The 67,149-nt window shown below is 46.1% G+C and overlaps 7 protein-coding genes across 9 annotated transcripts in view; 1 reads left to right on the top strand and 6 right to left on the bottom strand.

Moving 5' to 3' along the window:
• Positions 1 to 1,137: 1,137 nt before the first annotated feature.
• Positions 1,138 to 3,324, top strand: LOC138239438 (uncharacterized). Its single transcript, XM_069191423.1, has 2 exons — positions 1,138 to 1,469; positions 2,120 to 3,324. The coding sequence occupies exons 1-2, from the start codon at positions 1,384 to 1,386 to the stop codon at positions 2,721 to 2,723; spliced, it is 690 nt and encodes a 229-aa protein (XP_069047524.1). The 5' UTR covers positions 1,138 to 1,383; the 3' UTR covers positions 2,724 to 3,324.
• Positions 3,325 to 4,608: 1,284 nt separating this feature from the next.
• Positions 4,609 to 13,451, bottom strand: zfp91 (ZFP91 zinc finger protein, atypical E3 ubiquitin ligase). Of its 3 annotated transcripts, none has more exons than XM_069191432.1 (11): positions 12,781 to 13,451; positions 11,508 to 11,539; positions 10,672 to 10,824; positions 10,069 to 10,105; positions 9,884 to 9,973; positions 9,397 to 9,525; positions 8,474 to 8,524; positions 7,387 to 7,465; positions 6,913 to 7,027; positions 6,569 to 6,668; positions 4,609 to 6,381 (listed from the first exon to the last, which is right to left on the bottom strand). In XM_069191432.1, exons 1-11 carry the CDS (start codon positions 13,167 to 13,169, stop codon positions 5,901 to 5,903), a joined length of 1,656 nt encoding a protein of 551 aa, XP_069047533.1. In that variant the 5' UTR covers positions 13,170 to 13,451; the 3' UTR covers positions 4,609 to 5,900. The 3 variants fall into 3 exon arrangements, with proteins under 3 accessions (XP_069047533.1, XP_069047534.1, XP_069047532.1); XM_069191433.1 differs by having other exon boundaries at positions 10,678 to 10,827; XM_069191431.1 differs by having other exon boundaries at positions 10,672 to 10,827.
• Positions 13,452 to 17,185: 3,734 nt separating this feature from the next.
• On the bottom strand, positions 17,186 to 22,537 carry LOC138239440 (uncharacterized). Its single transcript, XM_069191437.1, has 4 exons — positions 21,631 to 22,537; positions 21,102 to 21,205; positions 20,848 to 20,928; positions 17,186 to 18,849 (listed from the first exon to the last, which is right to left on the bottom strand). The coding sequence occupies exons 1-4, from the start codon at positions 22,478 to 22,480 to the stop codon at positions 18,844 to 18,846; spliced, it is 1,041 nt and encodes a 346-aa protein (XP_069047538.1). The 5' UTR covers positions 22,481 to 22,537; the 3' UTR covers positions 17,186 to 18,843.
• Positions 22,538 to 22,664: 127 nt separating this feature from the next.
• On the bottom strand, positions 22,665 to 27,784 carry LOC102694720 (uncharacterized). Its single transcript, XM_069191670.1, has 11 exons — positions 26,309 to 27,784; positions 25,870 to 25,946; positions 25,555 to 25,662; positions 25,240 to 25,347; positions 25,048 to 25,158; positions 24,226 to 24,336; positions 23,590 to 23,829; positions 23,443 to 23,508; positions 23,251 to 23,361; positions 22,993 to 23,169; positions 22,665 to 22,911 (listed from the first exon to the last, which is right to left on the bottom strand). Exons 1-11 carry the CDS (start codon positions 27,782 to 27,784, stop codon positions 22,665 to 22,667), a joined length of 2,832 nt encoding a protein of 943 aa, XP_069047771.1.
• Positions 27,785 to 31,055: 3,271 nt separating this feature from the next.
• Positions 31,056 to 39,643, bottom strand: LOC138239464 (mucin-2-like). The gene is made up of 11 exons (XM_069191671.1): positions 38,603 to 39,643; positions 38,377 to 38,447; positions 37,817 to 38,118; positions 36,874 to 37,005; positions 35,974 to 36,456; positions 35,050 to 35,643; positions 34,018 to 34,650; positions 33,373 to 33,798; positions 31,697 to 32,694; positions 31,468 to 31,559; positions 31,056 to 31,305 (listed from the first exon to the last, which is right to left on the bottom strand). Exons 1-11 carry the CDS (start codon positions 39,641 to 39,643, stop codon positions 31,056 to 31,058), a joined length of 5,022 nt encoding a protein of 1,673 aa, XP_069047772.1.
• A 4,142-nt stretch (positions 39,644 to 43,785) lies between these two features.
• On the bottom strand, positions 43,786 to 53,444 carry LOC138239465 (mucin-2-like; the record flags this gene model as incomplete). Its single annotated transcript, XM_069191672.1, has 6 exons — positions 43,786 to 44,343; positions 45,108 to 45,758; positions 46,284 to 47,774; positions 48,096 to 49,491; positions 50,422 to 50,483; positions 52,434 to 53,444. Coding segments are annotated over 6 exons (5,169 nt in total), but the record flags the coding sequence as incomplete, so codon positions are not given.
• A 13,546-nt stretch (positions 53,445 to 66,990) lies between these two features.
• LOC138239441 (butyrophilin subfamily 3 member A1-like) overlaps positions 66,991 to 67,149 on the bottom strand; it is a 2,980-nt gene continuing 2,821 nt past the window's right edge. The window contains exon 3 of the mRNA XM_069191438.1: positions 66,991 to 67,149. This exon is cut by the window's right edge and continues 956 nt beyond it. The gene's annotated coding sequence lies outside the window, so the exon portion shown is untranslated.

Raw genomic sequence — 67,149 nt, forward strand, 5'->3', positions numbered from 1 at the left:
GTCGGGGAGGACAGCCAGATGAGTCTTAATGCGCATCTCACGGCATCGCCCTCAGGCTGTGACGCTTGGAGGCAGAGGGGCTGGGCCGTCCGGGGAGAGAGAAGAGAAACTAAACCGAGAGACTCGGATCTTCGGGAAAGTGTGGACAAACTCTCTACAGAGCCGCTCCCGGCTGCGAGACGGGTTGACGGTCACGCACAGAGCAAACCTGGCCATTTCTTTACATGCCGCAAAACCATCCAAGTCCATATTTTACTCTATATAATAATAATAATAATAATAATAATAATAATAATAATAATAATAATAATAATAATAATAATTGCTTACACTTATATAGTGCTTTTCTGGACACTCCACTCAAAGCGCTTTACAGGTAATGGGGATCCCATCCACCACCACCAACAAACCCCCCCACTCAAACCGTGACCACCACAGTTCCAAAACCATCCTCTCCTCGCTGGTCTCTCCATGCTTCTCTAAGGGCAAACCTTCAGTGAAAGCTTCACTCCTCTGTCCCCTTCTCTGCCCCAGATCCAACCACACTTTCTGCTTGACAAGACCAGAACTATGAGGACACAAGACAGGTCACAGACGAGATAGTAGATGGTGGTTTCTTGGTCTCAGCTCATCCAGCTGTGTCCTTTAAGAAACCAGGGTATTGGCTTCAAAATCAAGGCTTGGTAGTTTGTTCCACGACCCTACCACCGTTTGTGTAAAGGAGTGTCTCCTGTTCCACTTTTAAATGCACTTCATGTACTTTCCACGCATGTCCTCTGGTTTGTGTTTCATTGTTGAAAAATAAAGAAAGACTTTCCTGTTCAGGATTTCAAGATTAAAGAGATTTATTTCCTTAATATATTGATTGGATTTTAGTAGATTTCTTCTGAGATGCACGCTTTACTTCGGTACCCGCTTCTGTAACACCTATTCTTAGAAAAGTTCAAAAAGTGATCAATGGTAAATAAATGCAAAGTTAGCAGGATAGAGTTAGAACTTCGTTTATAATTATTAAGTAACCTCACAGCATAGGTTTAAGCTATCGGGGCTAACTGTTCTGTACGCTAATACGTGTGCATCTATCGACCCTCTTCCGACCGCCAATGCCTGTCGGGAAATGTAGTCTCACTGCCCAGCCACCAGGAAGACCAAACGGACCACTTCATTTACAGAAGCCCAGAGGGGGTATTTTATTTTAGACCCTCGTGGAAACGGAGTGGTTTTCATTCAAGCAGGCCGACGGAGAGAGTAAACACTGTGCTTACGTACTGAGTACCTTTTACAACAGGGGCGTATTCCCGGCAGAGAGCAGCGTGGATTGAAATATCTGCACACCCCGTTCTCCCTTCCCCCCGCCCGACTTAAGTGGACTCTCCGGCCGTCATGGCGCTGGTAGGCTATGGCGTGTCGTCCGACTCCGAGTCCGGGTCAGAAAGCGACGACAAGGAGGGTTGCGGAGCGGCTGAAAGGTGAGCGGGGCAGGTGGCCGGAGGCAGGTGTAAGGGTTCAGGCAGGAGGGCCTGTCAGTCCTCAGCGCGCACCCTGCCGAGCGGGGTCAGGGGTGGGAAGAGCACTGCCAGTAGGTCTCTGAATTTGGGTCTGATGTCGGTGGCTCTGCCTGGGCGTGTGCAGCTGTAAGAAACAGGGTGAGAACAGGCGGTATTCCCGCCTCTGGTAACGGTGAGAAAGTCGCGAGTCGGCGCAGGTTTGCAGCGCTATTGGCGTCATTCGGACCCGAGTCCAGACGTCACTCAGACCCGTTCCCCACCGGGAGCACGTGACGTGTGCCCGTGGCGTGTTTCCGTTTTTGTTCTGGGACCCTTGTGTGCAGAGTCTGCACTTTCTCCACATTGTTTTTCCCCTCTGGCTTCAGTTCTGGACTGGGGTCCATCAGCGCAGAGCCTGTTCCTCAGCAGGGCGTCATGAATACTGGCCAGCGGGCAGGGGAGCGCTGGGAGAGAAGCAGCCCTCTGGAGTGTGACCACCAGAGCAGCTGGCGCACACCGGACTTCTCGGCGTGGGAGGGTGGGGGGCTTCCCTGCGCCCCGCGTGACGAGGGAAGTGGGGTTCAGCCAGGGCCCGCGGGTGTCAGCCTCTCACTGGCTGTCTTGTGTTCCAGAGAATCCAGAGCCCCCAGCGCAGGAGGAGGAGGAGAGGGAAGGGAGACAGGCCGGAATCTCCTGCTGGACTCGGGAGACGAGGACGAGAGCGAGTCGGACCCGGAGCCGGAGCCGGGACCCGGGCCGGACCCGAGTGAGCCAGCAGAGGGCCGGACCGCCACCCCGCGCAGGCTGCCGGCCCCCAGCCTGGGCCCGGGCGAGCTGGGCGGCGCCAGCAGCGTGTTCGCCAACCCGTTCCGGGCCCGCGCGGAGCAGAGCCTGAGCGTGCTGCAGCGCCACGTGCCCCTCACGCTGCAGCCGCGCCCCGCCTGCATCGGGGGGCGCCCCGTCTGCCTGGCCTACCGCAAGGACGGGCGCTGTCGCTTCGGGGGCCGCTGCAGGTTCGCCCACGACAGCGACCTGCAGGTCCCGCCCCCCGCGGCCCCCCAGCACTCCCCGCCGCCCCAGGCCTCCGGGCTCGAACCCGGGCCGGATCCCCCTGTGGAGTCGCCCGGCCGGACTGGCAGACGGAAGCCCGGGGTCAGCGACACCCTGATCCCCCCTAAACGGGCGCTGAGGGACTACGAGGCCAGCGTGGCCAAGGACAGGCCCTGGCTGCTGTAGCCGAGCTCCGGCACGGCCCGGTTCTGCTCGGGGGAGAGCTGCAGGAGCACAGCCTCGGGCCCCGAGGACAGTGTGCGTCTCCGCGGCGGGACGTCTGTCTGGTGGCTCCTGTCAGTCCTGTCCGCCAGGGCTTGCGCACACAGGATGGACAGCAGGATGGACTTGTACACTTGATGTGCAGCAGTGCTTTTTTTGAAGCCTTCGTGAGGATTTCCTGAACTTACAACTGCAGAGCTTTTGCAAACAAGAGGCCATCGAGCCCCTGGTTGTCGGTAACAGGTTGATGCGAGGATCTCCCCCTGTTGCGTCGTGAAAGAGGCCGGGGTATTGGACTCCCTTGTGTCCCTTCTAGTGTTCTTGTCCAGCCCTCGCCCACACGGTCCGGTTTCCAGTCGCCATTCCTGTGACCCAGCTTGCGGACATGTTTTTACTCCTCGCCCCTTGATCCCGGTGAACCTGTCTGTACTGTAGGGACACCCGTGTTTTTCAGGGGGGATCGGTGAGAAAGGGGAGTTCCTGTCTGGGGCTTCTGGGAAGCACTCACTGGTTTCAAGCAACTCTAGCAATGTTAACATTAAAAGTTATTTTGATTTGCCTTCTACCGCATTTGTTTTTATTTTTGTGCTTGCGCAGGCCAATTCAGATTTTTGTGTTGCTAGTAATGTGGCCGGTCTGAACTACAGTACGTCACACATTTAAGGCACAGGACTCCTTTCTAACCTGCGGTCCAACCCCATGTAAGCTGCTTTTGGAAAACGGTTCTTGTAGCAATTGGATGTCCGGAAATGTCAAGGTGAACAGGCCTCTTGTGCTCTGAAACTGCACAGAGACCCCTGCTGCTCCTGGGGCTCTCTCCAGCAGTTTAAACCAACCCACCAGGAAGCAGGAAGTACAGACCTGAGGCTATCCTGGACCAGGGTTGTCCATCTCTTCTTAACATAGTGGGTCCTGGTCTTGAACCCTGGCCTGTTTAAACCCAGAGAAACGGACAACCCCCCCTTGGCCCTCACGCTGGAGGAGGCAAGAAGTGATCAGGTGGACTCCACCCAGACAGACGTCTTCAGCTGGAGTCATACCCTGGGCCCCCTGCGCCTGTGAGGCTAATAAATCTGGTTTTACAAAAATCCTGGCTTTTAAAATGGCCACATCCCTTCTCAGTAGCAGTAAAGAAAACAGCTTTAATGCTCAACCTCCTGCCCCGTACCTCATCTACCCCTAAACCTGACCCCTAACTAGTGCCTCATCAAACCTTACTTTTGACCCCTCACCCCTGACCCACACCTCGGTCAAACCCTAGCCCCTGACTCCTAACCCCTGCTTCATCCAACTCTAATCATGACCTCTGACCCCAACGCGAACCGCTGTCTTGGCTCCAGCACAGAGGCTGCAGATTCTGTGCATTTTTTTCTCCGGTCACTTGAAAGCTGCAGCTGTACCAGAGCTAAATGACTCTGGTAGGAAGCTCAGCGACTTTACCATGAAGACCTGGTGAAGCTCGGTTCAGATCAAGGGGTTGGTTTGGCACCCGGAAAATGTAGCTCACCAAGCGTTTTCTATGTACTGTTGACAACCCTTCCCAGAAATGAACTCTGCACCCCTGGGGTACACACAGTGGAGTGACCAAGGAGCACTGTCCACACCCCTGGGGTACACCGTGACCAGGAAGCCCAGACCACGCCCCTAGGATCCACACAGGGGTGACCAGGGAGCAATGTCCATACCCCTGGGGTACACACAGTGGAGTGACCAGGCAGCTTGGCCCAGCCCCCTGGGGTACACAGTGAACAGGAAGCCCAGACCCCGCCCCTGGGGTACACAGTGAACAGGAAGCCCAGACCCCTCTCTCTCTCTCTCTCTCTCACACACAAAATAAAATACAGAGACCTTCTGAAGCAGCAGTTTCTATTAAAAGGAAAAGGATTTGCCTCTGTTACACAGTAGTTTAATCAACTATCTGGATAATAAACATGAGTGGAGTAATGTTCTGGGGTCTCGGGGAGGAACTGAGCCAATTTAAATCAAATAAAAGCAATTATGTACAGACCAGCACACAGCCTGACCCCTCTGTGTACTGGGCTACCGGGCTACAGGACACCAGCTCTCCAGACCAGGCAATCGATTCGGGTCCTCTTCACAGCAGGAGCAAACAGAAAAAGAAAGTTTAAAAAACCTTAAACCACATTCTTCCAGGGTCATTTGAGGAGAGAAGAACTAAAATACAATACAGGCCAAAAGTCCTTATGCTGTAAATGTAGAAAAACAACAGGTTAATAGGAAAAGCAGATTTCTTAACTGGATCTACTGCAGGGGGCTGGGATAGATAGTGTCCTCCCAGCCACTGTGGGGGGGGGATCAGGGTGGACAGAGTGTCCTTCCAGACACCACAGGGGGGATACTGGGATGGACAGAGTGTCCTCCCAGCCACTGTAGGGGGGATCATGGTGGACAGTGTCCTTCCAGAACCTGCAGGCTGTATTCCCTGAGCCTGAACAGGCTAAAAAAAGTCTGAAATCAGCTCCTGCACCAGGAGGCCCAGCTGCCCTTCTTACTCAAACAGCCCAGAAGACACAGAGGCAGAGGATGAGCTTCAGATGAAAGAAAAGGCCAGACATTCAATTTCAAAATAAAAGTGAGTTCTCTAGAACTCTAATTGAACCAACAGTTTTAAGTACCGTCTTAAAAACCTTCAAACTGCGATTAGATCGCAATGGGGGGCACACTTTTGGCCTGCAGTGTACAAATACAGCACTCCAGCCTCCCTGGTCAGTGTGTGTGTTGGGGGGGACCCTCATTGGACAGGGTATCCCCTCCCCCCAGCACAAAGCCCCCTCTCCAACATGCCCTGTCCACCCCAGATCACGGAGCAGGAACGCCTTCATGGGACTCCGGTGTTGGTTGGTTCATGGAAGTTGTCTGCAGAGTCGCTCAGCCTAGTGAGGGGCAGGAAGGAGAGTCCGGCGAAGCTGCTCTGAACACAGCTGTACACACACACACACAAGCCCTGCGCCCGGGGAGTCCACACAAACAGCTGCTGTGCAGGTCCTGAAGTCACGGCAAGGACAAATATATACACGGCATCCCATCATCCTCTTCAGGGCAAAGGGAGAAGGGGCGGGGCCATGAGTTGGCCAATTGTCTCTCTCGCCAAAGACCTGTCCCACCCCTGCCCCGCCCCCTCTACTGCAGTAGGGTGTGTGGCTCTGAGCTGTCGATCAGGACCTCGGCTACCGTCTCGGTGCTGATGACCAGCCCCAGAGAGTCACGGTGCGGCTCCGGGCACGCGCCCCGGTCCAGGGCATCGGGGGCGCCGGTGGGAGGAGGCTGGGGGGCCAGCAGCACCCCTCCCAGGCCCACCAGGCCGGCCTCCCCGCTCACACCCTGCTCGGTGGGCTGGGGGGGCGCGGCCGCGATGGCAGTGGGGGAGGCCGTGTCCAGGATGTCGGAGCTGGTGATGAGTGCGCCGGCGTTGGCGGCCAGGGCCTCCGCGATCAGCACCTCGGGGTGGCTCTTGGCCTTGTGGGCGACCACACTGTCCTTCTTCTCAAACTTCTTGCCACAGATGTTGCAGGAGAACTGATAGAAGGTGTCAGCATCGTGCTTCTTCATGTGCCAGTTTAGAGAGGCCTTCTGCCGACAGGTGAAGCCACAGATCTCACACCTGAGAAAGAGAGACAGGTACTAAAGTACATTAACACTGCACTGAGAGAGAGGAGTTAAAACAGTCCAGACACACTGACTGGACACTACAGGACATTAACACTGCACTGGGAGAGAGGGGTTATAGACGCACTGGACACTACAGTACAGCTCTACTGCACTAGAAGACACTGCTCTCAGAGACTCACTGCAGGGGTTTCTCTCCAGTGTGGATCATGCGATGAACTGCCAAGTTGTGGGAGCTCTTGAAGGCTCGGGCACAGTACTCACAGATATAGTCCCTCTGGTCTGAGAGAGAGAGAAAAATTCACTCTAACTGCACGGCTAGTGTTCACAAAGATCAACATTATCGGCATTATGACTATCAAAACAATCAGCATTACTAGATATCGAACAACATTTCTAGTCTCAGTATAATTAGTGCGATCAGTGTCACTCGAATCTGTCACACTCAGTACATCCACAAGTCTGCTGACCTGCGTGGGTCTGCAGTCTGAGGGTAACCCATGCCCTTGTAGCCTGAGGGGGGTACCTGTGTGGTGCTTGGCGTGGCGGAGAAGCTGTTTCTGCAGTCTGAAGAGCCGGCCACAGGAGGGGTGAGGACAGACGTACTTCTTCTTCAACAGGTGCTGGTACTTGATGTGGTGCTGAAAGAAAGAATCCACACTGCAGACCCACTCCCAGCTGGACTGAGGGCAGGGAGACGGTACTGAACGCATCACTAACCCTACTGCAGACACATTCTCAGCTGGACAGAGGGCAGGAAGAAAGCAGTCTGACTATACCACTAACCCTACTGCAGATACACTCTCAGCTGGACAGAGGGCAGGGAGACAGCACCCTGACCAGACTACTAACCCTAACCCTACTGCAGACATGCTCTCAGCTGGACAGAGAGCAGGGAGACGGCACTGACTGTACCACTAACCCTAAACCCACTGCAGATACACTCTCAGCTGTACAGAGGGTATGGAGACAACACATTGACTCGGACTGTACCACTAACCTGCAGGTAGCGGGGGTGTGCCAGGACTGTTCCACAGCCTTCCATCTCACAGCGCACATACTGGATAGGGGGCTTCTTCCTGCAGTGGTTAGAACACATGGCCACCGTTACTGCTGTCATAATTACATTGAACTGGGATGCAGAGGGAAAGGAACAGAGAGTTTACAGTTCCTCGTAGGAGACATTAGCCTGTGCAAGTTACATACAGGTTATCATATATGTGCATAATCCTAAGTAAATATGCATTTAAGAAGAGTCACAGACGAGAGAAGTCATTCGGACCATCTGGCTTTGTTGATATTTAGACATTAATTGATTCCAGGATCTTGTCCAGCTATCTCTTGAATAAATCCAGGGAACCAGCTTCAACAGCATTTCTGGACAGCTTGTTGCACACTCCCACAACTCTAGCGCCTTCTGTTCTCGGCTTTAACTACACTTCTACGTAGTTTTCAATTATTTCTGAACAAGTCTGCTGGGCTGACTGCTGATGAGGATTTTGAATATCCGTATCAGGTTTAACTGTTGCATACTAAAAGATCCTTCAGCCTGTCAGTATAGGAAAGGCCCTTAAGACTAAAGAGACTCATTTCCTTCAGTCTGTAAGTGTGGAACATTACCTTAAGACTAAAGCTGCTGGAAGAAGTGTTAGTGGAAACAGTACAGGGCGCTCATCTACCAGTCTGTGAGGGTCCTGATGCCCCAGTATAGTGATGGGGACACTATAATGTAAAAAAGGCTCTATCCTTTGGATGAGAAGTTAAACCGAAGTCCCCATTACCTCTAAAACACTATGAGTGGAGTGTCCAGAAAAGCACTATATAAGTGTAAGGAATTGTTGTTATTATTAAAGTTCCTGCACTAAGAGAGATTGATACAGACACACCCCATCTCGATCAAATATCTTCCTACAGTGTTAAAGCAGCAGTGTGTCGGGGCTGAGACCGTATGAGTGTATCGAGCCACTATCTCACGACTCCATCAGCTTGCTGAGAACAAGCCAGTGAAGCCCTAACCCTAACGCTCACTCAAACCCTAACCCTCAACCCTGACCCTTGAACCTGGAGCAGAGAGGCAAGATCTTTACCGTCTCTTGGGGAGTCGTGGGCTCTTATCATCCTTCCGACGTCTGCCCCTCCTAAAGACAGACAGGCAGAGAGTGTCAGTCAGGCCCAGAGAGCTCAGAGAAACATTTACCACTTCACACTGGAACACACCCCTCAGAATGACAACCAGTTCATCTGGGTATTTCAGCCTGGCGGTACAGGCACCGAAGGAGAAGGCACACAAGGCTTTCTATTCCATTCAAAGGAGGCTCTAAAACAGCGACCTGGCTGTGACCAGGTCAAACATTAAACTGGCTGCAAGCGTTTGAATGGGTAATCCAACCCATTGCCCTAAATGGCAGTGAAGTGTGGGGTCCCCTCACTCTCCAGATTTACACTAAATGGGACAAACACCCCATAGAAACTCGACACATGGAATTCTGAAAAAACATCTTCCACGTGCAGAGAAAAAAAAACAAGTGCAGGGTCGAATTAGGCCATTACCCATTACTAATCATCACACAGAAGAGAGCAATAAAATATTTGGTTACACCTGAACTCCTACCACCACAAGGCCCTGCTGAGCCAAGAGAAGAGCCCTCTCAGCCAGCTCACTAAAACCAACCAACTTCAGCACAGCTAAACAATACCAATCAAATATTTTTTGTTTGCGTTTTGCAATACGGTGATTTATTCTTTATGCATTAATGATCCGTCATTCAGTTAGGAGATAGAGAGAGAATCAGCCCTAGAGGTTATTTTATTTTTTCCTTAATAAAATGTGCTTACGGCTATGTGAATTTCACAGCTAACAGAGAGAGAGAAAGAGTCAGTCGGGCCCATGGAGAGCGACAGACATGCAAGCTAACTGGCTGATTCGGTTATATACAGAACGACCAAGTCATGCCGACACACAGGAACACACACTCAGTCAGACAACTCTCTCCCCTTCCCTCTCCCTCACTTCCTGGGCGGCTCGCTCTCCTCTCCAAATTCGTTCTCCTGTTTGACGTCGACCTCCTCTGTCTTGATCTCTGCCGATTTCTTCTCCTCCTTTGGTTTGGGGGGACGCCGGCGAGGCTTCGGAGGGTCCCTAGAAGCAATCAGATGAGATTAATACTGGCTGTCTGGACACTCCAGTACATTAACACTGCACTGAGAGAGAGGGGTTAATACAGTCCAGACACACTGACTGGACACTCCAAGACATTAACACTGCAATGAGAGAGAGGGGTTAATACAGTACAGACACACTGACTGGACACTCCAGTACATTAACACTGCACTGAGAGAGAGGGGTTAATACAGTCCAGACACACTGACTGGACACTCCAGTACATTAACACTGCACTGAGAGAGAGGGGTTAATACAGTCCAGACACACTGACTGGACACTCCAGTACATTAACACTGCACTCAGAGAGAGATTTTTAGTTCTGCTTCTTCAGTACCTCTCTGTTTCAGGTTTGTAGTTCTGGTCTTTGGGGTCATCTCTGAAAGGGGGGTCTTCCTCACTGATCATAATGTCTTCATCTTCCTCACTGCAGCAGAGAGCAGAGACAGCAGATTTACAGCACATCAGAAGCAGGCTGTCCCTATTACACACTTGACCATGCAGAGACAGGTCAGCACTCACCTCACCCCAGCCTGGGACAGCAGTTCCTCTGCAGCACCTGCACAGACAAAGAGAGGAAAGAGTTAAACGCAACCCGCCCCAGCACACTGGAGAACATGCAGATGGGCTTCTCTACACTAAGGGTGCTAGGAGCGTGGAACAAGCTGCCCAGCCATGTTCTTGAAGCCCAGACACCCGAGCCACTAGTGACAGGGCTCTTCCTGTCTTTGTCTGATCTGATGTTCACCGACAGGAAACCGGTAGACGTCAGAGCCAGCCTTAGGTGATAACAGTAACCTAGACACATGTGCGGAACGGAGTCCACCTTAAGGCCTGGAGCCCTTGAACAAGACCCACAACCCCGGGAACCGCACTGAGCTCAGGACACAGGCAGACAACACAGCGAGCACGTCTTCATCACGAAGACTACGGTGAGACCAAGGACAAACCATGGGATCAAGAGCTCGTCGGATCGGGACAGCTGCCTGGAAACCCTCTCACCCAAACCCAAACCCACGGATCCTCCCGTGAACTTGTCCAGCAGCAGTGCCGATCCATCAAGACCCTCTGTCTGACAGAAGCCAATCGTTCTCTCGCTCCTCTCTCCCCTGTGGCCCCCCTCACCCTCACCACCGTATCCAGACGTCTCAGGGTCAGGCTCCGCTTTGCACACCAGGGCTGCAGGGGGGCGCTGTGCTCGAGCAGGAGGGTCTCTGTGCCTGGCGGGAGCGCGAGGGCGCCGGGTTCGAGTGGGCCTGGAGACAGGGGCTGGCTCGCCTGCTGCCAGACAGGACAGAGAGAGAGAGACAGGGGTTCGAACAGACAGGCTGTCTGACTGCTCAGGTGAGCAGAGAGAGAGACAGGGGTTCGAACAGACAGGCAGGCTCACTGCACAGGCGAGCTGGGAGAGAGACAGGGGTTCGAACAGACAGGCAGGCTCACTGCACAGGTGAGCAGAGAGAGAGACAGGGGTTCGAACAGACAGGCAGTCTCACTGCACAGGCGAGCTGGGAGAGAGACAGGGGTTCGAACAGACAGGCAGTCTCACTGCACAGGTGAGCTGGGAGAGAGACAGGGGTTCGAACAGACAGGCAGGCAGGCTCACGGCACAGGTGAGCAGAGAGAGAGACAGGGGTTCAAACAGACAGGCAGTCTCACTGCACAGGCGAGCTGGGAGAGAGACAGGGGTTCGAACTGATAGGCAGTCTCACTGCACAGGTGAGCTGGGAGAGAGACAGGGGTTCGAACAGACAGGCAGTCTCACTGCACAGGTGAGCTGGGAGAGAGACAGGGGTTCGAACAGACAGGCTGTCCGTCTGTTCAGGTGAGCAGAGAGAGAGACAGGCGTTCGAACAGACAGGCAGTCTGACTGCACACGTGAGCAGAGAGAGAGACGGGTTCAAACAGACAGGCAGTCACACAGAAAGAAACTGTAACTCAGCTGTCTGTGCTCACTTTACCTCTATCTGAAGAGTCCCTCTTGTTATCAGCCCTGTGAAGACAGGAGAGAGAGAAAGGCTCATGAGCACAGACAGAATGATCACTATCACACTGCACTAGGAAATAGAGATAGAGGGATAGTTTATGAAGGAAAGAACTTACATTAAAACATTAAATACATATTGAATATAGAGTTTATTATTACTGTGACTCCTACTCATACTACTGCTGTTGATATTGCTACAGCCAGGAGTATAGTTACTGCCACTATTACTCATTCTACCACTGTTGATATTACTGCAGCCAGGACTATAGTATTGTCACTGTTACCTATACTACTGCTGTTGATATTGCTACAGCCAGGAGTATAGTTACTGCCACTGTTACTCATACTACTGCTCCTGATATTACTGCACCCAGGACTATAGTACTGCCACTGTTACTCATACTACTGCTGTTGGTATTGCTACAGCCAGGAGTATAGTTACTGCCACTGTTACTCATACCACTGCTGTTGATATCGCTACAGCCGGGAGTATAGTTACTGCCACTGTTACTCATATTACTGCTCCTGATATTACTGCAGCCAGGACTATAGTACTGTCACTGTTACTCATACTACTGCTGTTGATATGACTACAGCCAGGACTATAGTATTGTCACTGTTACCTATACTACTGCTGTTGGTATTGCTGCACCCAGGACTATAGTACTGCCACTGTTACTCATACTACTGCTGTTGGTATTGCTACAGCCAGGAGTATAGTTACTGCCACTGTTACTCATACCACTGCTGTTGATATTGCTACAGCCAGGAGTAAAGTAACAGTAGCAGTAACTAACACCATTGTTGACATTACAATAGCTAAAACTATATCCAAAGCTATTGATATTATTATCACTAAAGCTACAGCAGAGAATGTCGTTAGTCCAACTTTATTTAACGCTATCAAGGAAAGTTTGGGAAATACTCTGAAGCCTTTAAAGTCGCCACGGACGTGTGACGGCGCCACGATGACATTAATAACAACATTAACAGGACCTGGGGCGGGGGGAGGAGGTAGGGCTGTTTGTGTCTTTAACGCCACAGCAGGGAAACCCCGGCTCGCCTCCAGAGGACAACCCAGCGCGGAGACGGCAGAGTTAGAGGAGGCGGCCCGGATCAGTCCGCCAGCAGTCCCTCTGCCATCGCGAAGGGGGAAAAGCGCCCTGACGCCGGACACCATGGCGATCGCCGTGACCTCCGCCGAGTCTGTCAGCGGGCCGGCGCTGCGCATGTGTCCTGACACTCACCCCACGGCCAGGCCGCCGTCATCCGGCCGCTCTTCTGCGCTCTCCGCCCGGGCCCCGGCGTTCCTGCGACGGCGAGGGTACTCCGCTTTCCTCCGCCGGGCAGGTCCGTCCCCGGCCGCCGCCTGGGCCTGACCCGAGGCGCTCCGCCTCTCCCCGGCGGCCGCGACGCCCCGGCTGGTTCTCTCCCGCAGCACTCGCCCTGACCCCGGCTCGTCCCCCGCCGCCAAGGCCGCGGCGGCGTGGGAGCGGCTGGCGCCCCGCACTCGGAGCACTCTCCCCTGGGCCGGCGCCGGGCTGGGCTCCCCGGCGGCGGGGAGCGGGGCCTGCGGCTCGGCAGGCTGGGCCTCCCCGGCCCCGCTGTCCGCAGCCCGGCTGGGCTCCGGGTCCATGCCCGTGCCTGCCCGGAGCGGGCCGCTGCGCTGGCGGACGGCACCGAGGTGACGGGGGGCTGCGGTCCGGTCGGGCTCCCGGAGGGGCTCGGAGAGCGGGTGTGGGATCGCAGCCCGCTCCAGCGACGCGAGTTTTAATTTTCCTCGTATTTTTTTGCTAATTTACTGATCGGCTATTTATTTAAAGACCCAGATACCAATTTCTGGAGCCTTAAAGCGGTAGAGACCTGAAAACCCCGCTCGCCGTTGAGCCGAGCCGCTTTGTGTCGCTTCTCCTTTAAGAGAAGAATAGAGCGGACACGGCCCCCCTGCTGCAAGCTGGGCTCCCCCCACCCCTCCCCTCGGCGCGCTATCCGCCGCTCGGCCCACAGGGGGTTGTAGTTTCCAATGCGTCGGCCGTGCCGTGCTTCCTTTGGCGAGAGCTCGTGTCAGAAAACTACAACTTCCAGGAAACCTGCCAGGCGTCATAAACGTCGAGGCGAAAGGCCGGATGGGAAATAAAGTTCTGATTATAAAAAACGCCGAATGTTGCAGTTGAGCCTTGAATCGCATTTGAACGTTCAACTTTATTTGAACACAAAGCATTAGAGGAGATGAAATGTCAGAAACAGTTCCTACTGTTGGTGCTATGAAAATATTCACAAAAACACTGTCCAATATTATTGACACCTAGTTGAAAAACTAGAGTAAGCACGTTATGTATAAAATCCTTACTGGCGCTATAATCGGGTCTAAATGGGACATTTTATTTTTAAAAGAACTGGTTTACGTAGCTGTACCAGTTTAAAAAAAAACAGAACATAAAGGTACTTCCAACAGCGTCTCACAATGAAGGAGAGTGAGCAATTGTAAGATGATTATGGGTTATTATAAATACAACTAAATAAGTCTCAAAACACCCTAAAGAGCCTTTAAATTCAGATAGTTTCCACCTGCATTCTCTGGTTTCACGCTTCACCGTTCATTCTGAAGAAGTCTCCAGAGCTGACTTTGTCAGTCTCCTTTGAATGTGGAATATTCCTGTCAGGTCTCACAGTAGTCTCCTCTGTTCAAGACTAAAGATGTTCATTTCTTTCAGCCTGTCAGTGTAGGACACTCCCTTCAGACTAAAGAGACTCAGTTCCTTCAGCCTGTTAGTGTGGGACACTCCCTTCAGACTAAAGAGACTCAGTTCCTCCAGTCTGTCATTGTGGGACACTCCCTTAAGTGAATTGTATTTTCCATGCGAGATATGTTCTGTCTCAATATGGTTCAATCATTGCTATTTTAAGTTCAGGATAGTTCTTGCTTTTGGCCACCGGGAGGCGCAGATGCTCCAATTATATTATTCATAAGAAGAAGTTCCATCTCCCCGGAGACGCAATTGCGAATTATCCCGAGACAAATGTTCCTTAAGATTTAATCATACAATAAGGTAATGGAAGCCAGAAGCATTAATTCAAAAGATTATTGTTATTTTGTAACATTGTAAAATATTTAAACGAAAAATTGCATAATCACGTGCAATACAAAAACAGCCTGTAAACAGCTTTTTTTAATGTGTTGCTCTGTTGAAGACTTTTACTTTGTCTTACTTCACAGTTAGGTATGCACTCTGTGATAACACACAACTTAGCTTGTAGAAATAAGGAGGTTTTTCTGTAGTACAAAACTTTACCTGAATTTCTAACCCACGAATAGCTCGCCTTTACTCGCTCATCGTACACCTGACCGCTGATTGACAGACGTCTGCCTTCTAGGCGATCGTGTGCTCCCAAGGACACCACTGTGAGAGAACAGGCAGGGTGTTCTGTGACAGAATTAAATATTTCTCAATAGCGGGCTGTTCCACGTTGTTCTCTCCTGCATTTTCCTTCGTATAAAGGGTTTCGCTAGTCGTCGACCCTGGTTCGCGCTCCCGATCTTGAAAAGAGAGGAAAGCGCACTTAAAAACAAGAACGGGCAGCTCTTCTTCACACAAAGGGTGGCGAGGGTGTGGAACAAGCTGCCCACTCATCTTATTAAAGCCTTCAACCTAGATTATTTCAAGACACAGCTGAGATCGTCGGTACGGCCTGGAGCAGGCGTCGGACTCAGGAAAAGGGGTTAACCGACACATTTAACCAATACAGGGGAACTGAACTGTTCACACACAGTGACAGGCACCTACAGACACGGAAGAGACGTCTCCCAGCCTCCGCTATATACAGTCCGGTAGCCCCGCACCCAGGGGTGTTCCCAGCCCGCCTTGCGTGACGCTACATTATGTTACTACGTAACGGAACGGCTGGGTCGACCGGCCGTCTATCGGCTGCAATCTGTTTTCTGTTCTGTGTGCTCTTGGTCAAACATTCTCTCCACTCCCATATATTTTTTTAAAAAACTGATTAAACGTATAAAGAATTTACAAATACAACCAGAGGATCAGAAACAGGTACAAGCGAAAAAAACACAAACAGAAAAAACAATTAACTGCCAGAGGTAGTGAAGTCAATTATTGTGAATAGTGTTTCAACTCCAACTTAAAAGTACTAAAAAGGGGAATATTATTAGACCATTTTGATTTATGAATGTGACATTTACCCAAAATGACTAATACATTTACTATAAAAAATGCTATTTTTCCAAAGTTTCTTTTAAACAGTACAATAAAATATCAAAATCCTTAAATCTAAAAAGCACCTTTTACTGCCTGCAAAACTCTGCAAGTCCGTCCAAAACACCTTCACAGACCCTAACAGGCACCTAACAAAAAAATGCACCAAAGACTCCCCTTCAGGCCGACAAAAAACACACAGATTATCCCGCTCATGCTTAAATTTAGAGAGCACTCATTTAACTGGCTAAAACGTATGAACAAATTTAAACGATATCTCTTTAACTTTATTTGTAATATAATATCTATCAGGAGTTGTCCAAACTAATTTCCAATTTATAGTTTCAAACATTGCATTCCAAAAGGATAAACAAGGAGGGATAAGATGGGGTTTACAAAGATTCCTTATATGAGTATTGTTACATTTCTTATCCTTTATTTCCACACCATCCAAGAATAAATCAGTTGTAAGACCAGAAAGGAAGTCAGTCCTAAGAGCGCTTTGATTTGCTTTTAACAAGTTCACTACACACCTCTCAGATTTTAACTGGCTTTGTGCCAAGGCACGCCATCATCAGAGGAAACAGGAAATCGGGATTTTTGCAAACCTGGGGCTCACAGTGTCAGCGCATGCACAATCGATCCACTCATGAGCAGCGCTGGAGCAGCTTAATCCGGCATTTGAAATTCAAATAACTCTATTTTTTCCTCGTGGGTGTTTTTTTTTAATCAAGCCTCTGTTCACAGTGTGATTGAACCCGCAGATAACAACGCAAGCTGAGGCGCACGCGGTCGGTCGTTCTTTTGTACTGTCCTCAGTGTGAAACACGTCTCGACGTCCGTGCTGGCGCCTCGCGGATCTGCGTCCCACGCAACCGCGCGCGCTGGTGACAGAACGTCCTCCTCCCTGCAGCCTGCGACACCCACACCTGCTGGTGCTCTGGGAAGCTCTGATCAGCGTCTTATACCTGGATGATGCGACGGCAGCCATAGTGCGCCAGAACGCTGCCCACACGCCAGCTCTCAGTGGGGAGGAGAACAGAGGGATGAAGCCAGTTCATAGAGGCCATCATTGGTAAAGGCCAGGGGGAAATATGGCAAGGACGCCGGGGTTACACCCCTACTCTTTTCGAGAAACGCCCTGGGACTTTTAATGACCACAGAGAGTCAGGACTTCGGTTTTACGTCTCATCTGAAGGACGGCGCTTTTTTACAGTTTAGTCACTATTAGTTTACTAACCTTTCTGGAATCTGGATCACTGATATAATTAAGAAGAGCAGTACCCCTGTGGTACTCACTAATTACATCAATGATTTAATTAAGAAGAGCAGTGGTCCCAGTACAGACCCCTGTTAGACTCCACTAGTTACATCATTGATATTATAAAGCTCCCAGTGTTCGCCAATGGAAAGAAATAGGCCGGAGGCTCTGCAATGGGTTGGTAGGACATTTATTAAAGACACCAAGGGGGGGCAGGGGAGATACAGCTACACAGACACAAGAGAGCAGAGGGCGTCTCCAGCCCTCCTCCCACTATATACGGGCAGTTAGTCCCGCCCCTCAGCAGCCGTTCCCAGCCTGCCTTGCGTGCGCATGGCTACAGCGCCCCATGTGGGCGCAACAATATAATCCAAAATTGCAGTGCTCCTTGTACAGATCCTTGTTAGACTCCACTAATTACATCATTGAGAAAATTAAGAAGAGCAGTGGCCCCAGTACAGACCCCTGTGGTACCACAAGGCAATTTATGTGTTCATTCCCGATCTGTACTGTTTTCTGTCCTTTAATTAGTTCTGTACTCAAGCATACTTATGACCTGTAGTGTACTGGAACCTGTAATGTCTGTGTCCTACAATCTGAGAGTTTATTTTTTTCTGTGGAACTTTTTTTCTAATATGATCTGCATGCAGAGTTAACAAGTAGTATCTGTCGGCCAAACTGTCTTGAAGTTGAGAGCAAGATTTCTGTTGGATTAAAAGAGATGTATTCACAGCCATGCTTGTTTACGATGTGCTGAGGCTGTTTCACCTCACCAGATGTTTAGTTTAGTCTGAATCGCAGAGCATGGCGCTGTGCACACCTAGAAAGTTCCTCCATTTTGTGGTGTAAATGGGAGCTTTTACAAGCTACTGTGAACATTTGACTTTTAGTGTGGTTTGAAATGCACTCATCAATGCGGATTCTTTCTAACCCCAAAATATGAAACTGGCTTTGCAGTCCCCTCGAGGAATAGGTGGGGAGCAAGGAGCGAATGGGCATGAAGCAGAGTGAAGCAGACAAGGAGTGTTCAAACTCGGGGAGAACAGCAGGAGAGGTCACGTGTTGTAGAGCTTCGGTGGGCTGGGACTTTGGGGAGAAGTGAAGCCGATCGATAAACCCCACCAGGTCACATTTTCCTGAATTGCCCTTGCATTTGTAAAGCCTCCTTGTATAAAAAATGCCTAAACTGGGGACAGTCTTAGACTGTCCTGACACCCCGAAGAAAAACTAAGAAAAACGTTAAAACCAGGGGCATCGGGCAACCTCAGTCCCCTCACACTGCATGGATCTGTGTGCAGCTCTGTGTCCTGTTCTGTCTACGTGATGATCCCTAGACAGGGACAGTCTCCAGAGTTTCTCCAGGGTCTCCAGTCTCTCCAGTCTCTCTAGGATCTCCACAGTTTCTCCAGGATCTCCAGTCTCTTTAGGATCTCCGGAGTCTCTCCAGGATTTCAATCTCTCTAGTGTTTCTAATATCTCTAGGATCTCCAGTCTCTCTAGTGTCTTTAGCATCTACAATCTCTATACTGTTGCTAGGATCTTCAGTCTCTCCAGGATCTACAGTCTATCTACTGCCTTTGGGATCTTCAGTCTCTCCAGGATCTCTAGTGTCTCTAGAATCACCAGGATCTCCTGTCCGGTGAGTCACTGAGGTTTGCAAAGGCTCAAACATAAGGAAAAAGAGCTTTTCTGAAAACACGAATCCCAGCATTGCCACGCTGTCCTATTGTCCCTGTGGCGGACATCCATGGGGGTGATGAAGACATCATGGCTGTTGCACCACGACAGACTCATCCTACCAGGACTCCAAATCCTGAAGAGAAGTATTGTGTCTCCCGTCAGGGCTGGAGGGAGACAGGAGAGAAGAAGAGTTAGGATGATGAGCACATTGCAGTAGTGTGTGAGAGAGTGAGGAGGCAAAGCAGGAGTGAAGAGTGTGAGAGAGTGAGCAGACAGCAGGAGTGAAGGTGTGAGAGAGTGAGCAGACAGCAGGAGTGAAGGTGTGAAAAAGTGAGCAGACAGCAGGAGTGAAGGTGTGAGAGAGTGAGGAGACAGAGCAGGAGTGAAGAGTTTGAGAGAGTGAGCAGACAGAGCAGGAGTGAAGAGTGTGAGAGAGTGAGGAGACAGAGCAGGAGTGAAGAGTGTGAGAGAGTGAGGAGACAGAGCAGGAGTGAAGAGTGTGAGAGAGTGAGGAGACAGAGCAGGAGTGAAGAGTGTGAGAGAGTGAGGAGACAGAGCAGGAGTGAAGAGTGTGAGAGAGTGAGGAGACAGAGCAGGAGTGAAGAGTGTGAGAGAGTGAGCAGACAGAGCAGGGGTGAAGAGTGTGAGAGAGTGAGGAGACAGAGCAGGAGTGAAGAGTGTGAGAGAGTGAGGAGACAGAGCAGGAGTGAAGAGTGTGAGAAAGTGAGCAGGTAGCAGGAGTGAAGGTGTGAGAGAGTGAGGAGACAGAGCAGGAGTGAAGGTGTGAGAGAGTGAGCAGACAGCAGGAGTGAAGGTGTGAAAAAGTGAGCAGACAGCAGGAGTGAAGGTGTGAGAGAGTGAGGAGACAGAGCAGGAGTGAAGAGTGTGAGACTGTGAGCAGACAGAGCAGGAGTGAAGAGTGTGAGAGAGTGAGCAGACAGAGCAGGGGTGAAGAGTGTGAGAGAGTGAGCAGACAGAGCAGGAGTGAAGAGTGTGAGACTGTGAGCAGACAGAGCAGGGGTGAAGAGTGTGAGAGAGTGAGCAGAGAGAGCAGGAGTGAAGAGTGTGAGAGAGTGAGCAGACAGAGCAGGGGTGAAGAGTGTGAGAGAGTGAGGAGACAGAGCAGGAGTGAAGAGTGTGAGAAAGTGAGCAGATAGCAGGAGTGAAGGTGTGAGAGAGTGAGCAGACAGAGCAGGAGTGAAGGTGTGAGAGAGTGAGCAGACAGCAGGAGTGAAGGTGTGAAAAAGTGAGCAGACAGCAGGAGTGAAGGTGTGAGAGAGTGAGGAGACAGAGCAGGAGTGAAGGTGTGAAAAAGTGAGCAGACAGCAGGAGTGAAGGTGTGAGAGAGTGAGGAGACAGAGCAGGAGTGAAGAGCGTGAGACTGTGAGCAGACAGAGCAGGGGTGAAGAGTGTGAGAGAGTGAGCAGACAGAGCAGGAGTGAAGGTGTGAAAAAGTGAGCAGACAGCAGGAGTGAGAGAGTGAGGAGACAGAGCAGGAGTGAAGAGTGTGAGAGAGTGAGGAGACAGAGCAGGAGTGAAGAGTGTGAGAGAGTGAGGAGACAGAGCAGGAGTGAAGAGTGTGAGAGAGTGAGGAGACAGAGCAGGAGTGAAGAGTGTGAGAGAGTGAGCAGACAGAGCAGGGGTGAAGAGTGTGAGAGAGTGAGCAGACAGAGCAGGAGTGAAGAGTGTGAGAGAGTGAGGAGGCAAAGCAGGAGTGAAGAGTGTGAGAAAGTGAGCAGATAGCAGGAGTGAAGGTGTGAGAGAGTGAGGAGACAGAGCAGGAGTGAAGGTGAGAAAAAGTGAGCAGACAGCAGGAGTGAAGAGTGTGAGAGAGTGAGGAGACAGAGCAGGAGTGAAGGTGTGAGAGAGTGAGGAGACAGAGCAGGAGTGAAGAGTGTGAGAGAGTGAGCAGACAGAGCAGGAGTGAAGAGTGTGAGAGAGTGAGCAGACAGCAGGAGTGAAGAGTGTGAGAGAGTGAGCAGACAGCAGGAGTGAAAGTGTGAAAGAGTGAGCAGACAGAGCAGGAGTGAAGGTGTGAGAGAGTGAGCAGACAGAGCAGGAGTGAAGAGTGTGAGAGAGTGAGGAGACAGAGCAGTAGTGAAGGGTATGTGTGCATTTCTTCTAAGACGTACAGACAGAATCAGTCTGAAAGTCTGACGTACCTGGACGTCGTCGTACCTGCCCTCAGCAGGTGCTCTTGAGAAAACTTGAGACAGCTGGTGAATTAGCCCAGTCTTCCAGCACTGTAGGGGGCAGCAGAGAGAGTTATACATGGACATAGTGCACGGCACAGCAGGAGTGAAGGTAAAGGTGTGTACAGTACAGGGAAACAGTGTACTGTATCTTGTTACTATGTTACAGTGAGAGTCCTCAACTGTACATGATGTACACTGAGTGTCACAGCTTGCTTACTGACCAGTGTAGCGATGACTGGGAGGAGCAGTAGGGACAGGATTCCCAGCGCGATCACTGAAACAGCCCAGTCAGGAAATGTCCCAGACTCTGTTTTACTGGAATGACCTGCAGGGAAGGAAGATGATTGGTAACTGGAGGGAAGCTGACTGTGACTGATGAATATTGCAGTTCATTGTTTCAAATTTGTGTGTGTTTAGTAAGACATGATTTCTGCTGGGCAGTGTCATCACAGATTCTAAATCTCTGGAGGGATGACTGAAAATTTAAGAACAGGTGGCAGTTTCTTACACAAAGGGTGGTGGGAGTGTGGAACAACCTGCCCAGCCTTGTTCTTGAAGCCAATACCCTGGCTTCTTTCAAGACACAGCTGGATGAGATCCTGGAATCAATAAACTATGAACTACCAGACAGGCCAGATGGCCCCTGAATGGTTCTTGTATCTGTTGTCATTTTCGTGTTCTGTGCTTGGCGTCTTTACTACTTTAGTCTGACTTTCTCTGCCAAGGTATCGGAATTGCAAATAACTGTACCTGCAGGAAGGATGGCTTGACCGCTCGGTGTAGTGGGGGAGCTGGAAGTGCCCGTGCTCTTGTCTGAGGAGGAGTGTGAAGACCCTCTGGACGGACTGGGAGTGCTGAGAGTTTCAATCAAACTGGCAGCAGGCTTTGTGGTTACAGTGGTAGCTGCAGTGGATGCACTGGGATCTCTAGGAGAAACTCTGTCTGTGACACTAGGGGGCGCCGTACCTGTAATAAGACTGGATGATATAGGGGGAACTGCTGTGGTTGTAGCTGTTGGTGCAGAGGGACCAGCTGGATTACTAGGTCTAGTAGCAGCTGTGGCTGTAGTAGGAGCTGATGTGATTGCACCGCGAGTGGAAACGGCTGGGGAGGAAATGGCAGATGTGGCTGAATTGGGACCTGCAGTTGCACTAGTTGACAGGGGAGAAAATGGGATTGTGCCTGAAATTGGGCGCACACTTGTGGTGAGAGTGGGAACTGCAGCTGTGGTATTCCACAAATCTGACGTTGTAACTGGCCTTGGTGGAGGGGGAGCTGTTGATGAGGCTGAGGTTGATGTAGGCAGGAAGTTTCTGTCGGCAGGAGCGGTAATTGGGATCAGACTGGAAGAGATCCCTTTAGGTCTGAGGGCACTATCTGGAGCTGAAGGGGCTGAGGGTGTAATCGGAGTCGAATCTGTGGTTTCGCGGGAAATTGTAAATGTTGTTGTGGTGGGAGTTGTTGAAGTGTTAATGGCAGGTGCTGAGGCTGTAGTGGAAACTGTACTTGTGGATGGAATGTGAGTTGTTGAAGTAGTCATGGGAGGTGTTGTGGTTCTGGTGAAACCTGTAGACATTGACGTGTTGTCAGTTGTTGACATTGGAATGGAAACTGCAGTTGAAATGGGAGCTGTTGAGGTTGTAAAAGCAGGTGCAGTAATTGTTCTTGAATGTGCAGTGCTTGAAACTGGAAAGGTAAAAATGGTTGTAGTTGCACCTGCAGTTCTATTGTGATTTGTTGAGGTTGTAATGGGAGGTGTTGTGGTTGTAGTTGAACCCGTAGGTTCAAGTACAGATGTAGATGTTGAAATTTGAGTTGTTAAGGTTGTAATGGGGGGTGTTGTGGTTGTAGTTGAACCTGTAGATGGAGTAGTGGAAGTTGCTGAGGTTGTAATAGGAGGTGAAGAGGTTGTAGTTGAACCTGTAGATGTTGTTGTAGTAGGAGGTGTTGGGATTGTAATGGGAGGTGATGTGGTTGTAGTTGAAGCTGTAGATGTTGTTGTAGTGGGAGTTGTTGAGGTTGTAGTTGAACCTGTAGGTTCAATTACAGATGTAGATGTTGAAATCTGAGTTGTTGAGGTTTTAATGGGAGGGGATGTGGTTGTAGTTAAACCCGTAGATCTTGTTGTAGTGGGAGTTGTTGACGTTGTAATAGGAGGTGATGTGGTTGTAGTTGAACCTGTATATGTTGTTGTAGTGGGGGTTGTTGAGGTTGTAATGGGAGGTGATGTGGTTGTAGTTGAACCTGTAGATGTTGATGTAGTGGGGGTTGTTGAGGTTGTAGTTGAACCTGTAGGTTCAAGTGCAGATGTAGATGTTGACATTTGATTTGTTGAGATTTTAAAAGGAGGTGAAGTGGTTGTAGTTGAACCTGTAGATGTTGTTGTAGTGGGGGTTGTTGAGGTTGTAATGGGAGGTGATGTGGTTGTAGTTGAACCTGTAGATGTTGATGTAGTGGGGGTTGTTGAGATTGTAGATGAATCTGTAGGTTCAAGTACAGATGTACAGGTTGACATTTGATTTGTTGAGGTTTTAATTAGAGGTGAAGTGGTTGTAGTTGAACCTGTAGATCTTGTTGTAGTGGGGGTTGTTGAGGTTGTAATGGGGGGTGTTGTGGTTGTAGTTGAACCTGTAGGTTCAAGTACAGATGTAGATGTTGAAATCTGAGTTGTTGAGGATTTAATGGGAGGTGATGTGGTTGTAGTTAAACCCGTAGATCTTGTTGTAGTGGGAGATGCTGAGGTTGTAATGGGGGGTGTTGTGGTTGTAGTTGAACCTGTAGATGGTGTAGTGGAAGTTGTTGAGGTTGTAATGGAAGGTGTTGTGGTTGTAGTTGAACCTGTAGATGTTGTTATAGTAGGAGTTGTTGGGATTGTAATGGGAGGGGGTGTGGTTGTAGTTGAAGCTGCAGATGTTGTTGTAGTGGGAGTTGTTGAGGTTGTAGTTGAACCTGTAGGTTCAAGTACAGATGTAGATGTTGACATTTGATTTGTTGAGATTTTAAAAGGAGGTGAAGTGGTTGTAGTTGAACCTGTAAATGTTGTGGTAGTGGGGGTTGTTGAGGTTGTAGTTGAACCTGTAGGTTCAAGTACAGATGTAGATGTTGACAATTGATTTGTTGAGGTTTTAATAAGAGGTGAAGTGGTTGTAGTTGAACCTGTAGATCTTGTTGTAGTGGGGGTTGTTGAGGTTGTAGTTGAACCTGTAGGTTCAAGTACAGATGTAGATGTTGAAATCTGAGTTGTTGAGGTTTTAAAGGGAGTTGATGTGGTTGTAGTTAAACCTGTAGATGTTGTAGTGGGAGTTGTTGAGGTTGTAATAGGAGGTGATGTGGTTTTAGTTGAACCTGTATATGTTGTTGTAGTGGGGGTTGTTGAGGTTGTAATGGGAGGTGATGTGGTAGTAGTTGAAACTGTAGATGTTGATGTAGTGGGGGTTGTTGAGGTTGTAGTTGAACCTGTAGGTTCAAGTACAGATGTAGATATTGACATTTGATTTGTTGAGGTTTTAATAGGAGGTGAAGTGGTTGTAGTTGAACCTGTAGATGTTGTTGTAGTGGGGGGTGTTGAGGTTGTAGTTGAACCTGTAGGTTCAAGTACAGATGTAGATGTTGAAATCTGAGTTGTTGAGGTTTTAATGGGAGGTAATGTGGTTGTAGTTAAACCTGTAGATGTTGTAGTGGGAGTTGTTGAGGTTGTAATAGGAGGTGATGCGGTTGTAGTTGAACCTGTATATGTTGTTCTAGTAGGGGTTGTTGAGGTTGTAGTTGAAAACCTAGGTTCAAGTACAGATGTAGATGTTGAAATTTGAGTTGCTGAGGATTCAATAGGAGGTAATGTGGTTGTAGTAGAACCTCTAGATGTTGTTGTAGTGGGAGTTGTTGAGGTTGTAATGAGAGGTGTGGTTGTATTTGAACCTGTAGATTTTGTAGTAGTGGGGGTTGTTGAGGTTGTAGTTGAACCTGTAGGTTCAAGTGCAGATGTAGATATTGACATTTGATTTGTTGAGATTTTAAAAGGAGGTGAAGTGGTTGTAGTTGAACCTCTAGATGTCATAGTAGTGGGGGTTGTTGAGGTTGTAGTTGAACCTGTAGGTTCAAGTACAGATGTAGATGTTGACATTTGATTTGTTGAGGTTTTAATAGGAGGTGAAGTGGTTGTAGTTGAACCTGTAGACGTTGTTGTATTGGGAGTTGTTGGGATTGCAATGGGAGATGGTGTGGTTGTAGTTGAATCTGTAGATGTTGTTGTAGTGGGGGTTGTTGAGGTTGTAGTTGAACCTGTAGGTTCAAGTACAGATGTAGATGTTGTAGTGGGAGTTGTTGAGGTTTTAATGGGAGGTGATGTGGTTGTAGTTAAACCTGTAGATGTTGTAGAGGGAGTTGTTGAGGTTGTAATAGGAGGTGATGTGGTTGTAGTTGAACCTGTAGATGTTGATGTAGTGGGGGTTGTTGAGGTTGTAGTTGAACCTGTAGGTTCAAGTACAGATGTAGATATTGACATTTGATTTGTTGAGGTTTTAATAGGAGGTGAAGTGGTTGTAGTTGAACCTGTAGATGTCATAGTAGTGGGGGTTGTTGAGGTTGTAGTTGAACCTGTAGGTTCAAGTACAGATGTAGATGTTGTAGTGGGAGTTGTTGAGGTTTTAATGGGAGGTGATGTGGTTGTAGTTAAACCTGTAGATGTTGTAGTGGGGGTTGTTGAGGTTGTAATGGGAGGTGATGTGGTTGTAGTTGAACCTGTAGATGTTGATGTAGTGGGGGTTGTTGAGGTTGTAGTTGAACCTGTAGGTTCAAGTACAGATGTAGATATTGACATTTGATTTGTTGAGGTTTTAATAGGAGGTGAAGTGGTTGTAGTTGAACCTGTAGATGTTGTTGTAGTGGGGGTTGTTGAGGTTGTAGTTGAACCTGTAGGTTCAAGTACAGATGTAGATGTTGAAATCTGAGTTGTTGAAGTTTTAATTGGAGTTGATGTGGTTGTAGTTAAACCTGTAGATGTTGTAGTGGGAGTTGTTGAGGTTGTAATAGGAGGTGATGTGGTTGTAGTTGAACCTGTATATGTTGTTCTAGTAGGGGTTGTTGAGGTTGTAGTTGAAAACCTAGGTTCAAGTACAGATGTAGATGTTGAAATTTCAGTTGCTGAGGATTCAATAGGAGGTAATGTGGTTGTAGTAGAACCTCTAGATGTTGTTGTAGTGGGAGTTGTTGAGGTTGTAATGAGAGGTGTGGTTGTATTTGAACCTGTAGATGTTGTAGTAGTGGGGGTTGTTGAGGTTGTAGTTGAACCTGTAGGTTCAAGTGCAGATGTAGATATTGACATTTGATTTGTTGAGATTTTAAAAGGAGGTGAAGTGGTTGTAGTTGAACCTCTAGATGTCATAGTAGTGGGGGTTGTTGAGGTTGTAGTTGAACCTGTAGGTTCAAGTACAGATGTAGATGTTGTAGTGGGAGTTGTTGAGGTTTTAATGGGAGGTGATGTGGTTGTAGTTAAACCTGTAGATGTTGTAGTGGGAGTTGTTGAGGTTGTAATAGGAGGTGATGTGGTTGTAGTTGAACCTGTATATGTTGTTGTAGTGGGGGTTGTTGAGGTTTTAATGGGAGGTGATGTGGTTGTAGTTGAACCTGTAGATGTTGTTGTAGTGGGGGTTGTTGAGGTTGTACTTGAACCTGTAGGTTCAAGTACAGAGGTAGATGTTGAAATTTGATTTGTTGAGGTTTTAATAGGAGGTGAAGTGGTTGTAGTTGAACCTGTAGATGTCATAGTAGTGGGGGTTGTTGAGGTTGTAGTTGAACCTGTAGGTTCAAGTACAGATGTAGATGTTGAAATCTGAGTTGTTGAGGTTTTAATGGGAGGTGATGTGGTTGTAGTTAAACCTGTAGATGTTGTAGTGGGAGTTGTTGAGGTTGTAATAGGAGGTGATGTGGTTGTAGTTGAACCTGTAGATGTTGTTGTACTAGGAGTTGTTGGGATTGCAATGGGAGATGGTGTGGTTGTAGTCGAATCTGTAGATGTTGTTGTAGTGGGGGTTGTTGAGGTTGTACTTGAACCTGTAGGTTCAAGTGCAGATGTAGATATTGACATTTGATTTGTTGAGATTTTAAAAGGAGGTGAAGTGGTTGTAGTTGAACCTGTAGATGTCATAGTAGTGGGGGTTGTTGAGGTTGTAGTTGAACCTGTAGGTTCAAGTACAGATGTAGATGTTGTAGTGGGAGTTGTTGAGGTTTTAATGGGAGGTGATGTGGTTGTAGTTAAACCTGTAGATGTTGTAGTGGGAGTTGTTGAGGTTGTAATAGGAGGTGATGTGGTTGTAGTTGAACCTGTATATGTTGTTGTAGTGGGGGTTGTTGAGGTTTTAATGGGAGGTGATGTGATTGTAGTTGAACCTGTAGATGTTGTTGTAGTGGGGGTTGTTGAGGTTGTACTTGAACCTGTAGGTTCAAGTACAGAGGTAGATGTTGAAATTTGATTTGTTGAGGTTTTAATAGGAGGTGAAGTGGTTGTAGTTGAACCTGTAGATGTCATAGTAGTGGGGGTTGTTGAGGTTGTAGTTGAACCTGTAGGTTCAAGTACAGATGTAGATGTTGAAATCTGAGTTGTTGAGGTTTTAATGGGAGGTGATGTGGTTGTAGTTAAACCTGTAGATGTTGTAGTGGGAGTTGTTGAGGTTGTAATAGGAGGTGATGTGGTTGTAGTTGAACCTGTAGATGTTGTTGTACTGGGAGTTGTTGGGATTGCAATGGGAGATGGTGTGGTTGTAGTCGAATCTGTAGATGTTGTTGTAGTGGGGGTTGTTGAGGTTGTACTTGAACCTGTAGGTTCAAGTACAGAGGTAGATGTTGAAATTTGATTTGTTGAGGTTTTAATAGGAGGTGAAGTGGTTGTAGTTGAACCTGTAGATGTCATAGTAGTGGGGGTTGTTGAGGTTGTAGTTGAACCTGTAGGTTCAAGTACAGATGTAGATGTAGACATTTGATTTGTTGAAGTTTTAATGGGAGGTGATGTGGTTGTAGTTGAACCTGTAGATGTTGATGTAGTGGGGGTTGTTGAGGTTGTAGTTGAACCTGTAGGTTCAAGTACAGATGTAGATGTTGAAATCTGAGTTGTTGAGGTTTTAATGGGAGGTGATATGGTTGTAGTTAAACCTGTAGATGTTGTAGTGGGAGTTGTTGAGGTTGTAATGGGAGGTGATGTGGTTAAATTTGAACCTGTAGATGTTGTAGTAGTGGGGGTTGGTGAGGTTGTAGTTGAACCTGTAGGCTCAAGTACAGATGTAGATGTTGAAATCTGAGTTGTTGAGGTTTTAATGGGAGTTGATGTGGTTGTAGTTAAACCTGTAGATATTGAAATTTGAGTTGCTGAGGATTTAATAGGAGGTAATGTGGTTGTAGTTGAACCTGTATATGTTGTAGTGGGAGTTGATGTGGTTGTAATGGGAGGTGATGTGGTTGTAGTTGAAACTGTAGATGTTGTAGTGGGAGTTGATGTGGTTGTAGTTGAAACTGTAGATGTTAATGTAGTGGAGGTTGTTGAGGTTGTTGTTGAACCTGTAGGTTCAAGTACAGATGTAGATGTTGAAATCTGAGTTGTTGAGGTTTTAATGGAAGGTGATGTGGTTGTAGTTAAACCTGTAGATGTTGTAGTGGGAGTTGAAGTGGTTGTAGTTGAAACTGTAGATGTTGATGTAGTGGGGGTTGTTGAGGTTGTTGTTGAACCTGTAGGTTCAAGTGCAGATGTAGATGTTGACATTTGATTTGTTGAGGTTTTAATAGGAGGTGAAGTGGTTGTAGTTGAACCTGTTGATGTTGTTGTAGTGGGGGTTGTTGAGGTTGTACTTGAGCCTGTAGGTTCAAGTAGTAAGGTAGATGTTGAAATTTGAGTTGCTGTGGATTTAATAGGAGGTAATGTGGTTGTAGTTGAACCTGTAGAAGTTGTTGTAGCGAGAGTTGTTGAGGTTTTAATGGGGGGTTTTGGGGTTGTAGTTAAACCTTTAGATGTTATTGCAGTGGGAGATGTTGAGGTTGTCGTTGAACACGTAGGAGGTGAAGTGGATGTAGTTGAACCTGTAGATGTTGTAGTGGGAGTTGTTGAGGTTGTAATAGGAGGTGATGTGGTTGTAGTTGAACCTGTAGATGTTGTTGTACTGGGAGTTGTTGGGATTGCAATGGGAGATGGTGTGGTTGTAGTCGAATCTGTAGATGTTGTTGTAGTGGGGGTTGTTGAGGTTGTACTTGAACCTGTAGGTTCAAGTGCAGATGTAGATATTGACATTTGATTTGTTGAGATTTTAAAAGGAGGTGAAGTGGTTGTAGTTGAACCTGTAGATGTCATAGTAGTGGGGGTTGTTGAGGTTGTAGTTGAACCTGTAGGTTCAAGTACAGATGTAGATGTTGTAGTGGGAGTTGTTGAGGTTTTAATGGGAGGTGATGTGGTTGTAGTTAAACCTGTAGATGTTGTAGTGGGAGTTGTTGAGGTTGTAATAGGAGGTGATGTGGTTGTAGTTGAACCTGTATATGTTGTTGTAGTGGGGGTTGTTGAGGTTTTAATGGGAGGTGATGTGATTGTAGTTGAACCTGTAGATGTTGTTGTAGTGGGGGTTGTTGAGGTTGTACTTGAACCTGTAGGTTCAAGTACAGAGGTAGATGTTGAAATTTGATTTGTTGAGGTTTTAATAGGAGGTGAAGTGGTTGTAGTTGAACCTGTAGATGTCATAGTAGTGGGGGTTGTTGAGGTTGTAGTTGAACCTGTAGGTTCAAGTACAGATGTAGATGTTGAAATCTGAGTTGTTGAGGTTTTAATGGGAGGTGATGTGGTTGTAGTTAAACCTGTAGATGTTGTAGTGGGAGTTGTTGAGGTTGTAATAGGAGGTGATGTGGTTGTAGTTGAACCTGTAGATGTTGTTGTACTGGGAGTTGTTGGGATTGCAATGGGAGATGGTGTGGTTGTAGTCGAATCTGTAGATGTTGTTGTAGTGGGGGTTGTTGAGGTTGTACTTGAACCTGTAGGTTCAAGTACAGAGGTAGATGTTGAAATTTGATTTGTTGAGGTTTTAATAGGAGGTGAAGTGGTTGTAGTTGAACCTGTAGATGTCATAGTAGTGGGGGTTGTTGAGGTTGTAGTTGAACCTGTAGGTTCAAGTACAGATGTAGATGTAGACATTTGATTTGTTGAGGTTTTAATGGGAGGTGATGTGGTTGTAGTTGAACCTGTAGATGTTGATGTAGTGGGGGTTGTTGAGGTTGTAGTTGAACCTGTAGGTTCAAGTACAGATGTAGATGTTGAAATCTGAGTTGTTGAGGTTTTAATGGGAGGTGATATGGTTGTAGTTAAACCTGTAGATGTTGTAGTGGGAGTTGTTGAGGTTGTAATGGGAGGTGATGTGGTTAAATTTGAACCTGTAGATGTTGTAGTAGTGGGGGTTGGTGAGGTTGTAGTTGAACCTGTAGGCTCAAGTACAGATGTAGATGTTGAAATCTGAGTTGTTGAGGTTTTAATGGGAGTTGATGTGGTTGTAGTTAAACCTGTAGATATTGAAATTTGAGTTGCTGAGGATTTAATAGGAGGTAATGTGGTTGTAGTTGAACCTGTATATGTTGTAGTGGGAGTTGATGTGGTTGTAATGGGAGGTGATGTGGTTGTAGTTGAAACTGTAGATGTTGTAGTGGGAGTTGATGTGGTTGTAGTTGAAACTGTAGATGTTGATGTAGTGGAGGTTGTTGAGGTTGTTGTTGAACCTGTAGGTTCAAGTACAGATGTAGATGTTGAAATCTGAGTTGTTGAGGTTTTAATGGAAGGTGATGTGGTTGTAGTTAAACCTGTAGATGTTGTAGTGGGAGTTGAAGTGGTTGTAGTTGAAACTGTAGATGTTGATGTAGTGGGGGTTGTTGAGGTTGTTGTTGAACCTGTAGGTTCAAGTGCAGATGTAGATGTTGACATTTGATTTGTTGAGGTTTTAATAGGAGGTGAAGTGGTTGTAGTTGAACCTGTTGATGTTGTTGTAGTGGGGGTTGTTGAGGTTGTACTTGAGCCTGTAGGTTCAAGTAGTAAGGTAGATGTTGAAATTTGAGTTGCTGTGGATTTAATAGGAGGTAATGTGGTTGTAGTTGAACCTGTAGAAGTTGTTGTAGCGAGAGTTGTTGAGGTTTTAATGGGGGGTTTTGGGGTTGTAGTTAAACCTTTAGATGTTATTGCAGTGGGAGATGTTGAGGTTGTCGTTGAACACGTAGGAGGTGAAGTGGATGTAGTTGAACCTGTAGAAGTAGTTGTAGTGAGAGTTGTTGAGGTTGTAATGGGGGGTGTTGTGGTTGTAGTTGAATCTGTAGATGTTGTTGTAGTGGGAGTTGTTGAAGTTGTAATGGGAGGTGATGTGGTTGTAGTTGATCCTGTGGATGTTGTTGTCGTGGGGTTTGTTGAGGTTGTAGTTGAACCTGTAGGTTCATGTACAGATGCAGATATTGATATTTGAGTTGTTAAGATTTTAATGGGAGGTGTTGTGGTTGCAATGGAAGGTTTTGTGTTTGTAATCGAACCTGTAATTGTATTATGAGTAGATGAGGTTGTAATGGGAGGTGGTGTTATTGTAGTTGAACCTGTAGATGTTATTGTATTGGGAGTTGTTGAGGTTGTAATGGTATCTGATGTGGTATAAATTGAACCTGTAGATGCTGTTGTAGTGGGAGTTCTTGAGGTTGTAATGGGAGGTGTTGAGTTTGTAGTTAATTCTTTAGATGTTTTTGCAGTGGGAGTTGTTGAAGTTGTAATGGGAGGTGTTGTGGTTGTAGTTGAACCTGTAGAACCTTGAGATATTGTTGTAGTTGCAGTTGTTGAGGTTGTAATGGGAGGTATTGTGGTTGTATTTGAACCTTTAGATGCTGTTGTAGTGGGAGTTGTTGAAGTTGTAATAGGAAGTGACAAGGTTGTAATGGGAAGTGTTGTGTTTGTAGTTAATTCTTTAGATGTTGTTGCAGTGGGAGTTGTTGAGGTTGTAATGGAAGGTGTTGTGGTTGTAGTTGAACCTATAAATGTTGTTGCAGTTGGAGTTGTTGAGGTTGTAATGGAAGGTGTTGTGGTTGTAGTTGAGCCTGTAGATGTTGTTGTAGTTTGGGTTGTTGAGGTTGAAATGGGAAGTGTTGTGGTTGTAGTTGAACCTGTAGATGTTGTTGTAGAGAGAGTTGTTGAGGTTGTAATGGGAGATGCTGTGGTTGTAGTTAATCCTTTAGATGTTGTTGCAGTGGGAGTTGTTGATGTTGGAAGGGGAGGTGATGTGTTTGTAGTTGAACCTTTAGAACCTTGAGATGTTGTTGTAGTTGCAGTTGTTAAGGTTGTAATGGAAGGTGATGTGGTTGTAGTTGAACTTGTAAATGTTATTGCAGTGAGAGTTGTTGAGGTTGTAATGGGAGGTGTTGTGGTTGTAGTTGAAACTGTAAATGTTGTTGTAGTGGCAGTTGTTGAGGTTGTAATGGGATCTGATGTGGTGTTAGTTGAACCTTTAGATGCTGTTGTAGTGGCATTTGTTGAGGTTGTAATGGGAGGTGTTATGGCTGTAGTTGAACCTGTAGATGTTGATGTAGTTGCAGTTGTTGAGGTTGTAATGGGGGGTGTTGTGGTTGTAGTTGAAGCTGTAGATGTTGTTGTAGTTGGTGTTGTTGAGGTTGTAATGGGGGGTGTTGTTGTTATAATTGAACCTTTAGATATTGTTCTAGTGGCAGTTGTTGAGGTTGTAATGAGAGGTGTTGTGGTTGTAGTTGAAGCTGTAGATGTTGTTGTAGTTGGGGTTGTTGAGGTTGTAATGGGAGGTGTTGTTGTTATAATTGAACCTTTAGATGTTGTTCTAGTGGCAGTTTTTGAGGTTGTAATGTGAGGTGATGTGATTGTAGTTGAATCTGTAAATGTTGTTCTAGTGGGGGTTGTAATGTGGGGTATTGTGGTTTTAGTTGAACCTGTAAATGTTGTAGTAGTGGGGGTTGTTGAGGTTGTAATGGGAGGTGATGTGTTGTTAGTTGAACCTGTAGATGCTGTTGTAGTGGGAGTTGTTGAGTTTGTAATGTGTGATATTGTGGTTGTAATTGAACCTGTAGATGTAGTTGTAGAGAGAGTTGTTGAGGTTGTAATGGGATCTGATGTGGTGTTACTTGAACCTGTAGATGTTGTAGTGGCAGTTGTTGATGTTGTAATTGGAGGTGATGTGTTTGTAGTTGAACCTTTAGAACCTTGAGATGTTGTTGTAGTTGCAGTTGTTGAGGTTGTAATGGGAGGTATTGTGGTTGTATTTGAACCTTTAGATGCTGTTGTAGTGGGAGTGGTTGAAGTTGTAATAGGAGGTGACAAGGTTGTAATGGGAAGTGTTATTTTTGTAGTTAATTCTTTAGATGTTGTTGCAGTGGGAGTTGTTGAGGTTGTAATGGAAGGTGTTGTGGTTGTAGTTGAACCTATAAATGTTGTTGCAGTTGGAATTGTTGAGGTTATAATGGAAGGTGTTGTAGTTGTAGTTGAGCCTGTAGATGTTGTTGTAGTTTGGGTTGTTGAGGTTGAAATGGGAAGTGTTGTGTTTTTAGTTAAATCTTTAGATGTTTTTGCAGTGGGAGTTGTTGAGGTTGTAATGGAAGGTGTTGTGGTTGTAGTTGAACCTGTAGATGTTAAAGCAGTGTGAGCTGTTGAGGTTGTAATGGGATCTGATGTGTTGTTAGTTGAACCTGTAGATGCTTTTGTAGTGGGAGTTGTTGAGTTTGTAATGTGTGATATTGTGGTTGTAGTTATAGATGTTTTTGTAGTTGGGGTTGTTGAGGTTGTATTGTGTGATACTGTGGTTGTAATGGAACCAGTAGATGTTGTTGTAGAGAGAGTTGTTGAGGTTGTAATGGGAGATGCTGTGGTTGTAGTTAATCCTTTAGATGTTGTTGCAGTGGGAGTTGTTGATGTTGTAAGGGGAGGTGATGTGTTTGTAGTTGAACCTTTAGAACCTTGAGATGTTGTTGTAGTTGCAGTTGTTAAGGTTGTAATGAAAGGTGATGTGGTTGTAGTTGAACTTGTAAATGTTATTGCAGTGAGAGTTGTTGAGGTTGTAATTGGAGGTGTTGTGGTTGTAATTGTATCGGTAGATGTTGTTCTAGTGGCAGTTGTTGAGGTTGTAATGGAAGGTGATGTGGTTGTAGTTGAAACTGTAAATGTTGTTGTAGTTGCAATTGTTGAGGTTGTAATGGGATCTGATGTGGTGTTAGTTGAACCTTTAGATGCTGTTGTAGTGGCATTTGTTGAGGTTGTAATGGGAGGTGTTATGGCTGTAGTTGAACCTGTAGATGTTGATGTAGTTGCAGTTGTTGAGGTTGTAATGGGGGGTGTTGTGGTTGTAGTTGAAGCTGTAGATGTTGTTGTAGTTGGGGTTGTTGAGGTTGTAATGGGAGGTATTGTGGTTGTATTTGAACCTTTAGATGCTGTTGTAGTGGGAGTGGTTGAAGTTGTAATAGGAGGTGACAAGGTTGTAATGGGAAGTGTTGTTTTTGTAGTTAATTCTTTAGATGTTGTTGCAGTGGGAGTTGTTGAGGTTGTAATGGAAGGTGTTGTGGTTGTAGTTGAACCTATAAATGTTGTTGCAGTTGGAGTTGTTGAGGTTGTAATGGAAGGTGTTGTGGTTGTAGTTGAGCCTGTAGATGTTGTTGTAGTTTGGGTTGTTGAGGTTGAAATGGGAAGTGTTGTGTTTTTAGTTAAATCTTTAGATGTTTTTGCAGTGGGAGTTGTTGAGGTTGTAATGGAAGGTGTTGTGGTTGTAGTTGAACCTGTAGATGTTAAAGCAGTGTGAGCTGTTGAGGTTGTAATGGGATCTGATGTGTTGTTAGTTGAACCTGTAGATGCTTTTGTAGTGGGAGTTGTTGAGTTTGTAATGTGTGATATTGTGGTTGTAGTTATAGATGTTTTTGTAGTTGGGGTTGTTGAGGTTGTATTGTGTGATACTGTGGTTGTAATGGAACCAGTAGATGTTGTTGTAGAGAGAGTTGTTGAGGTTGTAATGGGAGATCCTGTGGTTGTAGTTAATCCTTTAGATGTTGTTGCAGTGGGAGTTGTTGATGTTGTAAGGGGAGGTGATGTGTTTTTAGTTGAACCTTTAGAACCTTGAGATGATGTTGTAGTTGCAGTTGTTAAGGTTGTAATGGAAGGTGATGTGGTTGTAGTTGAACTTGTAAATGTTATTGCAGTGAGAGTTGTTGAGGTTGTAATGGGAGGTGTTGTGGTTGTAGTTGAAGCTGTAGATGTTGTTCTAGTGGCAGTTGTTGAGGTTGTAATGGAAGGTGATGTGGTTGTAGTTGAAACTGTAAATGTTGTTGTAGTGGCAGTTGTTGAGGTTGTAATGGGATCTGATGTGGTGTTAGTTGAACCTTTAGATGCTGTTGTAGTGGCATTTGGTGAGGTTGTAATGGGAGGTGTTATGGCTGTAGTTGAACCTGTAGATGTTGATGTAGTTGCAGTTGTTGAGGTTGTAATGGGGGGTGTTGTGGTTGTAGTTGAAGCTGTAGATGTTGTTGTAGTTGGTGTTGTTGAGGTTGTAATGGGGGGTCTTGTTGTTATAATTGAACCTTTAGATGTTGTTCTAGTGGCAGTTGTTGAGGTTGTAATGAGAGGTGTTGTGGTTGTAGTTGAAGCTGTAGATGTTGTTGTAGTTGGGGTTGTTGAGGTTGTAATGGGAGGTGTTGTTGTTATAATTGAACCTTTAGATGTTGTTGCGGTGGGAGTTGTTGAGGTTGTAATGGAAGGTGTTGTGGTTGTAGTTGAACCTGCAGATGTTGTTGTAATGGGGGTTGTAATGTGGGGTATTGTGGTTTTAGTTGAACCTGTAAATGTTGTAGTAGTGGGGGTTGTTGAGGTTGTAATGGGAGGTGATGTGTTGTTAGTTGAACCTGTAGATGCTGTTGTAGTGGGAGTTGTTGAGTTTGTAATGTGTGATATTGTGGTTGTAATTGAACCTGTAGATGTTGTTGTAGAGAGAGTTGTTGAGGTTGTAATGGGAGATGCTGTGGTTGTAGTTAATCCTTTAGATGTTGTTGCAGTGGGAGTTGTTGATGTTGTAAGGGGAGGTGATGTGTTTGTAGTTGAACCTTTAGAACCTTGAGATGTTGTTGTAGTTGCAGTTGTTGAGGTTGTAATGGGAGGTATTGTGGTTGTAGTTGAACCTTTAGATTCTGTTGTAGTGGGAGTTGTTGAGGTTGTAATAGGAGGTGACGAGGTTGTAATGGGAAGTGTCGTGTTTGTAGTTAATTCTTTAGATGTTGTTGCAGTGGGAGTTGTTGAGGTTGTAATGGAAGGTTTTGTGGTTTTAGTTGAACCTGTAGATGTTGTTGTAGTGGCAGTTGTTGAGGTTGTAATTGGAGGTGTTGTGGTTGTAGTTAATGTTTTACATGTTGTTGCAGTGGGAGTTGTAGAAGTTGTAATGGAAGGTGTTGTGGTTGTAGTTGACCCTATAGATGTTGTTGTAGTTTGGGTTGTTGTGGTTGAAATGGGAAGTGTTGTGTTTTTAGTTAATTCTTTAGATGTTTTTGCAGTGGGAGTTGTTGATGTTGTAATGGAAGGTGTTGTGGTTGTAGTCGAACCTGTAGATGTTAATGCAGTGTGAGCTGTTGAGGTTGTAATGGGATCTGATGTGTTGTTAGTTGAACCTGTAGATGCTGTTGTAGTGGGAGTTGTTGAGTTTGTAATGTGTGATATTGTGGTTGTAGTTAAATATGTTTTTGTAGTTGGAGTTGTTGAGGTTGTAATAGGAGGTGACAAGGTTGTAATGGGAAGTGTTGTGTTCGTAGTTAATTCTTTAGATGTTATTGCAGTGGGAGTTGTTGAGGTTGTAATGGGAGGTGTTGTGGTTGTAATTGAACCTGTAGATGTTGTAGTGGGAGTTATTGAAGTTGTAATGGAAGGTGTTGTGGTTTTAGTTAATCTTTTAGAATTTTTTCTAGTGGCAGTTGTTGATATTGTAATGGGAGGTGATGTGTTTGTAGTTGAACCTTTTGAACCTTGAGATGTTGTTGTAGTTGTAGTTGTTGAGGTTGTAATGGAAGGTGATGTGGTTGTAGTTGAACCTGTAGATGTTGTTGTAGTTGGGGTTGCTGAGGTTGTAATGGAATCTGATGTGTTGTTATTTGAACCTGTAGATGTTGTTGCAGTGGCAGCTGTTGAGGTTATAATGGGATGTGTTTTGTTTGTACTTAATTCTTTAGATGTTGTTGCAGTGAGCGTTGTTGAGGTTGTAATGGGAGGTGATGTGGTTGTAGTTGAACTTGGAAATGTTATTTTAGTGAGAGTTGTTGAGGTTGTAATGGAAGGTGATGTGGTTGTAGTTGAACCTGTAAATGTTGTAGTGGCAGTTGTAGAGGTTGTAATGGGATCTGATGTGGTGTTAGTTGAACCTTTAGATGCTGTTGTAGTGGCATTTGTTGAGGTTGTAATAGGAGGTGTTGTTGTTTTAATTGAACCTGTAGATGTTGTATTGGGAGTTGTTGAGGTTGTAATAGGAGGTGTTGTGGTTGTAGTTGAACCTGTAGATGATGTTGTAGTTACAGTTGTTGAGGTTTTAATGGGAGGTGTTGTTGTTATAATTGAACCTTTAGATGTTGTTCTAGTGACAGTTGTTGAGGTTGTAATGTGAGGTGATGTGGTTGTAGTTGAATCTGTAAATGTTGTTGTAGTGGCAGTTGTTGAGATTGTAATGGGAGGTGTTGTTGTTTTAATTGAACCTGTAGATGTTGTATTGGGAGTTGTTGAGGTTGTAATAGGAGGTGTTGTGGTTGTAGTTGAACCTGTAGATGTTGTTGTAGTAGGGGTTGCTAAGGTTATAATGGGATCTGATGTGGTGTTAGTTGAACCTGTAGATGTTGTTGTAATGGGGGTTGCTGAGGTTTTAATGTGGGGTATTGTGGTTTTAATTGAACCTATAAATGTTGTTGTAGTGGCAGTTGCTGTGGTTGTAATGAGAGGTGATGTGGTTGTAGTTGAACCTATAAATGTTGTTGCAGTGGGAGTTGTTGAGGTTGTAATGGGAGGTGTTTTGGTTGTAGTTGAACCTGTAGATTTTGTTGTTGTGGAGGTTGCTGAGGTTGTAATGTGGGATATTGTGGTTGTAGTTGAACCTGTAAATGTTGTAGTAGTGGGGGTTGTTGAGGTTGCAATGGGAGGTGTTTTGGTTGTAGTTGAACCTGTAGATTTTGTTGTTGTGGAGGTTGCTGAGGTTGTAATGTGGGATATTGTGGTTGTAGTTGAACCTGTAAATGTTGTAGTAGTGGGGGTTGTTGAGGTTGCAATGGGAGGTGATGTGTTGTTAGTTGAACCTGTAGATGCTGTTGTAGTGGGAGTTGTTGAGTTTGTAATGTGTGATATTGTGGTTGTAATTGAATCTGTAGATGTTGTTGTAGAGAGAGTTGTTGAGGTTGTAATGGGAGATGCTGTGGTTGTAGTTAATCCTTTAGATGTTGTAGCAGTGGGAGTTGTTGAGGTTGTAATGGGATTTGATGTGGTGTTACTTGAACCTGTAGATGTTGTTGTAGTTGGGGTTGTTGAGGTTGTAATGGTAGGTGTTGTGGGTGTAGTTGAACTTGTAGATATTGTTGTAGTTGCAGTTGTTGAGATCGTATTTGGAGGTGTTTTTGTTGTAGTTGAGCAGGTAGTTGTTATTGCAGTGGGAGTTGTTGAGGTTGTAATGGGATCTGATGTGGTGTTACTTGAATCTGTAGATGCTGTTGTAGTTGCAGTTGTTGAGGTTGTAATGGGATATGTTGTTGTTATAGTTGAAGCTGTAGATGTTGTTGCAGTGGGGGTTGTTGAGGTTGTAATGTATGATATTGTGGTTTTAGTTGAACCTATAGATGTTGTTCTAGTGGCAGTTGTTGAGGTTGTAATGGGATCTGATGTGGTGTTAGTTGAACTTGTAGATGTTGTTGTAGTAGGAGTTGATGAGGTTGTAATGGGATCTGATGTGGTGTTAGTTGAACTTGTAGATGTTGTTGTAGTAGGAGTTGATGAGGTTGTAATGGGATCTGATGTGGTGTTAGTTGAACTTGTAGATGTTGTTGTAGTAGGAGTTGATGAGGTTGTAATGGGAGGGGGTGTGGTTGTATTTGAACCTGTAAATGTTGTCATAGAGGTTGTAATGGGAGGTGTTGTTGTTATAGTTGAAGCTGTAGATGTTGTTGCAGTGGGGGTTGTTGAGGTTGTAATGGGGGGTGTTGTGGTTGTAGTTGAACCTGTAGATGCTGTTGTAGTTGGAGCTGTTGAGGTTGTAATGGGAGGTGTTGTACTTGTAGGTGTAGGTTTGGCTACAGTTGTGGGAGGTTCTGTAGTAGCAAGTGTAGTTGCTGCTGCATTAGTGTTAGTTGATGTGGTAGTAGGTTTAGACGTTGCTGCAGTAGCCGTATGTGCTGTAGTAGTGGTTGCAGTAGTGGGAGGTGCTGTAGTAGGTGTAATTTCAGCTGCAGTAGTGGGAGGTGCTGGAGTAGGTGTAATTTCAGCTGCAGTAGTGGGAGGTGCTGGAGTAGTAGATGTAGTTGTAGCTGTAGCTTTAACATCTGTAGGTACTGTAGTACTAGGTGTAGTAGAGGCTGCAGTAGTGGGAGATGGTGTAGTAGTAGGTTTAAATATAGTAGTGGGAGGTGTTCTAGTAGGAGGTATAATTGCAGATACAGTAGTGTGAGGTGCTGTAGTAGCAGGTGTAGATGTGGCTGCGATAGTTGGAGGTGTTGTCGTAGTACGTGTAGTTCTGGCTACAGTAGTATTTTGTTTTGTAGAAGGCATAGATGTATCTGAACAAGCTGTAGTGGGAGGTGCTGTGATTGGAGTGGAAACTGTTGCTGTAGTTTTAGTGGGAGTTGTTGAGGTAATGCTAATGAGAGGAGATGTGGTTGTAATGGAAACCATAATTTTACTTTCATTGTTAAATATTGATGTTTTAATCAGAGGCTTTGGGGTCATAGTGGAACCTTCAGTTCTTTTTGTAGTGGGGATTGTTGAGGTTGTAAAGGGAGGTGTTGTGGTTGTTTTAGAATATGCTATATCTAGTGCTGCAGTTGTAGTTGTAACTGAATTTGTAGTTGTATTGTGAGTTTCTGAGGTGTTAATGGGAAATGTTGTACCTTCTGAGAGAGTGATGTTTGATGCTGCAGATTTGGTTATAGTGGTAGGTTTTGAGGTTGTAGTGGAAAAACTAATGGATTGTGTTGTTGTTGTTGACAGAATGGTAAAGGTTGTTTCCCTGGGTGTTGTAGTTGTATTGTTTGGTGTTGCTTCTCCTGCACTGAGAGGGGCTGTGGCTGTAGGGGAACCTGTAGTTCTATGTTGCATTAGTGAGGTTGAAATGGGTACAGCTGAGGTTGTGATCACAGGTTTAATTGTTGTTGCAGTAGGAGCTCCAGGGGGATCTTCCCTCATTCTGATTGTTGCATCTGTTGTGGAAAGAGTTTTCTGTGTTAATTTATTTGTGAATTACAAATTGATATTAAAATTATTAACAACTGGTGTGTCTCTTTCAGTAAGAAACATGAAAAATGGAAAATTCTCCTCAAGCACTTACTCCCAGACTGAATACTTGTTACATCCACTGAAAGCTCCCCAAGATATCCTGTGGAGTTCAGCCCATCTTGAAAGACTTGCACTATGTCCTCATTACTGGGGAAACTGTTGTCACTTTGAAGCTTCAGTGTAGACTCAACAATGACCGATCCCCTCCTACAAGGTGAACAATGTGGAAATAAGTTTGTTGACACATCTATACAGAAAGGGGAAATTCCTGTCTTTTCAGGATGCTTTGATCACTAAGGGGTCCTAAGTCAGATGATCCAGGAGGTGAGGTCCAATAGAGGAGACCTGACAGTTGTCTGGCTGGACCTGGCTAATGCATATGAATCCACCCCACATAGTTTGATTTGGGTTGCTATGGAGTAATATCATATCCCACACCACATCAAGGGGGTGATCACCAGCTACTATGGAGGAATCAAGGTACTACACTTGTACTATTTCCCCTATCTTGTTCATCATGGGAATGACCCTCATAATAATAACAGCAGAATAAGCAGTCATGTACCCACCGACCATCTTTTAGGGGGTTCATCGATGATCTTACAGTAATAACTACATCCTTTGTGTCCTTTGTGCAGGCAAGGTGGGTTTTGAAAGCACCAGAGGACATAGCAAACTGGATGACAATGAAGTTCAAACCAAGGAAGTCAGGATATATGGTGATCAGGAAAGGCAGAGTGACCCAGAAATATAAACTCCAGATCCAGGGTGAAGCCATTCCATCAATAAGTGAATGCATCGACAAGGCATTATCGGATAGGGAAAATGTCAGCATCACAGAATTGCAGGTAGGCGATTGGCTGAGGAAGATTGATGGATCAGGACTCCCAGGGAAATTCAGTGCATGGCTTTATCAACATGGGGTATTGCTTAGAGTCCTGTGGCTGTGACCAGTATAGGAGGTACCCATGACAATGGTGGAAGGAGTGGAGAGAAAGATCGACAAGCACCTCCGAATGTGGCTGGGAATCCCATCCAGCTTCACGTCAGTGGGGTTTTACATGAGATCAGGACAGCTGCAACTTCCACTGTCTTGTGGAAGAGTTCAAGGTAGCAAAATGCAGGGTGGAGATGTTAGAAACTCCAGAGACAGCCTGGTTAGAGGGGCACAAATCATCACCAGATCAGGAAGGAAGTGGACTTGTGTGGTTTCTGTGACCCAGGTAAGTGCACTAAAGCTTCAGGACATCATTGCAAACCCGTGTAGTGACAGGCAAAGCCTAGGAACTACACACTTCCAGCAGTGGGAAAAAGCCAGCTTAAGAGAGAGGAGAGTTGTGGTACAGGAAGAAACAAGGAATCAGGAGGAGGGGAGCCGAAGGTCGAAAGCTGTGGAGTCGGAATTGCAGGGAGCATGGACAAAATGGAATCTTCCTGAAAGAAGATGAACTTGGACAGCATTGTGAAGATTGCAGCCCTTTCGCATCTCCTTCCTGCTGCGGGCCCTCTATGACACCCTCCCATCATCAAGTGGGGCAACACGGCACATATCCTTTGTGGGTGCAGAGTAACAGTTTCCCATGGGAGGTACAAGATGGCGCCATGACAAGGTCTTGATGACACTGGTAGACATCCTGGAGAAAGAGAGACAGAAGGAATGGCAAGCTCATGCTTGGACCTTTAAATACAGTTGTATTTGTCAGGATGGTGAGACACTGACAAGCCAGGGAAAACCAAAGATTCTGTCTTCCATAAAGCTCCATGGTGGGACAAGAGAGTGGTCCTTGGAGGAAGACTGCAGTTTCTCAATATTGTACAAATCCCTAAGGCCAGATGTGGTAATGTGGTCCGCAGAGGCCAGGAAGATCCTCCTCGTCGAGCTGACTGTACCATGGGAGCAAGGATGTGAGGAGGCCTTTGAGAGGAAGGGTGCCAAACATGAAGATCTGGTACAAGACTGCAGAGGGTGGCAGACGTGAGTGTTCCCGGTGGAGGTTAGGTACAGAGGATTCCCTGCACTTTCTGTGTGGAGAATGCTGACAGCTGTTGGACTGACTGGGAGGGACAGAAAGACAGCAGTTCGAAGGTTGGGAGAGGCCTCACGCTGGCTCTGGAACAGCAGACAGGAGTGAAACTGGAGGCCAGGAGGAGATGAGCACTGACTAGCTATCGCTGCTGATCTGCCAGCTGTAGGGCATCATGGATAAAGGTCATAAGGCCTGATTAAATCTGGATTCCATCTGATGACATTGATTCCTGGCCAACAGCAATAGTCAATACAATTATGGACTAATTAAAACATCGGTAGATGTATACAAGATTATTATTATTATTATTAAAGTAGTAACAGGAGAATTCTAAATGAAAGTTAATGTTTTCATTTGTAATTAGAATAAACTCTTCTTGCTCTTGTTATGGGTATTTAAAATCCTGAAGCGTACAGTCTAAGAGAACACTCATTCAAGAAAGATGGAGAAGACGAGTCACAACTCTGAAGATGAACTCAGAGCCAGAGGTTTATGGAATAAATCCTGCAGAGGTGAGGCTTTTGCTGTTTCAGGATGTATAGTCTTTCAAAAGCTTCTGAAGGTCTGAAAGGTGCCTTTGTTTTTCTAACCAGTGTAATGATCTTATTCTGTGTGCTAGACAGTGATTGAAAGTATTTACTATGGGCAATCAGAAATAACCATTATGCTTGTGACTGCACTGAAAGAAGCACACACACAGATCACTGTACCTCAGCTGTATTATCGTGGCACTCTTGTAAGAATGAGGATACTTCTTTAAGAAAATCCAATTGATCTGGAAGAAACAAAACAAAAAAGAAACAAAAAGTGAGAAAGCAAGATGGAAACTTGCATTTTTAAACTCTTTGAAGCACATAGGAATTTACCTCTCTCTCTGCAGCTTGGGCAAGGGCTTTGAATTCAGTCGAGCTTTTATTGGAAAATCCATCCTTATAATCCAGGAAAATTCGAAACTGAAGAGGAATTACTTCTGTTGAGGTTTTAATAAGAGTTGTAGTCACTGGTGTAGATGTGGCTACAGTAGTGGGAAGTCCTGTAGTAGAAGGTGTAGTTGTAGGAACAATGATGCTCATAGTTGTAAGTACAGCAGTAACTGTAGTTGGAGGAACGATGGTGTTCACAGCAGTAGGTGTTGGAGAAACTTTGCTGCTCACAGTTGTGTGTGCTGCAGTAGTTCGAGGGACTGTGGTGATCTGAGTTGTAGAACCTGTTGTAGCTTTAGTTGAAGGAGCTGTGGTGCTTACAATTGTAGCTACTGCTGCAGTAGTTGCAGTTGGTGGAGCTCTGGTGCTCAGAGTTGTAGGTGCTAACACAGTAGTTGGTGGTGCTGTGGAATTGAAAGCTGTAGGTGCTGCAGTAGTTGTATTTGGGGGAGTTGTGTTTCTCTCAGTTTTAGGTGTGGCAGTGGGTGTCTCTGGAGGAGCTGTGGTGAACACAGCTGTAGAGGCTGCAGTAGCTGCATTTAGAGGAGATGAGATGCTCAGAGTTGAAGACATTCCTGTAGTTGTAGTTGGAGAGGATGAGGTGCTCAGAGTTGTGTTTTTTGCAGAAGTTATAGTTGAAGGGATTGTGGTGCTCAGAGCTGTAGAGACAGCAGTAGTTGTAGTCGGAGAAGCAGGTGTAGCAGATGTTGTAGTTGGAGGAGCTGTGGTGATCACAATTGTGGGTGTAGCAGTAGTTGTAGCTGTAGTTGTATCTGTGGTGCTCAGCATTGCAGATGCTGAAGTTGAAGGAGCTGTGGTGATCAAGGTTGTAGGTGCAGTGGTAGTTGTATGTGGAAGAGCTGTGGTGATCACATTTGTAGATGATGCAGGAGTAGTAGTTGGAGATGCTGCAGTAGTTGAAAATGTTGTGGAATAAGTTGGTGATTCTCTTGTAGTTGTACATGGAAATGCCATGGAAGAAGTGGTTGGTGATACTGTGGACGATGATGTTGGAGGTGCTGTGGTGCTCACAATTTTAGGTCCAGCAGTAGTTTTAAATGAAGGAGCTGTGGTGCTCAAAGATGTAGTTGTTGCAGTATCTGTAGTTGAAGGAGTTGTTGTGCTCACTGTTGTAGTTGCAGACACTGCAGTAGTTGGAGCTGGAGATGCTGTGGAAGATTTAGCTGAGGATGTTGCAGTAGTTGTAGATGGAGATCCTGTGGAAGTTGTAGTTTTAGGCGCTTCAGTTGGAAATACTGCAGTAGCTGTAGATGGAAGAAACATGGTGCTTGTAGTTGTAGGAACTGTGGTGGTCACAGTTGGAGATGCTGCAGTAGTTATAGTTGTAGGAATTTTAGTAGTTTTAGTTGGAGATGCTGTGGAAGTTGTAGTTGTTGGTGCTTCAATAGTTGTAGATGTAGGTGCTGCAGTAGTTATACTTGGAAGGACCGTGGTGCTCATAGTTGTAGGTTCAGCGGAAGGGATAGTTGTAGGAACTGTGGTACTCACAGTTTTAGATGCAGCAGTACTTGTAGTTAGAGATGCTACAGTAGTTGTAGATGCAGATGCTGTGGAAGCTGCACAGATGGTTGGAGATGGTCTGGAAAGTGCAGTTGGAGATGCTATAGAAAATTTAGTTCGAGATGCTGCAGTAGTTGTAGTTGTAGGTGCTTCAGTAGTTGTAGATGGAGATGCTGCAGTAGTCGTAGTTGTAGGTGCTTCAGTAGTTGCAGATGGAGATGCTGTGGAAGTTGTAGTTGTAGGTGCTGCAGTAGTTGTAGATGGAGATGCTGCAGTAGTTGTAGTTGTAGGTGCTTCAGTAGTTGTGGATGGAGATGCTGCAGTAGTTGTAGTTGTAGGAATTTTAGTAGTTTTAGTTGGAGATGCTGCAGTAGTTGTAGTTGGAGATGTTGTGGAAGCTATAGTTGGAGATGCTGCAGTAGTTGTAGATGGAGATGCTGTGGAAGTTGTAGTTGTAGGTGCTTCAGTAGTTGTAGTTGGAGATGCTGCAGTAGTTGTAGTTGTAGGTGCTTCAGTAGTTGTAGATGGAGATGTTGCAGTAGTTGTAGTTGTAGGTGCTTCAGTAGTTGTAGATGGAGATGCTGCAGTAGTCGTAGTTGTAGGTGCTTCAGTAGTTGTAGATGGAGATGCTGTGGAAGTTGTAGTTGGAGATGCTGCAGTAGTTGTAGTTGGAGATGGTGCAGTAGTTGTAGTTGTAGGTGCTTTAGAAGTTGTAGATGGAGATGCTGCAGTAGTTGTAGTTGTAGGTGCTTCAGTAGTTGTAGATGGAGATGCTGCAGTAGTTGTAGTTGTAGGTGCTTCAGTAGTTGTAGATGGTGATGCTGTGGAAGTTGTAGTTGTAGGTGCTTCAGTAGTTGCAGATGGAGATGCTGTAGTAGTCGTAATTGTAGGTGCTTCAGTAGTTGTAGATGGAGATGCTGCAGTAGTTGTAGTTGTAGGTGCTTCAGTAGTTGTAGGTGGAGATGCTGTGGAAGTTGTAGTTGTAGGTGCTTCAGTAGCTGTAGATGGAGATGCTGCAGTAGTTGTAGTTGTAGGTGCTTCAGTAGTTGTAGTTGGAGATGCTGTGGAAGTTGTAGTTGGAGATGCTGCAGTAGTTGGATTTGGAGATGTTGTGGAAGCTATAGTTGGAGATGCTGCAGTAGTCGTAGTTGTAGGTGCTTCAGTAGTTGTAGATGGAGATGCTGCAGTAGTCGTAGTTGTAGGTGCTTCAGTAGTTGTAGATGGAGATGCTGCAGTAGTTGTAGTTGTAGGTGCTTCAGTAGTTGTAGGTGGAGATGCTGCAGTAGTTGTAGTTGTAGGTGCTTCAGTAGTTGTAGATGGAGATGTTGCAGTAGTCGTAGTTGTAGGTGCTTCAGTAGTTGTAGATGGAGATGCTGTGGAAGTTGTAGTTGGAGATGCTGTGGAAGTTGTAGTTGTAGGTGCTTCAGTAGTTGTAGATGAAGATGCTCCAGTAGTCGTAGTTGTAGGTGCTTCAGTAGTTGTAGATGGAGATGCTCCAGTAGTTGTAGTTGTAGGTGCTTCAGTAGTTGTAGGTGGAGATGCTGCAGTAGTTGTAGTTGTAGGTGCTGCAGTAGTTGTAGGTGGAGATGCTGCAGTAGTTGTAGTTGTAGGTGCTTCAGTAGTTGTAGATGGAGATGCTGCAGTAGTTGTAGGTGCTGCAGTAGTTGTAGGTGGAGATGCTGCAGTAGTTGTAGTTGTAGGTGCTTCAGTAGTTGTAGATGGTGATGCTGTGGAAGTTGTAGTTGTAGGTGCTTCAGTAGTTGTAGATGGAGATGCTGCAGTAGTTGTAGTTGTAGGTGCTGCAGTAGTTGTAGATGGAGATGCTGCAGTAGTTGTAGTTGTAGGTGCTTCAGTAGTTGTAGATGGAGATGCTGCAGTAGTTGTAGTTGTAGGTGCTTCAGTAGTTGTAGATGGTGATGCTGTGGAAGTTGTAGTTGTAGGTGCTTCAGTAGTTGTAGATGGAGATGCTGCAGTAGTTGTAGTTGTAGGTGCTTCAGTAGTTGTAGATGGTGATGCTGTGGAAGTTGTAGTTGTAGGTGCTTCAGTAGTTGTAGATGGAGATGTTGCAGTAGTTGTAGTTGTAGGTGCTTCAGTAGTTGTAGATGGAGATGCTGCAGTAGTCGTAGTTGTAGGTGCTTCAGTAGTTGTAGATGGAGATGCTGTGGAAGTTGTAGTTGGAGATGCTGCAGTAGTTGTAGTTGGAGATGGTGCAGTAGTTGTAGTTGTAGGTGCTTTAGAAGTTGTAGATGGAGATGCTGCAGTAGTTGTAGTTGTAGGTGCTTCAGTAGTTGTAGATGGAGATGCTGCAGTAGTTGTAGTTGTAGGTGCTTCAGTAGTTGTAGATGGTGATGCTGTGGAAGTTGTAGTTGTAGGTGCTTCAGTAGTTGCAGATGGAGATGCTGTAGTAGTCGTAATTGTAGGTGCTTCAGTAGTTGTAGATGGAGATGCTGCAGTAGTTGTAGTTGTAGGTGCTTCAGTAGTTGTAGGTGGAGATGCTGTGGAAGTTGTAGTTGTAGGTGCTTCAGTAGCTGTAGATGGAGATGCTGCAGTAGTTGTAGTTGTAGGTGCTTCAGTAGTTGTAGTTGGAGATGCTGTGGAAGTTGTAGTTGGAGATGCTGCAGTAGTTGGATTTGGAGATGTTGTGGAAGCTATAGTTGGAGATGCTGCAGTAGTCGTAGTTGTAGGTGCTTCAGTAGTTGTAGATGGAGATGCTGCAGTAGTCGTAGTTGTAGGTGCTTCAGTAGTTGTAGATGGAGATGCTGCAGTAGTTGTAGTTGTAGGTGCTTCAGTAGTTGTAGGTGGAGATGCTGCAGTAGTTGTAGTTGTAGGTGCTTCAGTAGTTGTAGATGGAGATGTTGCAGTAGTCGTAGTTGTAGGTGCTTCAGTAGTTGTAGATGGAGATGCTGTGGAAGTTGTAGTTGGAGATGCTGTGGAAGTTGTAGTTGTAGGTGCTTCAGTAGTTGTAGATGAAGATGCTCCAGTAGTCGTAGTTGTAGGTGCTTCAGTAGTTGTAGATGGAGATGCTCCAGTAGTTGTAGTTGTAGGTGCTTCAGTAGTTGTAGGTGGAGATGCTGCAGTAGTTGTAGTTGTAGGTGCTGCAGTAGTTGTAGGTGGAGATGCTGCAGTAGTTGTAGTTGTAGGTGCTTCAGTAGTTGTAGATGGAGATGCTGCAGTAGTTGTAGGTGCTGCAGTAGTTGTAGGTGGAGATGCTGCAGTAGTTGTAGTTGTAGGTGCTTCAGTAGTTGTAGATGGTGATGCTGTGGAAGTTGTAGTTGTAGGTGCTTCAGTAGTTGTAGATGGAGATGCTGCAGTAGTTGTAGTTGTAGGTGCTGCAGTAGTTGTAGATGGAGATGCTGCAGTAGTTGTAGTTGTAGGTGCTTCAGTAGTTGTAGATGGAGATGCTGCAGTAGTTGTAGTTGTAGGTGCTTCAGTAGTTGTAGATGGTGATGCTGTGGAAGTTGTAGTTGTAGGTGCTTCAGTAGTTGTAGATGGAGATGCTGCAGTAGTTGTAGTTGTAGGTGCTTCAGTAGTTGTAGATGGTGATGCTGTGGAAGTTGTAGTTGTAGGTGCTTCAGTAGTTGTAGATGGAGATGTTGCAGTAGTCGTAGTTGTGGGTGCTGCAGTAGTTGTAGATGGAGATGCTGTGGAAGTTGTAGTTGTAGGTGCTTCAGTAGTTGGAGATGGAGATGCTGCAGTAGTTGTAGTTGTAGGTGCTTCAGTAGTTGGAGATGCAGTGGAAGTTGTAGTTGTAGGTGCTTCAGTAGTTGTAGATGGAGATGCTGCAGTAGTTGTAGTTGTAGGTGCTTCAGTAGTTGTAGATGGAGATGCTGCAGTAGTTGTAGTTGTAGGTGCTTCAGTAGTTGTAGATGGAGATGCTGCAGTAGTTGTAGTTGTAGGTGCTTCAGTAGTTGTAGATGGAGGTGCTGCAGTAGTTGTAGTTGTAGGTGCTTCAGTAGTTGGAGATGCAGTGGAAGTTGTAGTTGTAGGTGCTTCAGTAGTTGTAGATGGAGATGCTGCAGTAGTTGTAGTTGTAGGTGCTTCAGTAGTTGTAGATGGAGATGCTGCAGTAGTTGTAGTTGTAGGAATTTTAGTAGTTTTAGTTGGAGATGCTGCAGTAGTTGTAGTTGGAGATGTTGTGGAAGCTATAGTTGGAGATGCTGCAGTAGTTGTAGTTGTAGGTGCTTCAGTAGTTGTAGATGGAGATGCTCCAGTAGTTGTAGTTGTAGGTGCTTCAGTAGTTGTAGATGGAGATGTTGCAGTAGTTGTAGTTGTAGGTGCTTCAGTAGTTGTAGATGGAGATGCTGCAGTAGTCGTAGTTGTAGGTGCTTCAGTAGTTGTAGATGGAGATGCTGTGGAAGTTGTAGTTGGAGATGCTGCAGTAGTTGTAGTTGGAGATGGTGCAGTAGTTGTAGTTGTAGGTGCTTTAGAAGTTGTAGATGGTGATGCTGTGGAAGTTGTAGTTGTAGGTGCTTCAGTAGTTGTAGATGGAGATGTTGCAGTAGTCGTAGTTGTGGGTGCTGCAGTAGTTGTAGATGGAGATGCTGTGGAAGTTGTAGTTGTAGGTGCTTCAGTAGTTGGAGATGGAGATGCTGCAGTAGTTGTAGTTGTAGGTACTTCAGTAGTTGTAGATGGTGATGCTGTGGAAGTTGTAGTTGTAGGTGCTTCAGTAGTTGCAGATGGAGATGCTGTAGTAGTCGTAATTGTAGGTGCTTCAGTAGTTGTAGGTGGAGATGCTGCAGTAGTTGTAGTTGTAGGTGCTTCAGTAGTTGTAGATGGTGATGCTGTGGAAGCTGTAGTTGTAGGTGCTTCAGTAGTTGTAGATGGAGATGCTGCAGTAGTTGTAGTTGTAGGTGCTTCAGTAGTTGTAGATGGAGATGCTGCAGTAGTTGTAGTTGTAGGTGCTGCAGTAGTTGTAGGTGGAGATGCTGCAGTAGTTGTAGTTGTAGGTGCTGCAGTAGTTGTAGGTGGAGATGCTGTGGAAGTTGTAGTTGTAGGTGCTTCAGTAGTTGTAGATGGAGATGCTGCAGTAGTTGTAGGTGCTGCAGTAGTTGTAGGTGGAGATGCTGCAGTAGTTGTAGTTGTAGGTGCTTCAGTAGTTGTAGATGGTGATGCTGTGGAAGTTGTAGTTGTAGGTGCTTCAGTAGTTGTAGATGGAGATGCTGCAGTAGTTGTAGTTGTAGGTGCTGCAGTAGTTGTAGATGGAGATGCTGCAGTAGTTGTAGTTGTAGGTGCTTCAGTAGTTGTAGATGGAGATGCTGCAGTAGTTGTAGTTGTAGGTGCTTCAGTAGTTGTAGATGGTGATGCTGTGGAAGTTGTAGTTGTAGGTGCTTCAGTAGTTGTAGATGGAGATGCTGCAGTAGTTGTAGTTGTAGGTGCTTCAGTAGTTGTAGATGGTGATGCTGTGGAAGTTGTAGTTGTAGGTGCTTCAGTAGTTGTAGATGGAGATGTTGCAGTAGTCGTAGTTGTGGGTGCTGCAGTAGTTGTAGATGGAGATGCTGTGGAAGTTGTAGTTGTAGGTGCTTCAGTAGTTGGAGATGGAGATGCTGCAGTAGTTGTAGTTGTAGGTGCTTCAGTAGTTGGAGATGCAGTGGAAGTTGTAGTTGTAGGTGCTTCAGTAGTTGTAGATGGAGATGCTGCAGTAGTTGTAGTTGTAGGTGCTTCAGTAGTTGTAGATGGAGATGCTGCAGTAGTTGTAGTTGTAGGTGCTTCAGTAGTTGTAGATGGAGATGCTGCAGTAGTTGTAGTTGTAGGTGCTTCAGTAGTTGTAGATGGAGGTGCTGCAGTAGTTGTAGTTGTAGGTGCTTCAGTAGTTGGAGATGCAGTGGAAGTTGTAGTTGTAGGTGCTTCAGTAGTTGTAGATGGAGATGCTGCAGTAGTTGTAGTTGTAGGTGCTTCAGTAGTTGTAGATGGAGATGCTGCAGTAGTTGTAGTTGTAGGAATTTTAGTAGTTTTAGTTGGAGATGCTGCAGTAGTTGTAGTTGGAGATGTTGTGGAAGCTATAGTTGGAGATGCTGCAGTAGTTGTAGTTGTAGGTGCTTCAGTAGTTGTAGATGGAGATGCTCCAGTAGTTGTAGTTGTAGGTGCTTCAGTAGTTGTAGATGGAGATGTTGCAGTAGTTGTAGTTGTAGGTGCTTCAGTAGTTGTAGATGGAGATGCTGCAGTAGTCGTAGTTGTAGGTGCTTCAGTAGTTGTAGATGGAGATGCTGTGGAAGTTGTAGTTGGAGATGCTGCAGTAGTTGTAGTTGGAGATGGTGCAGTAGTTGTAGTTGTAGGTGCTTTAGAAGTTGTAGATGGTGATGCTGTGGAAGTTGTAGTTGTAGGTGCTTCAGTAGTTGTAGATGGAGATGTTGCAGTAGTCGTAGTTGTGGGTGCTGCAGTAGTTGTAGATGGAGATGCTGTGGAAGTTGTAGTTGTAGGTGCTTCAGTAGTTGGAGATGGAGATGCTGCAGTAGTTGTAGTTGTAGGTACTTCAGTAGTTGTAGATGGTGATGCTGTGGAAGTTGTAGTTGTAGGTGCTTCAGTAGTTGCAGATGGAGATGCTGTAGTAGTCGTAATTGTAGGTGCTTCAGTAGTTGTAGGTGGAGATGCTGCAGTAGTTGTAGTTGTAGGTGCTTCAGTAGTTGTAGATGGTGATGCTGTGGAAGCTGTAGTTGTAGGTGCTTCAGTAGTTGTAGATGGAGATGCTGCAGTAGTTGTAGTTGTAGGTGCTTCAGTAGTTGTAGATGGAGATGCTGCAGTAGTTGTAGTTGTAGGTGCTGCAGTAGTTGTAGGTGGAGATGCTGCAGTAGTTGTAGTTGTAGGTGCTGCAGTAGTTGTAGGTGGAGATGCTGTGGAAGTTGTAGTTGTAGGTGCTTCAGTAGTTGTAGATGGAGATGTTGCAGTAGTCGTAGTTGTGGGTGCTGCAGTAGTTGTAGATGGAGATGCTGTGGAAGTTGTAGTTGTAGGTGCTTCAGTAGTTGGAGATGGAGATGCTGCAGTAGTTGTAGTTGTAGGTGCTTCAGTAGTTGGAGATGCAGTGGAAGTTGTAGTTGTAGGTGCTTCAGTAGTTGTAGATGGAGATGCTGCAGTAGTTGTAGTTGTAGGTGCTTCAGTAGTTGTAGATGGAGATGCTGCAGTAGTTGTAGTTGTAGGTGCTTCAGTAGTTGTAGATGGAGATGCTGCAGTAGTTGTAGTTGTAGGTGCTTCAGTAGTTGTAGATGGAGGTGCTGCAGTAGTTGTAGTTGTAGGTGCTTCAGTAGTTGGAGATGCAGTGGAAGTTGTAGTTGTAGGTGCTTCAGTAGTTGTAGATGGAGATGCTGCAGTAGTTGTAGTTGTAGGTGCTTCAGTAGTTGTAGATGGAGATGCTGCAGTAGTTGTAGTTGTAGGTGCTTCAGTAGTTGTAGATGGAGATGCTGCAGTAGTTGTAGTTGTAGGTGCTTCAGTAGTTGTAGATGGAGGTGCTGTGGAAGTTGTAGATGGAGATGCTTCAGTAGTTGTAGTTGGAGATGTTGTGGAAGCTATAGTGTGAGATGCTGCAGTAGTTCTAGTTGTAGGTGCTTCAGTAGTTGGAGATGCAGTGGAAGTTGTAGTTGTAGGTGCTTCAGTAGTTGGAGATGCAGTGGAAGTTGTAGTTGTAGGTGCTTCAGTAGTTGGAGATGCAGTGGAAGTTGTAGTTGTAGGTGCTTCAGTAGTTGTAGATGGAGATGCTGTGGAAGTTGTAGTTGGAGATGTTGCAGTAGTTGTAGTTGGAAATGTTGTGGAAGCTATAGTTGGAGATGTTGCAGTAGTCGTAGTTGTGGGTGCTTCAGTAGTTGTAGATGGTGATGCTGTGGAAGTTGTAGTTGTAGGTGCTTCAGTAGTTGGAGATGGAGATGCTGTGGAAGTTGTAGTTGTAGGTGCTTCAGTAGTTGTAGATGGAGATGCTCCAGTAGTTGTAGTTGTAGGTGCTTCAGTAGTTGTAGATGGAGATGCTGTGGAAGTTGTAGTTGTAGGTGCTTCAGTAGTTGTAGATGGAGATGCTGTGGAAGTTGTAGTTGTAGGTGCTTCAGTAGTTGTAGATGGAGATGCTCCAGTAGTTGTAGTTGTAGGTGCTTCAGTAGTTGTAGATGGAGATGCTGTGGAAGTTGTAGTTGTAGGTGCTTCAGTAGTTGTAGATGGAGATGCTGCAGTAGTTGTAGTTGTAGGTGCTTCAGTAGTTTTAGATGGAGATGCTGTGGAAGTTGTAGTTGTAGGTGCTTCAGTAGTTGTAGATGGAGATGCTGTGGAAGTTGTAGTTGTAGGTGCTTCAGTAGTTGTAGATGGAGATGCTGCAGTAGTTGTAGTTGTAGGTGCTTCAGTAGTTGTAGGTGGAGATGCTGTGGAAGTTGTAGTTGTAGCTGCTTCAGTAGTTGTAGATGGAGATGCTGCAGTAGTCGTAGTTGTAGGTGCTTCAGTAGTTGCAGATGGAGATGCTGTGGAAGTTGTAGTTGTAGGTGCTTCAGTAGTTGTAGATGGAGATGCTGCAGTAGTTGTAGTTGTAGGTGCTTCAGTAGTTGTAGGTGGAGATGCTGTGGAAGTTGTAGTTGTAGGTGCTTCAGTAGTTGTAGATGGAGATGCTGTGGAAGTTGTAGTTGTAGGTGCTTCAGTAGTTGTAGATGGAGATGCTGTGGAAGTTGTAGTTGTAGGTGCTTCAGTAGTTGTAGATGGAGATGCTGTGGAAGTTGTAGTTGTAGGTGCTTCAGTAGTTGTAGATGGAGATGCTGTGGAAGTTGTAGTTGTAGGTGCTTCAGTAGTTGTAGATGGAGATGCTGTGGAAGTTGTAGTTGTAGGTGCTTCAGTAGTTGTAGATGGAGATGCTGCAGTAGTTGTAGTTGTAGGTGCTTCAGTAGTTGTAGGTGGAGATGCTGTGGAAGTTGTAGTTGTAGGTGCTTCAGTAGTTGTAGATGGAGATGCGGCAGTAGTTGTAGTTGTAGGTTCTTCAGTAGTTGGAGAATGAGATGCTGTGGAAGTTGTAGATGGAGATGCTGGAGTATTTGTAGTTGGAGATGCTGCAGTGGGTGTAGGCACTGCAGCACTAGTTGTAAATTCAGTAGAAGTAGTTGGAGGTTCAGTAGTTTTAGCTGGTGATTCTGTTGAAGCTGCAGTTGGATGTGATGTAATAGTTGTAGTGAGAGATGTGCTGTCTTCAGCAGTTCCTCCTTGTGTCAGCTGTAACACTGGTGGAGTCAGAATAATCTACTTTAATGTCATTCTAATTCATCAAACATTTTTAAAAGATTAATTATCTTTTACAATTAGAATTAAACAAGCTAGCTCTGTCTACTGGGTGCACACCTATTCTCTTGTAAGTGTACTGTATGTTTCAAATGCTACATTGCACGCTTACTGGCAGTCTGTGGAATGTCTATTCTGGGGTTTGGATACAATGCTTGATTCACATCAGGTGGGTACAAATCAGAAGACAAACAGATGATTCCATGTTTCAGCAGACCTGAGCCTACCTGAGAGGAACAACGCAAAACCAGGTATCTGCTGCATCTTCTTGTTTGGCCAGGAGTCCTTAAGCAGTGATTGGAGATGCTGGAGGAGGACAACAGAATAATTTCAGTGTTTCGTGTCTTAGTGTTGTGTGTTGCCAGGTCTGATCTTACAAGTGATTCTCTTCGGCTCTCTACACCTGTGTTCAGGAGTATCCTTGCAGCGTTGAGGGCTACAAAATGGTGATAGTCTGGAGAATTGGAATCAACACGTGAATAGTGTAGGACTCCCCAGATCAAGATGGTGGTTTCAGGGTCTCACAGGTACCAGTCATTTTCTTCTGTTTTACACGAGATATGTCAGCTCGGGACAATCGTCACGCTATGACCAGCAAGGAAACGCCTTGTCCCCAGTCACAAGAAACAAAACTCAAAAAAAGACTCAAAGCAAATTACGATCTCTAAGTCCAGGTGAGGAGGGGGCAGACTGCTGCCTGACCTCTGTGCCCCATGAGAGATTTCATTCCGCAGCATTTCTGATAAGACCTCTCTTCCAGTATTACGGGAAATCAAACCTTGGGGACAATCCAGTCTCTACTTTGGCTGCAGGAACACGGAATGTCTGTCTCTGGGCAGGATAAAAGAGGGGACATGACATGCCTGTAACAGCCTCAGAGACACGGAGCTCTCAGGGGGTAGAACCAGAGGATAGAAGTTGCTTGTAACAGAACATTTACTAAGAACAAACATAATGCGCACACACATGCATGTGTATCTCCGACCTCCTGGAAGCTACACACAAAAAGATCTGGGGTGTTCATGACAAAAACAACAGAACAGCAACAGACTTTAGTTTATATAGCACCTTTAAAAGTTGTATCTCAAAGCACTACACTTGTTGTAAAATTGCAAAAAACAACAGTTATAAGGATAGTACTGAAGTACGAAATAAGCCTGTAAGAAAATCAAGAGGTCAGAGATGCAGCAGAAGATACATGGACATTAGAAAGTGGAGCAGACACTGCCACTAATTCAGTAAAAGCCAGAACAAATGTTCTGACCAGCTTTTCTGCTACAATCGAAGACAACATTATGGCCAGCAGCCATATCACCCTGCAACTCACAATTGGCAACCCACTGAAGCTAAGCAGGTGTGAGCCTGGTCAGTACCTGGATGGGAGACCTCCTGGGAAAAACTAAGGTTGCTGCTGGAAGAGGTGTTAGTGGGGCCAGTAGGGGGTGCTCACACTGCGGTCCATGTGGGTCCTAATGCCCCAGTATAGTGACGGGGACACTGTACTGTAAACAGGCGCCATCCTTCGGATGAGACGTAAAACCGAGGTCCTGACTCTCTGTGGTCATTAAAAATCTCAGGGCGCGTCTCGAAAAGAGTAGGGGTGTAACCCCGGTGTCCTGGCCAAATTTCCAATTGGTCCTTACCAATCATGACCTCCTAATAATACACAGCTTCAATGTAGATTGAAATTCAAGCATAGTGTCCTCCACAGCTTGGGTGACTGAACTGGCCTTATCTACTGTAGGTGCCGAGTAACATGACCTCAGTCTGCTGCTCGGTTGTGTAGGGGATGTGGGGAAGCAATTAAAAAGAAACAGAATGCTGGGATTACAGCAAGAAGAGGCGTGGTGCTAAAGTTCGGTCACCTAACTGCTAAAAACTAATTTGGGGCTTTAAAAGAGTCCAAAGCTGAACAACACGTCTAGATAAAAGATGTTTGAGAAATTTGAGTCAAGCAAACAGGATTCTAAGGGGCAAGTATGGAATAGGGAAGTTGTCTTTGCACAAAGGGATGTGGGTGTCTGGCGCAGGTTGCACAGATGGTTGGCCAGACTGGCCTTTTTCGGGAAGTAGCCTTTTTGGATGACATTTTACAAACACTACCAAGCAAAAGGTCACTTTTTTGTATTACGTTCTACAAAAATAATTTTCCAGCTGCTTTGGAACAATGTGCGCACAAGACACTAATATTGTGACAGAACAGGCTATTCTAGAGCAGCAGCTGAAGCAGTAAACGCACACATCAGTCATGACGCTGTTTTGGCGCCCTCTAGTGGCAACACTATTGTGAGTTTAGAGTGCAGCGCCTTGATCGGGTCTGGTTGGGAGCTACTTCTGTTTTGCTATGGGATACACACCCATGCTATAGGGTGTCATAGTAGGAAATGCATAGCAGTCGCATTGCAACAGGAACACCAGTCTTCTTACAAAAACCTAATGACTAATGTGTCTCATTATACGAGGGACGTATGATCTCCTAAACAAACAGCTGGATGAGATTCAGGGATCGATATTTATGATTACGAGACCTAATGAAAAGGAAGAGCCTTTCAGACGATCTGTTGCAGCTTAGGGGAACCAGCCTCGCATGGACAGCCAGAAGCTCTTTATGGAGGGAGTACAATAGAACAGGTTGGAGTGGGAAACGGGGACAGTATTCATTCAGGCACTGAGATCCCGTTGTTGGTGGAGCGATAGACCCACAGCCGTGCTGCCCTGTCCCATTGCAGGCTGGCCTCTGACGAGGGCTGGGAGCCCACAGGGGGACAAACTCACAGGGGAATGGGAATTAACCCACCCCCTTGAGAGGGAGCTGTGCTGAGTGTTTGACAGAGCACTGCTCTACAAATACCAAGAAGGCTCTACAAATACCAAATGCTCCCTGATTATATCCTCATCATCACCATCATGAATCATCACGTCAACTAATTGAAGTGGAAATGTTGTCCATCCCTCAGGTTTTGGGGAGAAGTGTTTTGACACTAGTCCAGGCTGGTTCAGACACCTGAACAAATCTGTGAGCTTTCCCCCCATACTCATGCTGCAGCTGTGGTTTTCTGTGGACCACCTGTGTCGTTCTCAGTAAAGGCGTGGGAATGGGAAAGAGCGCACAATGTGAATTAAAAATTAGATGAGGAGAGGAAGTTGAGGTTCTGCTCTGAATAGCCTGGTTCGTCCTGGCTGTCCCACTGAAACCCTCATTCCAGTACACCCTCCTCTGAAAACTGCTTGCTTGTTCACTGAGAGGACTCGGAACGCGTCACCTCTAGTGAAAACGAAAAGACACCCAGTTTCTCGAACCCGTCTGTCTGTGAGGGGGCTTTCTGTCACCTTACCTGCTACTCCGAGTGGCTCATCGTGTCCTCATTGACCGCGATTGCGCTGGGCGTGTCTGAAACTGAAACAGTTGTGTGTCTTTTACCACTCAGACAATCAGAATTTTACAAAATGACAGCGATCAATCAGTCAGACAACACTGTCCCAACAATTTGCTCATCAACAGCTAACCATGACACTGAGGAACCCTTTAAAATTAATACAGAGAGACCAAATTATTGGATTAACCCAATATCCATAAATAAATTAGGCAAACAGTATACGACTGAAGTAGACCTGTTCAAATTACAGATATGACTTTTCTGATCATCTGAGTTTCTGAATCCATAAAGAACATTTTAAATGAACCAAAATAAATAGAGAGTACTCTCTCTACTGCTACTGCTACTAATGATCATGATGATGATACTGACCTGATTTCTTGAGTGCTGTCCTCTGTGGCTCTCGCTTCGCAGTGGACTGACACCAACCACGCAGAGCAAATTGATACCAGAGTTTAGGGTTTCCTGGCTGTGACGCCAGGAACATATTCAAATAGAGCAGTTATTTGGACAGGGCTGTCACGATAGCGGGAAGCAGGATGGCCAGGAAAGCCGGAGGTTCTATGCCCTACACTATGCCGACCCGAGAGAGGGAGCGACCCAGCTGGTGATCTGACCGAGGGTTGGGAGGGGTTTGCTTCCATTGACAGAAGATCCGCACGAACCAGAGACTCAGTCCAGAGCAGGGCAGGTGGGGCAGGACTCTGGGGCCTGCAGGCCCTCTGAGGTCAGTCTGAGCTGTGCTCATGCTGGTGTACGACATCAGCATCAGCGTTTCTCTTCGCCAGTATTGGAATGGAAGTGCTGTGCACAATGATGGCCAGATGCCTTTACATTTATCTTGCATTTCAAGAACCCATTTCTCTGATGGACATAACGGACGAGTGGATGGATTTAATGCAATAACTGGAGAAAATAAATGAGAAACAATGTACACTCACCCCTCGCTATACGGGAGCTCAATATTTATAAATTTTCACTACAACACAGCGTGTATATCAACGCCTGCATTTCACTATACAAAGCTGTTTTCACCACAATGACGGCTCTCTCCTTGGGATTACTTAGTGGTTTCCATTATGGACCAGTACTCAGATGTTTATTCAAGTGATGACAATGAGATAGTATTTCCCCAGCTGTAGAACAAGTGACAAGTGACAGATGGCAGTGAAAAGGGTCTTCGACTTCTGAATTACTTTTAACTACACTGTGCTGTGTGTGTTCAAGTTCACAGACCTTGTGAATGAGTTGTAGCTTTTACATGTGAAGTAGTGGGAACTTAATTTTCTCCTAAGTTGTTGATATTTACTTTTGCAAACCACGGGTGTAAATGTGTTTCAATGTGCAAAGTTCAGGGTTGATTTGTGAGTCACAAGGGCTCTAGGATTAGTGATCTGACTGGTCTAACACAGCGCTCTGTGATGATAAGTTAGAAGCAGCTCAGATTTTGTTTCATATTTAGCAATTTTTAAAGGGATGTCAGAAGCACATTGAGGTCAGCTCCTCTGAGCGGCCTGGAAACTGGATCAGTCAGTTTTTATGCTGTCAGGAATCTGTGAATCAGAAGTATAACCTAAGTATAAATTAATTAAGCACAAACTCAATTTGTGAATCATAAGCATTGATTGAAGAATTGACTAACCACAATCTCTGATTCAGAAGCTTTCATTTAAGCATGAATTCATTAAGCACAAACTGAATCCGTCACAAAATACCAAACCTGTTCATTTTTGCAGCTACATCGATGGCAGAATGAGGTTCTGACTCGTTAAGAAAAAGTAGTTGTAAAACCAACAGAAAGCACAACTTCTAGAACTACTGCCCTAGTTACATAACGATTGTAAGTATAAGGATAAACTACTGCAAGGAATCGGTCCACCTGAGCAAACAAGATCGTAATAATGTTGACACCCAATAACGTAGACACTAAATGTGTCGTTCCTGGATGGATAGCCCTCCAGCACATCAAACAGTTCGATGCAGGAACTATGAATTCGGGGTTTTGTAGTTATCTGACCATTGACAAAGTTCTATTTTTTTAGGGCGCACCGCTGACGGAGCTAGGCGCTGCGGCCACTCGTTTGCTTGAGAAACGCGCTCTGGATGCAAAACAGCCGCAGCTGAAGAGGTTCTGGTTTCCTTCGGATTGAAGCTGCCGCCGAACCCGGGGTCCCTCGGAGGTGGTCTGTCCGTCAGCGACCTGTCCCCCGCGGTGGTCTGTCCCCATCGCGGCCGGTGAATCTGTCTGTACGGCGACCACCGCCATTTTTTAACTTTTATCAACGTGGGAGCGGCAAAAGAAACGGAAAGGGGTCTACAGTAGGTCAAATTCACGAGTGGGCAAACGACGAATACTGAAGACAAGTGCAGAGAGATAGAGGCGGCTCGCCAAACTGAAAAGGGGATGAGATGGGAAGCGCTGAGCTCGGAGAGGCTGATGCGAGGAGTCGGGAAGGCGCGACTCGGCTAGTGTATGACCTCTGTCAAGAAACGGCTGGACGAGACGCTCAGATTAATACCGAAAACCTGAGCAATTAAGACGGGCCAAGCGGTCTCCTTTCGCCTGTGACTTTTCTTATGCTCTTAGCGAGCTTTCCCTGTTGTCTACCCGGCGAGTTCACCGTGTTCACAGTAAAGTGTCCCCCTCCCCGGCGTGTTTCTGGCTCGTCAAGGGGACACCAGCTGACTTTTGTTTGGAAGTCAGAGGGTTTCAGTACATTACAGTCACCACGTACGGTACTAAACAACACTGTATTGTGAGCAAAACCGTGACCATCTCTGCTCCCTTACTGATTCCAACACATGGCATTCCAAAACACACACACACACACACACATATTTAAACTTGTTTCTGGGCATTACAAATAATTCTGAATGTTAAATACGCGATATTGAATGTATTTTAAGATGCAGAGTGTAATTCCTGTATGGCTGACAGAATTAAGGCGTACGATGAATCTGCGTGATAATTCTTCGTGACAGACCGTCTGTTACCGGTGCGAGAAATGTTTTGAACCTTACACGGACGAACATTGAGGTAATCATGACTCATGGCCATAGAAATGTTCTTCATAACAAAGATTATCTGATGAAAACAGTACAGTGACCTGATAAGTCCTATATCCTATCTCTCATCAAACCGCTCGCAGCTGCTGACGAAGAGGAACAAAGCGAGTCTCAGAGAACAAATGTGATGTCAGCGTTCGTGACAAACTCAACCTCACGTATCCTCTGCTCAGAGACAGAAACATTGCCCTCAGTGAACGACTTTCGGCTCGAGTTTGTGCGCCTTAGTTATAGTAGGCAAACCCGGCGCCCCCTCAACTGAACTGTCCCGCCCCCTCAGTTTTGGGCAAAGGATTTTTGAACACTTAATTAACTTAATTAATCTCTTTCTCTGACTTCACCCGGCGTCGAAGTCTCAGCAATCGTGTTTTCAACCTCCTGAAACTCTGTATTTATATTGTAACGCTTACGGCCGACAAGCAGTGTGTGTAAGAGCCGGCGTACCAGAGCGGGTGACGTCACCGCCCTTCCCTGTGATAGCAGGACCACAGCTACTAGGCTGTAGAGAGATCTCTCTTTGGCTCACGGGGCTAGGTCGCTGCAGAGAGACGCGGAAGTCCCGGGTTCGAGCCACCTATACTTTGGGCCGACCTAATGCGGCAAGGGCGCCCGCCCGAGCCCCCGTTGCGTTACAATATATTTTCTTCTAGTTTTAGAGGTTTAAATTAGACAACGTAGCTACGAAATATTAAGAGGTGCTAGTTAAAACCTCTTTTGAAGAACATACAGTTGCACATTTGCTCGCCAATGTTCGCCTTTTAAGGTTACATCGGCAGCTCTTCTGATTAGGGTATGATATTGGTGACAATTTTAATTTTCCTGTTCACACAGACGCACTGAAGATACTGGTATAAAAAGCAAAATCAACCGCCGCCCCACACCCAGCCAAACATAGAAATAAAACTGCAGACCTGTTACTCTCGCACCGGTAACAGACGCTTGAACTCGGCACACAGGGTCACTGGAGGTCAAGGTCACCGTGTATGGTCACGTGATCACCCGAAAAACAAGGCGCTATGTTTCAGGAACGAAAGCAGCTGGGAAGTTATTTTTAACGGCAAAAACCGGCACAAACACAGCACTACCGGATGAGGTGGGTTTAATTGTTTGTGCTGTCTGTAGGGGGGCTGACTTCACAGAGCTAATCCGAACGTGTTTGGATCACAAAGCGCTCGTCGGTCAGTCTGCGGGCTGTTGCAGAGGCAGTGAATTGGAAGAGCTCAAGATTGTTCAACGCAACAGGGGTCTCAGACTCAGTTCCCAGAACGCCTGGTGTCCTCTGATCTTTTCCACCTCAGATCTTAATTACAGAATTGGTCTAATGATTTAATTGGCTCTGTAACAATTCTAACCTGGGTCCGAGATGATTTATGGGTATCCGTTACAGTAATAAAGTGATTATTTCAGTGAATGAATCAACTGAAAAATACATTAAGGGGATTCCTACTTATTGTCTCATTTAGAAAGGTATTAGGTTAATTGTTTAATTGCCTACTTGGGTTGGAGAAAAAAACCCTGGACTACAGGTCACAGGAACGGAGTCAGGGACTGCTGGTTTTTCAGGACAAGAGCTGCCCTAATACTTGATCAGTTAAAAACAACATGTTAAAGAAAGACGGAAATGTCAGTACTTTTCCGTCAATATATATATTTACAAAATACTGTTTTGACTTCTGAGATCCGCAAACATTCAGCGTCGACCCAGCGGGCGTCTTCAGAACCAACGCGGAAGTGAAGCCTCCATACCGGCTCCGAACCGGGCCCCAACCCGCGTTGGCATTCCTCCAAAACGGATCGGTCATCCACGCCCGAGTGGGAGGGAGGTTTGACGCTTAATCCAGAAGGACAAACATTGCGAATGTGCCACTGTGTCCTCTGCGTCTGGACACGACCACACCGAGACAGGCCAGACTCTGGCTTCAGCGGCAGACAGACTGTATTCTGCAACTGGAACAAGTGAAGGTTTATTCCATGCGGGGCCGGGTGACACCCGAAGAACTCCACAGCCGAAACGTCGTTTCTTTTCAGCTTGGAATGAACCTTTCCCTGTTCCTTTGCAACCTACGCATGCTGATGCTTTTAGACAGACTATATTCTGGAATACTCTCGTGCCTCCTCGCGTTCCTGTTCTTTTGATATGCTGTGTTTTAGCTGCGGCCGTTTCTCATTGGGGCACAGTGACGTCATCGCCCTCCCTGCGCTTAGCTGGGCTGGGGGAGGTCTCCTTTAGCTCATGCGGCTGGTTCCCTGATGCATTACACCGGAGACCTGGGTTGATGCCCCAGGTGTTGCAGGACGAACAGGCAGGGTGGAGCCACAAAGGCATGAGCCCGTGCAGAGCTGCGACAGTCACAATGACTGTATTAGTGTGTAAGTATAGAAGTGTTGGCATATTAATGCATTTAGCTGTTGATGCATTACTGTGTTAATGCACTAGGGTTTGGTGTTTTCCTATGTTACTAATGTCTTGATACATGAATGTGTCAGCCTATTGGTGCATATATGTGTATTGGTGTTTTGTACATGGTTGCATTAGTTTCCAGGGCTTGTTGGTGGAATTTGGCCCTGCTACAGGCTGCGATATTCAGTGACGTTCAGTAAAACAGGAATGCACCAAGTGACCTGGGGATCAGGAAAGGACTAGAGCCTTTACCCACCCCTGCCTTCACCACAGGCTCAGCCTCAAGCCTCACAGAGGGAAGAAATACCCTAGGGAAAGATTCCAAGAGTGTGAGGAAAACACAAGGATCACAGGAAAAGAAGGGACTCCACTTACTTGCGTATTTGCTCACAGAGTCTAGGCCTGCAGGAAAAACAGAAGACAGGGATCAGAATACTTCCGCTATAGTGCACTGCCTCAGTTCACTTCCTGGGTCAAGGGTCTGGTACAATGCTCTCTACACACACGCGTGAGCTGAGAGGCCCAGGAGGGTTCGAGTTGGCCTTTTCCGGCCAAGCAAGAGAGACACTAAAAACAAATCGGCCACCACCACAAGTGTGACTGTCTTGGTTCCACGCGGTCTCATGCCCTCCAGCACCCTGTTTCATCCCACAGCACCAGGGGCGCGAACCTGGGTCTCCAGCGTAACGTAACAGGGAACCAGCTGCATGAGCTAAAGGAGACCTCCCTCAGCCCAGGCATGGGGTCCGAACTAGCTCCCCTACACCAGCACCATGTAAATCCTCTTTATACCAGTTTACCACACCCATGTGAGAATGTGACATTCTAAACCTTTCATCAATTAACCAACCATGACATGAGACACAGCTAGTGTGGCTATTGGCAAGTGATTCTAGCTTGTATAGTGGCCTATACTGGCAGGTTGGCTGTAACTGCAGCCCTCTCTTTAGTTGGTCTGCCACAGTCTCCTGTTCCCAAGACATCATTACCCAGTCTTCTCCGACCTGGCAGCCATCCTAAGATATAGAGATACGATACTTTGTAAAGTCCTACTAGCGTGGGAGCTATGCTGGCATTCGGTGAAAAAACCTGAAGAACCTGCCCTGCTACACGTGAAAGTACACAGTACTTTTTAATAAGAACATGAAACTGCAACTGACCCGTATTCTCTAACCACATACTCAGGGCTTTGAAAGGACAGGGGACTGAGGCCAGTTTAGCAGAACAAGCACAGCATGGTCCCTGTTTGTCTGAAAGAGTGCTGATCTCTGTCTGCAAACCCACAAAGCATCTGTTAATGTGAGAGTCTGAGATAAAGCAGATATATCGAAAGCTACTCATATCATGTTTAGGACTTGGTGGTCTTGAGATCAGGAGGTTCCCAGCACTACCTCTTGGTGCACCTCCCCGATCAAGACACTGCAGCTGAGGTCTGAGTGTGATCAGGTCCTACAAGACACTGAACATCCTGTCCTGTCCTGCAGAGCCCTACAGCTGAGGTCTATGATCAGGTCCTATAAGACACCGGCCATGCTGTCCTGTCCTGCAGTTGAGGTGTGAATGTGATCAGGTCCTACAAGACACTGAACATCCTGTCCTGTCCTGCAGTTGAGGTCTGAGTGTTATCAGGTCCTGTGACCTGTGGCCATGGATGACAGAGGGAATGAAGAACTCATTGCCATTGAGAGGATGAACAGGGGAAACATGCTGTAGGAATATGAAGTAGAGATGACACACCCACCTTGGAGTTTGGTCTTCATCGGATTGAAGACAAGTTTGGGAGCAGAGCCAGTAATTCCCATAGGTCAATTCCAGGTCTGTTGTGGTTCACTCAGGGGTCGCTCATAGGGAAAGGGCTGGAGTCCGTGACATAATCAGGCAGGTGCTGTGGAGCTTCCTCACAGACACACCTGTCCTTGATCTTACCTGAGGGTGAGTGTGGGTGAGCAGCTAGTCTTTCAGCAAATTTGCTTTTCCTGGATCACTTACAAAATGAATTCACTAGCACTGATAACAGGCAAGAATCAGGCGTATTGAGAGGTTACTTGGGTATCTTAATTTACAATACTTTTTGCTCAAAACTCTTGGCTGAGGGCAGACCTCCTGACCACAGGATGAAGAGGATGAGGGTCTAGGACCCCCCGCAGATTGAGGTGTGTCCCAGGGGCAGCTGCAGAGGTGGAGCCGGGGGGCAGAAGGGATATACAAGAGGAATGTGAGGGAGACAAGGGGATCACGTTCAGTATAAATGATGTATAAGGGAGGAAATGACATCATGACTGATTGCACATTGCAGGCAGCTGAGGCTGATTGAACTTGGCTGCTGTCATCCCTCCCGAACGTTAATGGTAAAGCTACCCTGTGCAAAGAGCTCCAGTTCCCGCTGCTATGGGCTCAGTGCTGCTCAGTCTCCAGGAGAGAGGGAACCCAGGAGAGTGATGGACCACTTGCTCTCCACTCAGACCCACCTGGTCTCCAGGCCCTCTGCAGCTCCTGTGTGCACACCTCCTCCAGGCGTCTGTGTAGCGCGGTCAGCATGGCCCTCAGGTCTCCGAACGACAGCGTGGTGAGATCGTAGTGGCTGGGCTCGCTGGGCAGGGGCGCGGCGGGGGTCTGGGCGTTCTGGGGGGAAAGTAAGAGGCCCGAGAGGTGTGGACCACCGCAGAGGTGAGGCGAGAGACGCTCCTCCCCCGTTCGTTTTGCTGGAATGGTGAAACACATTCACATGCACATCTGGGAAACAAAGCACATGTGCAGTTTCTGTTCAGGAAAGGGCAGCCAGAAGCACTCCTGGGCTCAGAGGAGTGTCCCAAGACTGACAGGCTAATGAACCTGTTCAGCTCTGAACAGAGATGCCTGCAAGGGATCCTGATTTAAAGGAAAAAGACCAGGTAGTTACATTAAGTACCAGGAGTTTGAGAGACAAAACAGAACAAAGTTAAGAGCAAAACGTGAGAAACAAATGCTGCAGCTCTAGCAGGTGATCACATGTGAATAAAGGGATATGGCGTCTCATTGCAAGATTCCATGGGCTAGATATCAGAAGCCGAGACAGGCTTGGGAGACATTGTCAAGGACAAAAACGTCTTGCCTGGGAACCGGGAAGGGAGAGTGGGAGAGATCCAGAGAAAAAGACTGGGATGGCAATTTGGAATTTTGCCTGTGTTTGAAAAAGCCAGAGGACTGAAGGAGTTAAGTTGAAAGAGCTGGCAGAGCTGAGCTGTGGTTCACTGTGTGGTGCTGTTTTCCTGTGCTGGAGATAAGAGCCCCTTGTGCCACGAGGCTCTGCTACACCGTGACAGATTAACTCAAATTACAGGCACTTCCCTCCTGCATTCAAATCAGGGAACCAGATTCTGGGGTAGTTAGTGAACCAGTCAGGCTTGCAGGCGATAGCAAAATAGGAGGATTAGCAAACACTGTAGGAGCTGCACATGAAACGTAAGAAGACCAAGATAAAATTCAAAGCTAGGCAAACACCTGGCAGATGGCATTTACTGTAGACTATTTTGGTCAGCACATTATAAAACAAGTATTGCAAGTATTATCAAGACATTGCAGCTGAGGTCTGAGTGTGATCAGGTCCTACCAGATACTGAACATCCTGTCCTGTCCTGCACAGCTCTACAGTTGAGGTCTGAGTGTGATCAGGTCCTACCAGACACTGAACTTCCTGTCCTGCAGAGCTCCACAGCTGAGGTCTGAGTGTGATCAGGTCCTACCAGACACTGAACTTCTGGTCCTGCAGAGCCCTACAGCTGAGGTCTGAGTGTGATCAGGTCCTACAAGACACTGAACATCCTGTCCTGTTCTGCAGTTGAGGTGTGGATGTGATCAGGTCCTGTAGCCTGTGGCCATGGATGACAGAGGGAATGAAGAACTCATTGCCATTGAGAGAATGCACAGGGGAAACATGCTGTGGGAATAGGAATTATGACCAATGATAATCCCCCTGGTGCAGCAGTTCCTCTTTGCCGCCCTGATCTGCGTGCAGTGGGGCTGCTGTGTGTCACTTCACCCGGTGAAGTCCAGTACCTCCAATCACCCACAATCCCCCTAGTGAATGAATTCATTGGAATTGAATTTGAATTAATTTTTATTGCCCTTAAGGGAATTAGTATTGTACAACAAGAGTTCATAAACAAATGATATATCCAGCACTCATGCAATATAACAACAATACATTACTCAATCAGAACTCTTTCAGTAGCATAAGATTAAAAAAGGAGAGAACTGT

Source organism: Lepisosteus oculatus, chromosome 6, assembly GCF_040954835.1.
Source record: "Lepisosteus oculatus isolate fLepOcu1 chromosome 6, fLepOcu1.hap2, whole genome shotgun sequence".
Classification (NCBI taxonomy): Eukaryota; Metazoa; Chordata; class Actinopteri; order Semionotiformes; family Lepisosteidae; genus Lepisosteus; species Lepisosteus oculatus.

Bases quoted from the DNA above. Each gene is read 5' to 3' on its own strand.
- LOC138239464 (XM_069191671.1), bottom strand. From the start codon at position 39,643: ATGCCTTCTACAAAACAAAATACTACTGTAGCCAGAACTACACGTACT. The intron at 38,119-38,376 runs GTAACACCACAT...CAACATTTACAG, and splicing joins AACAACATCTACAGGTTCAA to GTTCAACTACAACCACAATA. The intron at 31,560-31,696 runs GCAACTACAACA...TACAACCTCAAG, and splicing joins CCATTACAACCTCAACAACT to AACTCCCACTACAACAGCAT.
- LOC138239440 (XM_069191437.1), bottom strand. From the start codon at position 22,480: ATGTCAACAACTGACAACACGTCAATGTCTACAGGTTTCACCAGAACC. The intron at 21,206-21,630 runs GTACAGTTATTT...CCTTCCCTGCAG, and splicing joins TCAAGCCATCCTTCCTGCAG to GTCATTCCAGTAAAACAGAG. The intron at 20,929-21,101 runs GTCAGTAAGCAA...TGCCCCCTACAG, and splicing joins TCCCAGTCATCGCTACACTG to TGCTGGAAGACTGGGCTAAT.
- LOC138239438 (XM_069191423.1), top strand. From the start codon at position 1,384: ATGGCGCTGGTAGGCTATGGCGTGTCGTCCGACTCCGAGTCCGGGTCA. The intron at 1,470-2,119 runs GTGAGCGGGGCA...CTTGTGTTCCAG, and splicing joins GGTTGCGGAGCGGCTGAAAG to AGAATCCAGAGCCCCCAGCG.
- LOC102694720 (XM_069191670.1), bottom strand. From the start codon at position 27,784: ATGACATCTACAGGTTCAACTACAACCACTTCACCTCCTATTAAAACC. The intron at 23,362-23,442 runs GTTCAACTACAA...TTGAACCTACAG, and splicing joins CACTACAACAAGATCTACAG to ATTCATCTACAATCTCAACA. The intron at 22,912-22,992 runs GTTTAACTACAA...TTGAACCTACAG, and splicing joins CACTACAACAAGATCTACGG to GTTCAACTACAACCTCAACA.
- zfp91 (XM_069191431.1), bottom strand. From the start codon at position 13,169: ATGGACCCGGAGCCCAGCCGGGCTGCGGACAGCGGGGCCGGGGAGGCC. The intron at 10,828-11,507 runs GTAAAGTGAGCA...CCTGTCTGGCAG, and splicing joins GAGGGACTCTTCAGATAGAG to CAGGCGAGCCAGCCCCTGTC. The intron at 7,028-7,386 runs GTTAGTGGTACA...TCTTTCTTTCAG, and splicing joins CACACCCCCGCTACCTGCAG to CACCACATCAAGTACCAGCA.